The sequence below is a fragment of the Heterodontus francisci genome, chromosome 16 (assembly GCF_036365525.1).
Source record: "Heterodontus francisci isolate sHetFra1 chromosome 16, sHetFra1.hap1, whole genome shotgun sequence".
NCBI lineage: Eukaryota > Metazoa > Chordata > Chondrichthyes > Heterodontiformes > Heterodontidae > Heterodontus > Heterodontus francisci.
This window is the reverse complement of record NC_090386.1, coordinates 14,025,062-14,097,150: the sequence shown is the minus strand read 5'-3', so window position 1 is coordinate 14,097,150 and position 72,089 is coordinate 14,025,062.

Here is a 72,089-nt window from a genome sequence, read left to right as displayed (position 1 = left end):
AACCTCTCAAACTAAGGCAACCCCTCAAACTAAGGCAGCCGCTCAAACTAAGGCAACCGCTCAAACTAAGGCAGCCCCTCAAACTAAGGCAACCCCTCAAACTATGGCAACCGCTCAAACTCAGGCAACAGCTCAAATTAAGGCAGACTCTCAAACTAAGGCAACCCCTCAAACTAAGGCAGCCCCTGAAACTAAGGCTAACACTCAAACTAAGGCAACCGCTCAAACTAAGGCAGCCCCTCAAACTAAGGCAACCACTGAAACTAAGGCAACCCCTCTAACTAAGGCAGCCCCTCAAACTAAGGCATCCGCTCAAACGAAGGCAACCGCTCAAGCTAAGGCAACCCCTCCAACTAAGGATCCCCCTCAGACTAAGGCATCCCCTCAAACTAAGGCAACCGCTCAAAATAAGGCAACCCCTCAAACTGAGGCAACCGCTCATACTATGGCAACCCCTCAAACTAAGGTAACCCCTCAAACTAAGGCGACCCCTCAAACTAAGGCAACCGCTCAAGCTAAGGCAACCCCTCAAACTAAGGCAACCGCTCAAACTAAGGCAGACTCTCAAACTAAGGCAACCCCTCAAACTAAGGCAACCGCTCAAACTAAGGCAGACTCTCAAACTAAGGCAGCCCCTCAAACTAAGGCAACCACTCAAACTAAGGCAGCAACTCAACAAAGGCAACCGCTAAACTAAGGTAATCGCTCAAACTAAGGCAACCACTCAAACGACGGCAGCCCCCAAATTAAGGCAACCGCTCAAACTAAGGCAACCCCTCAAACAAAGGCAACCCCTCAAACGAAGTCAACAGCTCAAACGAAGGCAGCCCCTCAAACTAAGGCAACCGCTCAAACTATGGCAACCCCTCAAACTAAGGCAACCCCTCAAACTAAGGCAATCGCTCAAACTATGGCAATCGCACAAGCTAAGGCAACCCCTCAAACTAAGGCAACCGCTCAAACTAAGGCAGACTCTCAAACTAAGGCAAACCCTCAAACTAATGCAACCCCTCAAATTAAGGCAGCCCCTCAAACTAAGGCAACCTCTCAAACTAAGGCAGCCCCTCAAACTAACGCAACCCCTCAAATTCAGGCAGCCTCTCAAACTAAGGCAACCGCTCAAACTAAGGCAGCCCCTCAAACTAAAGCAGACTGACAAAATAAGGCAACCCCTCAATCTAAGGCTACCCCTCAAACTGAGGCATTCCGTCAAACGAAGGCAGCCCCTGAAACTAAGGCTAACACTCAAACTAAGGCAACCGCTCAAACTAAGGCAGCCCCTCAACCTAAGGCAACCACTGAACCTACGGCAACCCCTCTAACTAAGGCAACCCCTCAAACTAAGGCAACCCCTCAAATTAAGGCAGCCACTCAGACTAAGGCAACCACTCAAACTAAGGCAGCAACTCAAACAAAGGCAACCGCTAAACTAAGGCAATCGCTCAAACTAAGGCAACCACTCAAACGAAGGCAGCCCCTCAAACTAAGGCAACCGCTTAAACTAAGGCAACCCCTCAAACTAAGGCAACCCCTCAAACGAAGGCAACAGCTCAAATTAAGGCAGCCCTTCAAACTAAGGCAACTGCTCAAACTATGGCAACCCCTCAAACTAAGGCATCCGCTCAAACTAAGGCAATCGCTCAAACTAAGGCAACCGCACAAGCTAAGGCAACCCCTCAAACTAAAGCAACCGCTCAAACTAAGGCAGACTCTCAAACTAAGGCAAACCCTCAAACTAAGGCAACCCCTCAAATTAAGGCAGCCCCTCAAACTAAGGCAACCGCTCAAACTAAGGCAGCCCCTCAAACTAACGCAACCCCTCAAATTAAGGCAGCCCCTCAAACTAAGGCAACCGCTCAAACTAAGGCAACCCCTCAAACTGAGGCAAGCGCTCTAACTCAGGCAACAGCTCAAACTAAGGCAACCCCTCAAACTAAGGCAATCGCTCAAACTAAGGCAACCCATCAAATTAAGGCAGCCCCTCAAACTAAGGCAACCGCTCAAACTAAGGCAACCCCTCAAACTCTGGCAACCGCTCAAACTAAGGGAACCCCTCAAACTAAGGCAACCGCTCAAACTAAGGCAACCACTCAAATTAAGGCAGCCCCTCAAACAAAGGCAACCGCTCAAACTAAGGCAACCCCTCAAACTCAGGCAACCGCTCAAACTAAGGCAACCCGTCAAACTAAGGCAACCCCTCAAAGTAAGGCAACCCCTCAAATTAAGGCAGCCCCTCAAACGAAGGCAACCGCTCAAACGAAGGCAGCCCCTCAAACTAAGGCAACCGCTCAAACTAAGGCAACCCCTCAAACTCAGGCAACCGCTCAAACTAAGGCAACCTCTCAAACTAAGGCAGACTCTCAAACTAAGGCAACCCCTCAAACTAAGGCAACCGCTCAAACTATGGCAACCCCTCAAACTAAGGCAACCCCTCAAACTATGGCAACCCTTCAAATTAAGGTAGCCCCTCAAACTAAGGCAACCGCTCAAACTAAGGCAGCCCCTAAAACTAAGGCAACCGCTCAAACTAAGGCAACCCCTCAAACTCAGGCAACCGCTCAAACTAAGACAACCCGTCAAACTAAGGCAACCGCTCAAAGTAAGGCAACCCCTCAAATTAAGGCAGCCCCTCAAACGAAGGCAACCGCTCAAACTAAGGCAGCCCCTCAAACTAAGGCAACCGCTCGAACTTAGGCAACCACTCAAACTCAGGCAACCGCTCAAACTAAGGCAACCTCTCAAACTAAGGCAGACTCTCAAACTAAGGCAACCCCTCAAACTCAGGCAACCGCTCAAACTATGGCAACCCCTCAAAACACGGCAACCCCTCAAACTATGGCAAACCCTCAAACTAAGGCAACCCCTCAAACTAAGACAACCACTCAAACTAAGGCAACCCCTCAAACTCAGGCAACCGCTCAAACTAAGGCAACCACTCAAACTAAGGCAACCGCTCAAACTAAGGCAACCCCTCAAATTAAGGCAGCTGCTCACTCTAAGGCAACCGCTCAAACTAAGGCAGCCCCTCAAACTATGGCAGACTCCCCAACTAAGGCAACCCTTCAATCTAAGGTAACCCCTCAATCTAAGGCAGCCGCTCAAACTAAGGCAACCGCTCAAACTAAGGCAGCCCCTCAAACTAAGGCAACCCCTCAAACTATGGCAACTGCTCAAATTAAGGCAACCGCTCAAACTAAGGCAGACTCTCAAACTAAGGCAACCCCTCAAACTAAGGCAACCGCTCGAACTATGGCAACCCCTCAAACTAAGGCAACCCCTCAAACGATGGCAAAACCTCAAACTAAGGCAACCCCTCAAACAAAGGCAACCACTCAAACTAAGGCAACCCCTCAAACTCTGGCAACCGCTCAAACTAAGGGAACCCCTCAAACTAAGGCAACCGCTCAAACTAAGGCAACCACTCAAATTAAGGCAGCCCCTCAAACAAAGGCAACCGCTCAAACTAAGGCAGCCCCTAAAACTAAGGCAACCCTCAAACTAAGGCAACCCCTCAAACTCAGGCAACCGCTCAAACTAAGGCAACCCGTCAAACTAAGGCAACCGCTCAAAGTAAGGCAACCCCTCAAATTAAGGCAGCCCCTCAAACGAAGGCAACCGCTCAAACGAAGGCAGCCCCTCAAACTAAGGCAACCGCTCAAACTAAGGCAACCCCTCAAACTCAGGCAACCGCTCAAACTTAGGCAACCTCTCAAACTAAGGCAACCCCTCAAACGAAGGCAACAGCTCAAACTAAGGCAGCCCTTCAAACTAAGGCAACTGCTCAAACTATGGCAACCCCTCAAACTAAGGCATCCGCTCAAACTAAGGCAATCGCTCAAACTAAGGCAACCGCACAAGCTAAGGCAACCCCTCAAACTAAAGCAACCGCTCAAACTAAGGCAGACTCTCAAACTAAGGCAAACCCTCAAACTAAGGCAAACCCTCAAATTAAGGCAGCCCCTCAAACTAAGGCATCCGCTCTAACTAAGGCAGCCCCTCAAACTAACGCAACCCCTCAAATTAAGGCAGCCCCTCAAACTAAGGCAACCGCTCAAACTAAGGCAACCCCTCAAACTGAGGCAAGCGCTCTAACTCAGGCAACAGCTCAAACTAAGGCAACCCCTCAAACTAAGGCAACCGCTCAAACTAAGGCAACCCATCAAATTAAGGCAGCCCCTCAAACTAAGGCAACCGCTCAAACTAAGGCAACCCCTCAAACTCTGGCAACCGCTCAAACTAAGGGAACCCCTCAAACTAAGGCAACCGCTCAAACTAAGGCAACCACTAAAATTAAGGCAGCCCCTCAAACAAAGGCAACCGCTCAAACTAAGGCAACCCCTCAAACTCAGGCAACCGCTCAAACTAAGGCAACCCGTCAAACTAAGGCAACCCCTCAAAGTAAGGCAACCCGTCAAATTAAGGCAGCCCCTCAAACGAAGGCAACCGCTCAAACGAAGGCAGCCCCTCAAACTAAGGCAACCGCTCAAACTAAGGCAACCTCTCAAACGAAGGCAGACTCTCAAACTAAGGCAACCCCTCAAACTAAGGCAACCGCTCAAACTATGGCAACCCCTCAAACTAAGGCAACCCCTCAAACTATGGCAACCCTTCAAATTAAGGTAGCCCCTCAAACTAAGGCAACCGCTCAAACTAAGGCAGCCCCTAAAACTAAGGCAACCGCTCAAACTAAGGCAACCCCTCAAACTCAGGCAACCGCTCAAACTAAGACAACCCGTCAAACTAAGGCAACCGCTCAAAGTAAGGCAACCCCTCAAATTAAGGCAGCCCCTCAAACGAAGGCAACCGCTCAAACTAAGGCAGCCCCTGAAACTAAGGCAACCGCTCGAACTAAGGCAACCACTCAAACTCAGGCAACCGCTCAAACTAAGGCAACCTCTCAAACTAAGGCAGACTCTCAAACTAAGGCAACCCCTCAAACTCAGGCAACCGCTCAAACTATGGCAACCCCTCAAAACACGGCAACCCCTCAAACTATGGCAAACCCTCAAACTAAGGCAACCCCTCAAACTAAGACAACCACTCAAACTAAGGCAACCCCTCAAACTCAGGCAACCGCTCAAACTAAGGCAACCACTCAAACTAAGGCAACCGCTCAAACTAAGGCAACCCCTCAAATTAAGGCAGCTGCTCACTCTAAGGCAACCGCTCAAACTAAGGCAGCCCCTCAAACTATGGCAGACTCCCCAACTAAGGCAACCCTTCAATCTAAGGTAACCCCTCAATCTAAGGCAGCCGCTCAAACTAAGGCAACCGCTCAAACTAAGGCAGCCCCTCAAACTAAGGCAACCCCTCAAACTATGGCAACTGCTCAAATTAAGGCAACCGCTCAAACTAAGGCAGACTCTCAAACTAAGGCAACCCCTCAAACTAAGGCAACCGCTCGAACTATGGCAACCCCTCAAACTAAGGCAACCCCTCAAACGATGGCAAAACCTCAAACTAAGGCAACCCCTCAAACAAAGGCAACCACTCAAACTAAGGCAACCCCTCAAACTCTGGCAACCGCTCAAACTAAGGGAACCCCTCAAACTAAGGCAACCGCTCAAACTAAGGCAACCACTCAAATTAAGGCAGCCCCTCAAACAAAGGCAACCGCTCAAACTAAGGCAGCCCCTAAAACTAAGGCAACCCTCAAACTAAGGCAACCCCTCAAACTCAGGCAACCGCTCAAACTAAGGCAACCCGTCAAACTAAGGCAACCGCTCAAAGTAAGGCAACCCCTCAAATTAAGGCAGCCCCTCAAACGAAGGCAACCGCTCAAACGAAGGCAGCCCCTCAAACTAAGGCAACCGCTCAAACTAAGGCAACCCCTCAAACTAAGGCAACCCCTCAAACGATGGCAAAACCTCAAACTAAGGCAACCCCTCAAACAAAGGCAACCACTCAAACTAAGGCAACCCCTCAAACTCTGGCAACCGCTCAAACTAAGGGAACCCCTCAAACTAAGGCAACCGCTCAAACTAAGGCAACCACTCAAATTAAGGCAGCCCCTCAAACAAAGGCAACCGCTCAAACTAAGGCAGCCCCTAAAACTAAGGCAACCCTCAAACTAAGGCAACCCCTCAAACTCAGGCAACCGCTCAAACTAAGGCAACCCGTCAAACTAAGGCAACCGCTCAAAGTAAGGCAACCCCTCAAATTAAGGCAGCCCCTCAAACGAAGGCAACCGCTCAAACGAAGGCAGCCCCTCAAACTAAGGCAACCGCTCAAACTAAGGCAACCCCTCAAACTCAGGCAACCGCTCAAACTAAGGCAACCTCTCAAACTAAGGCAGACTCTCAAACTAAGGCAACCCCTCAAACTAAGGCAACCGCTCAAACTATGGCAACCCCTCAAACTAAGGTAACCCCTCAAACTATGGCAACCCCTCAAATTAAGGTAGCCCCTCAAACTAAGGCAACCGCTCAAACTAAGGCAGCCCCTAAAACTAAGGCAACCCCTCAAACTCAGGCAACCGCTCAAACTAAGACAACCCGTCAAACTAAGGCAACCGCTCAAAGTAAGGCAACCCCTCAAATTAAGGCAGCCCCTCAAACGAAGGCAACCGCTCAAACTAAGGCAGCCCCTCAAACTCAGGCAACCGCTCAAACTAAGGCAACCTCTCAAACTAAGGCAGACTCTCAAACCTAGGCAACCCCTCAAACTAAGGCAACCGCTCAAACTATGGCAACCCCTCAAACCACGGCAACCCCTCAAACTATGGCAAACCCTCAAACTAAGGCAACCCCTCAAACTAAGACAACCACTCAAACTAAGGGAACCCCTCAAACTCAGTCAACCGCTCAAACTAAGGCAACCACTCAAACTAAGGCAACCGCTCAAACTAAGGCAACCCCTCAAATTAAGGCAGCTGCTCACTCGAAGGCAACCGCTCAAACTAAGGCAGCCCCTCAAACTAAGGCAGACTCTCCAACTAAGGCAACCCTTCAATCTAAGGTAACCCCTCAATCTAAGGCAGCCGCTCAAACTAAGGCAACCGCTCAAACTAAGGCAGCCCCTCAAACTAAGGCAACCCCTCAAACTATGGCAACTGCTCAAATTAAGGCAACCGCTCAAACTAAGGCAGACTCTCAAACTAAGGCAACCCCTCAAACTAAGGCAACCGCTCGAACTATGGCAACCCCTCAAACTAAGGCAACCCCTCAAACGATGGCAAACCCTCAAACTAAGGCAACCCCTCAAACAAAGGCAACCACTCAAACTAAGGCAACCCCTCAAACTCAGGCAACCGCTCAAACTAAGGCAACCCCTCAAATTAAGGCAACCGCTCAATCTAAGGCAAACCCTCAAATTAAGGCAGCCCCTCAAACTAAGGCAACCGCTCAAATTAAGGCAGCCCCTCAAACTGAGGCAATCTCTCAAACTAAGGCAACCCCTCAAACTAAGGCAACCGCTCAAACTAAGGCATCCCCTCAAACTCAGGCAACCCCTCAAACGAAGGCAACAGCTCAAACTAAGGCAGCGCCTCAAACTAAGGCAACTGCTCAAACTATGGCAACGCCTCAAACTAAGGCAACCCCTCAAACTAAGGCAATCGCTCAAACTAAGGCAACCGCACAAGCTAAGGCAACCCCTCAAACTAAAGCAACCGCTCAAACTAAGGCAGACTCTCAAACTAAGGCAAACCCTCAAACTAAGGCAACCCCTCAAATTAAGGCAGCCCCTCAAACTAAGGCAACCGCTCAAACTAAGGCAGCCCCTCAAACTAACGCAACCCCTCAAATTAAGGCAGCCCCTCAAACTAAGGCAACCGCTCAAACTAAGGCAACCCCTCAAACTGAGGCAACCGCTCTAACTCAGGCAACCGCTCAAACTAAGGCAACCCCTCAAACTAAGGCAACCGCTCAAACTAAGGCAACCCCTCAAACTCTGGCAACCGCTCAAACTAAGGGAACCCCTCAAACTAAGGCAACTGCTCAAACTAAGGCAACCACTCAAATTAAGGCTGCCCCTCAAACTCAGGCAACCGCTCAATCTAAGGCAAACCCTCAAATTAAGGCAGCCCCTCAAACTAAGGCAACCGCTCAAATTAAGGCAGCCACTCAAACTGAGGCAACCTCTCAAACTAAGGCAACCCCTCAAACTAAGGCAGCCGCTCAAACTAAGGCAACCGCTCAAACTAAGGCAGCCCCTCAAACTAAGGCAACCCCTCAAACTATGGCAACCGCTCAAACTCAGGCAACAGCTCAAATTAAGGCAGACTCTCAAACTAAGGCAACCCCTCAAACTAAGGCAGACTGACAAACTAAGGCAACCCCTCAATCTAATGCTACCCCTCAAACTGAGGCATTCCCTCAAACTAAGGCAGCCCCTGAAACTAAGGCTAACACTCAAACTAAGGCAATCGCTCAAACTAAGGCAACCACTCAAACGAAGGCAGCCCCTCAAACTAAGGCAACCGCTCAAGCTAAGGCAACCCCTCCAACTAAGGATCCCCCTCAGACTAAGGCATCCCCTCAAACTAAGGCAACCGCTCAAAATAAGGCAACCCCTCAAACTGAGGCAACCGCTCATACTATGGCAACCCCTCAAACTAAGGTAACCCCTCAAACTAAGGCGACCCCTCAAACTAAGGCAACCGCTCAAGCTAAGGCAACCCCTCAAACTAAGGCAACCGCTCAAACTAAGGCAACCGCTCAAACTAAGGCAGACTCTCAAACTAAGGCAGCCCCTCAAACTAAGGCAACCACTCAAACTAAGGCAGCAACTCAACAAAGGCAACCGCTAAACTAAGGCAATCGCTCAAACTAAGGCAACCACTCAAACGACGGCAGCCCCTAAATTAAGGCAACCGCTCAAACTAAGGCAACCCCTCAAACTAAGGCAACCCCTCAAACGAAGTCAACAGCTCAAACGAAGGCAGCCCCTCAAACTAAGGCAACCGCTCAAACTATGGCAACCCCTCAAACTAAGGCAACCCCTCAAACTAAGGCAATCGCTCAAACTATGGCAATCGCACAAGCTAAGGCAACCCCTCAAACTAAGGCAACCGCTCAAACTAAGGCAGACTCTCAAACTAAGGCAAACCCTCAAACTAATGCAACCCCTCAAATTAAGGCAGCCCCTCAAACTAAGGCAACCTCTCAAACTAAGGCAGCCCCTCAAACTAACGCAACCCCTCAAATTCAGGCAGCCTCTCAAACTAAGGCAACCGCTCAAACTAAGGCAGCCCCTCAAACTAAAGCAGACTGACAAAATAAGGCAACCCCTCAATCTAAGGCTACCCCTCAAACTGAGGCATTCCGTCAAACGAAGGCAGCCCCTGAAACTAAGGCTAACACTCAAACTAAGGCAACCGCTCAAACTAAGGCAGCCCCTCAACCTAAGGCAACCACTGAACCTACGGCAACCCCTCTAACTAAGGCAACCCCTCAAACTAAGGCAAACCCTCAAATTAAGGCAGCCACTCAGACTAAGGCAACCACTCAAACTAAGGCAGCAACTCAAACAAAGGCAACCGCTAAACTAAGGCAATCGCTCAAACTAAGGCAACCACTCAAACGAAGGCAGCCCCTCAAACTAAGGCAACCGCTTAAACTAAGGCAACCCCTCAAACTAAGGCAACCCCTCAAACGAAGGCAACAGCTCAAACTAAGGCAGCCCTTCAAACTAAGGCAACTGCTCAAACTATGGCAACCCCTCAAACTAAGGCATCCGCTCAAACTAAGGCAATCGCTCAAACTAAGGCAACCGCACAAGCTAAGGCAACCCCTCAAACTAAAGCAACCGCTCAAACTAAGGCAGACTCTCAAACTAAGGCAAACCCTCAAACTAAGGCAACCCCTCAAATTAAGGCAGCCCCTCAAACTAAGGCAACCGCTCAAACTAAGGCAGCCCCTCAAACTAACGCAACCCCTCAAATTAAGGCAGCCCCTCAAACTAAGGCAACCGCTCAAACTAAGGCAACCCCTCAAACTGAGGCAAGCGCTCTAACTCAGGCAACAGCTCAAACTAAGGCAACCCCTCAAACTAAGGCAACCGCTCAAACTAAGGCAACCCATCAAATTAAGGCAGCCCCTCAAACTAAGGCAACCGCTCAAACTAAGGCAACCCCTCAAACTCTGGCAACCGCTCAAACTAAGGGAACCCCTCAAACTAAGGCAACCGCTCAAACTAAGGCAACCACTCAAATTAAGGCAGCCCCTCAAACAAAGGCAACCGCTCAAACTAAGGCAACCCCTCAAACTCAGGCAACCGCTCAAACTAAGGCAACCCGTCAAACTAAGGCAACCCCTCAAAGTAAGGCAACCCCTCAAATTAAGGCAGCCCCTCAAACGAAGGCAACCGCTCAAACGAAGGCAGCCCCTCAAACTAAGGCAACCGCTCAAACTAAGGCAACCCCTCAAACTCAGGCAACCGCTCAAACTAAGGCAACCTCTCAAACTAAGGCAGACTCTCAAACTAAGGCAACCCCTCAAACTAAGGCAACCGCTCAAACTATGGCAACCCCTCAAACTAAGGCAACCCCTCAAACTATGGCAACCCTTCAAATTAAGGTAGCCCCTCAAACTAAGGCAACCGCTCAAACTAAGGCAGCCCCTAAAACTAAGACAACCGCTCAAACTAAGGCAACCCCTCAAACTCAGGCAACCGCTCAAACTAAGACAACCCGTCAAACTAAGGCAACCGCTCAAAGTAAGGCAACCCCTCAAATTAAGGCAGCCCCTCAAACGAAGGCAACCGCTCAAACTAAGGCAGCCCCTCAAACTAAGGCAACCGCTCAAAGTAAGGCAACCCCTCAAACTCAGGCAACCGCTCAAACTAAGGCAACCTCTCAAACTAAGGCAGACTCTCAAACTAAGGCAACGCCTCAAACTAAGGCAACCGCTCAAACTATGGCAACCCCTCAAACCACGGCAACCCCTCAAACTATGGCAAACCCTCAAACTAAGGCAACCCCTCAAACTAAGACAACCACTCAAACTAAGGCAACCCCTCAAACTCAGGCAACCGCTCAAACTAAGGCAACCACTCAAACTAAGGCAACCGCTCAAACTAAGGCAACCCCTCAAATTAAGGCAGCTGCTCACTCTAAGGCAAACGCTCAAACTAAGGAAGCCCCTCAAACTAAGGCAGCCCCTCAAACTAAGGCAACCGCTCAAACTAAGGCAACCCCTCAAACTCAGGCAACCGCGCAAACTAAGGGAACCCCTCAAATTAAGGCAGCCCCTCAAACTAAGGCAACCGCTCAAACTAAGGCAGCCCCTAAAACTAAGGCAACCGCTCAAACTAAGGCAACCCCTCAAACTCAGGCAACCGCTCAAACTAAGGCAACCCGTCAAACTAAGGCAACCGCTCAAAGTAAGGCAACCCCTCAAATTAAGGCAGCCCCTCAAACTAAGGCAACCGCTCAAACGAAGGCAGCCCCTCAAACTAAGGCAACCGCTCAAACTAAGGCAACCCCTCAAACTCAGGCAACCGCTCAAACTAAGGCAACCTCTCAAACTAAGGCAGACTCTCAAACTAAGGCAACCCCTCAAACTAAGGCAACCGCTCAAATTATGGCAACCCCTGAAACTAAGGCAACCGCTCAAACTAAGGCAGCCCCTAAAACTAAGGCAACCGCTCAAACTAAGGCAACCCCTCAAACTCAGGCAACCGCTCAAACTAAGGCAACCCGTCAAACTAAGGCAACCGCTCAAAGTAAGGCAACCCCTCAAACTCAGGCAACCGCTCAAACTAAGGCAACCTCTCAAACTAAGGCAGACTCTCAAACTAAGGCAACGCCTCAAACTAAGGCAACCGCTCAAACTATGGCAACCCCTCAAACCACGGCAACCCCTCAAACTATGGCAAACCCTCAAACTAAGGCAACCCCTCAAACTAAGACAACCACTCAAACTAAGGCAACCCCTCAAACTCAGGCAACCGCTCAAACTAAGGCAACCACTCAAACTAAGGCAACCGCTCAAACTAAGGCAACCCCTCAAATTAAGGCAGCTGCTCACTCTAAGGCAAACGCTCAAACTAAGGAAGCCCCTCAAACTAAGGCAGCCCATCAAACTAAGGCAACCCCTCAAACTATGGCAACTGCTCAAAGTAAGGCAACCGCTCAAACTAAGGCAGACTCTCCAACTAAGGCAACCCTTCAATCTAAGGTAACCCCTCAATCTAAGGCAGCCGCTCAAACTAAGGCAACCGCTCAAACTAAGGCAGCCCCTCAAACTATGGCAACTGCTCAAATTAAGGCAACCGCTCAAACTAAGGCAGACTCTCAAACTAAGGCAACCCCTCAAACTAAGGCAGACTGCCCAACTAAGGCAACCCCTCAATCTAAGGCTACCCCTCAACCTGAGACATACCCTCAAACTAAGGCAGCCCCCGAAACTAAGGCAACCACTCAAACTAAGGCAACCGCTCAAACTAAGGCAACCACTGAAACTAAGGCAACCCCTCTAACTAAGGCAGCCCCTCAAACTAAGTCATCCGCTCAAACGAAGGCAACCGCTCAAGCTAAGGCAACCCCTCAAACTAAGGCTACCCCTCAAACTAAGGCATCCCCTCAAACTAAAGCAATAGCTCAAATTAAGGCAACCCCTCAAACTAAGGCAACCTCTCAAACTATGGCAACCACTCAAACTAAGGCAAAACCTCAAACTAAGGCAACACCTCAAACTAAGGCAACCGTTCAAGATAAGGCAACCCCTCAAACTAAGGCAACCGCTCAAACTAAGGCAGACTCTCAAACTAAGGCAACCCCTCAAACTAAGGCAACCCCTCAAATTAAGGCAGCCCCTCAAACTAAGGCAACCACTCAAACTAAGGCAGAAACTCAATCAAAGGCAACCGCTCAAACTAAGGCAATCGCTCAAACTAAGGCAACCACTCAAACGAAGGCAGCCCCTCGAACAAAGGCAACCGCTCAAACTAAGGCAACCCCTCAAACTAAGGCAACCCCTCAAACGAAGGCAACAGCTCAAACTAAGGCAGCCCCTCAAACTAAGGCAACCACTCAAACTAAGGCAACCCCTCAAACTCAGGCAACCGCTCAAACTAAGGCAACCCTTCAAACTAAGGCAACCGCTCAAACTAAGGCAACCCCTCAAATTAAGGCAGCCCCTCAAACCATGGCAACCGCTCAAATTAAGGCAGCCCCTCAAACTGAGGCAACCTCTCAAACTAAAGCAACCCCTCAAACTCAGGCAACCGCTCAAACTAAGGCAACCCCTCAAACTAAGGCAGACTCTCAAACTAAGGCAACCCTTCAATCTAAGGCAACCCCTCAATATAAGGCAGCCGCTCAAACTAAGGCAACCGCTCAAACTAAGGCAGCCCCTCAAACTAAGGCAACCCCTCAAACTATGGCAACCGCTCAAACTAAGGCAACCGCTCAAACTAAGGCAGACTCTCAAACTAAGGCAACCACTCAAACTAAGGCAGACTGACAAACTAAGGCAACCTCTCAATCTAAGGCTACCTCGAACTGAGGCATTCCCTCAAACTAAGGCAGCCCCTGAAACTAAGGCAAACAATCAAACTAAGGCAACCGCTCAAACTAAGGCAGCCCCTCAAACTAAGGCAACCAATGAAACTAAGGCAACCGCTCTAACTGAGGCAGCCCCTCAAACTAAGGCATCCGCTCAAACGAAGGCAACCGCTCAAGCTAAGGCAACCCCTCCAACTAAGGCATCCCCTCAAACTAAGGCATCCCCTCAAACTAAGGCAACCGCTCAAAATAAGGCAACCCCTCAAACTGAGGCAACCTCTCATACTATGGCAACCCCTCAAACTAAGGCAACCCCTCAAACTAAGGCAACCGCTCAAGCTAAGACAACCCCTCAAACTAAGGCAACCGCTCAAACTAAGGCAGACTCTCAAACTAAGGCAAACCCTCAAACTAAGGCAACCCCTCAAACGAAGGCAGCCCCTCGAACTAAGGCAACCGCTCAAACTAAGGCAACCCCTCAAACTAAGGCAACCCCTCAAACGAAGGCAACAGCTCAAACTAAGGCAGCCCCTCAAACTAAGGCAACCACTCAAACTAAGGCAACCCCTCAAACTCAGGCAACCGCTCAAACTAAGGCAACCCTTCAAACTAAGGCAACCGCTCAAACTAAGGCAACCCCTCAAATTAAGGCAGCCCCTCAAACCATGGCAACCGCTCAAATTAAGGCAGCCCCTCAAACTGAGGCAACCTCTCAAACTAAAGCAACCCCTCAAACTCAGGCAACCGCTCAAACTAAGGCAACCCCTCAAACTAAGGCAGACTCTCAAACTAAGGCAACCCTTCAATCTAAGGCAACCCCTCAATCGAAGGCAGCCGCTCAAACTAAGGCAACCGCTCAAACTAAGGCAGCCCCTCAAACTAAGGCAACCCCTCAAACTATGGCAACCGCTCAAACTGAGGCAACCGCTCAAACTAAGGCAGACTCTCAAACTAAGGCAACCCCTCAAACTAAGGCAGACTGACAAACTAAGACAACCCTTCAATCTAAGGCAACCCTCTCAATCGAAGGCAGCCGCTCAAACTAAGGCAACCTCTCAATCTAAGGCTACGCCTCAAACTGAGGCATTCCCTCAAACTAAGGCAGCCCCTGAAACTAAGGCAAACAATCAAACACAGGCAACCGCTCAAACTAAGGCAGCCCCTCAAACTAAGGCAACCAATGAAACTAAGGCAACCCCTCTAACTAAGGCAGCCCCTCAAACTAAGGCATCCGCTCAAACGAAGGCAACCGCTCAAGCTAAGGCTACCCCTCCAACTAAGGCTACCCCTCAAACTAAGGCATCCCCTCAAACTAAGGCAACCGCTCAAAATAAGGCAACCCCTCAAACTGAGGCAACCTCTCATACTATGGCAACCCCTCAAACTAAGGCAACCCCTCAAACTAAGGCAACCGCTCAAGCTAAGACAACCCCTCAAACTAAGGCAACCGCTCAAACTAAGGCAGACTCTCAAACGAAGGCAAACCCTCAAACTAAGGCAACCCCTCAAATTAAGGCAGCCCCTCAAACTAAGGCAACCTCTCCAACTAAGCAGCCCCTCAAACTAACGCAACCCCTCAAATTAAGGCAGCCCCTCAAACTCAGGCAACCGCTCAAACTAAGGCAACCCCTCAAACGAAGGCAACCCCTCAAACTGAGGCAACCGCTCTAACTCAGGCAACCGCTCAAACTTAGGCAACCCCTCAAACTAAGGCAACCGCTCAAACTAAGGCAACCCATCAAATTAGGCAGCCCCTCAAACTAAGGCAACCGCTCAAACTAAGGCAACCCCTCAAACTCAGGCAACCGCTCAAACGAAGGGAACCCCTCAAACTAAGGCAACCGCTCAAACTAAGGCAACCGCTCAAAATTAAGGCAGCCCCTCAAACTAAGGCGACCGCTCAAACTAAGGCATCCCCTAAAACTAAGGCAACCGCTCAAACTGAGGCAACCCCTCAAACTCAGGCAACCGCTCAAACTAAGGCAACCCCTCAAACTAAGGCAAACGCTCAAAGTAAGGCAACCCCTCAAATTAAGGCTGCCCCTCAAACGAAGGCAACCGCTCAAACTAAGGCAGCCCCTCAAACTAAGGCAACCGCTCAAACTAAGGCAACCCCTCAAACTCAGGCAACCGCTCAAATTAAGGCAACCTCTCAAACTAAGGCAGACTCTCCAACTAAGGCAACCCCTCAAACTAAGGCAACCGCTCAAACTATGGCAACCCCTCAAACTAAGGCAACCCCTCAAACTATGGCAGACCCTCAAACTGAGGCAACCCCTCAAACTAAGGCAACCACTCAAACTAAGGAAACCCCTCAAACTCAGGCAACCGCTCAAACTAAGGCAACCCCTCAAACTAAGGCAACCGCTCAAACTAAGGCAACCCCTCAAATTAAGGCAGCTGCTCAAACTAAGGCAACCGCTCAAACTAAAGCAGCCCCTCAAACTAAGGCAGACTCTCGAACTAAGGCAACCCTTCAAGCTAAGGTAACCCCTCAATCTAAGGCAGCCGCTCAAACTAAGGCAGCTCCTAAAACTAAGGCAACCGCTCAAACGAAAGCAACCCCTCAAACTCAGGCAACCGCTCAAACTAAGGCAACCCGTCAAACTAAGGCAACCGCTCAAAGTAAGGCAACCCCTCAAATTAAGGCAGCCCCTCAAACGAAGGCAACCGCTCAAACTAAGGCAGCCCCTCAAACTAAGGCAACCGCTCAAACTAAGGCAACCCCTAAAACTCAGGCAACCGCTCAAACTAAGGCAACCTCTCAAACTAAGGCAGACTCTCAAACTAAGGCAACCCCTCAAACTAAGGCAACCGCTCAAACTATGGCAACCCCTCAAACCACGGCAACCCCTCAAACTATGGCAAACCCTCAAACTAAGGCAACCCCTCAAACTAAGACAACCACTCAAACTAAGGCAACCCCTCAAACTCAGGCAACCGCTCAAACAAAGGCAACCACTCAAACTAAGGCAACCGCTCAAACTAAGGCAACCCCTCAAATTAAGGCAATCGCTCAAACTAAGGCAACCGCTCAAACTAAGGCAGCCCCTCAAACTAAGGCAGACTCTCCAACTAAGGCAACCCTTCAATCTAAGGTAACCCCTCAATCTAAGGCAGCCGCTCAAACTAAGGCAACCGCTCAAACTACGGCAGCCCCTCAAACAAAGGCAACCCCTCAAACTATGGCAACTGCTCAAATTAAGGCAACCGCTCAAACTAAGGCAGACTCTCAAACTAAGGCAACCCCTCAAACTAAGGCAGACTGCCCAACTAAGGCAACCCCTCAATCTAAGGCAGCCCCTCAAACTAAGGCAACCACTGAAACTAAGGCAACCCCTCAAACTAAGGCTACCCCTCAAACTCAGGCAGCCTCTCAAACTAAAGCAATAGCACAAAATAAGGCAACCCCTCAAACTTAGGCAACCGCTCAAACTTTGGCAACCACTCAAACTAAGGCAACCCCTCAAACTAAGGCAACCGCTCAAGATAAGGCAACCCCTCAAACTAAGGCAACCGCTCAAACTAAGGCAGACTCTCAAACTAAGGCAACCCCTCAAACTAAGGCAACCCCTCAAATTAAGGCAGCCCCTCAAACTAAGGCAACCACTCAAACTAAGGCAGAAACTCAATCAAAGTCAACCGCTCAAACTAAGGCAATCGCTCAAACTAAGGCAACCACTCAAACGAAGGCAGCCCCTCGAACTAAGGCAACCGCTCAAACTAAGGCAACCCCTCAAACTAAGGCAACCCCTCAAACGAAGGCAACAGCTCAAACTAAGGCAGCCCCTCAAACTAAGGCAACCACTCAAACTAAGGCAACCCCTCAAACTCAGGCAACCGCTCAAACTAAGGCAACCCCTCAAACTAAGGCAACCGCTCAAACTAAGGCAACCCCTCAAATTAAAGCAGCCCCTCAAACCATGGCAACCGCTCAAATTAAGGCAGCCCCTCAAACTGAGGCAACCTCTCAAACTAAAGCAACCCCTCAAACTCAGGCAACCGCTCAAACTAAGGCAACCCCTCAAACTAAGGCAGACTCTCAAACTAAGGCAACCCTTCAATCTAAGGCAACCGCTCAATCTAAGGCAGCCGCTCAAACTAAGGCAACCGCTCATACTAAGGCAGCCCCTCAAACTAAGGCAACCCCTCAAACTACGGCTACGCCTCAAACTGAGGCATTCCCTCAAACTAAGGCAGCCGCTAAAACCATGGCAAACACTCAAACTAAGGCAACCGCTCAAACTAAGGCAGCCCCTCAAACTAAGGCAACCAATGAAACTAAGGCAACCGCTCTAACTAAGGCAGCCCCTCAAACTAAGGCAGCCGCTCAAACGAAGGCAACCGCTCAAGCTAAGGCAACCCCTCCAACTAAGGCTACCCCTCAAACTAAGGCATCCCCTCAAACTAAGGCAACCGCACAAAATAAGGCAACCCCTCAAACTGAGGCAACCTCTCATACTATGGCAACCCCTCAAACTAAGGCAACCCCTCAAACTAAGGCAACCGCTCAAACTAAGGCAGCCCCTCAAACTAAGGCAACCAATGAAACTAAGGCAACCCCTCTAACTAAGGCAGCCCCTCAAACTAAGGCATCCGCTCAAACGAAGGCAACCGCTCAAGCTAAGGCAACCCCTCCAACTAAGGCTACCCCTCAAACTAAGGCATCCCCTCAAACTAAGGCAACCGCTCAAAATAAGGCAACCCCTCAAACTGAGGCAACCTCTCATACTATGGCAACCCCTCAAACTAAGGCAAACCCTCAAACTAAGGCAACCCCTCAAATTAAGGCAGCCCCTCAAACTCAGGCAACCTCTCAAACTAAGGCAGCCCCTAAAACTAACGCAACCCCTCAAATTAAGGCAGCCCCTCAAACTCAGGCAACCGCTCAAACTAAGGCAGCCCGTCAAACGAAGGCAACCCCTCAAACTGAGGCAACCGCTCTAACTCAGGCAACCGCTCAAACTAAGGCAACCCCTCAAACTAAGGCAACCGCTCAAACTAAGGCAACCCATCAAATTAGGCAGCCCCTCAAACTAAGGCAACCGCTCAAACTAAGGCAACCCCTCAAACTCAGGCAACCGCTCAAACTAAGGGAACCCCTCAAACTAAGGCAACCGCTCAAACTAAGGCAACCGCTCAAATTAAGGCAGCCCCTCAAACTAAGGCATCCGCTCAAACTAAGGCAGCCCCTAAAACTAAGGCAACCGCTCAAACTGAGGCAACCCCTCAAACTCAGGCAACCGCTCAAACTAAGGCAACCCTTCAAACTAAGGCAACCGCTCAAAGTAAGGCAACCCCTCAAATTAAGGCTGCCCCTCAAACGAAGGCAACCGCTCAAACTAAGGCAGCCCCTCAAACAAAGGCAACCGCTCAAACTAAGGCAACCCCTCAAACTCAGGCAACCGCTCAAACTAAGGCAACCTCTCAAACTAAGGCAGATTCTCAAACTAAGGCAACCCCTCAAACTAAGGCAACCGCTTAAACTATGGCAACCCCTCAAACTAAGGCAACCCCTCAAACTAAGGCAAACCCTCAAACTAAGGCAACCACTCAAACTAAGGCAACCGCTCAAACTAAGGCAGCCCCTCAAACTAAGGCAACCACTGAAACGATGGCAACCCCTCTAAATAAGGCAGCCCCTCAAATTAAGTCATCCGCTCAAACGAAGGCAACCGCTCAAGCTGAGGCTACCCCTCAAACTAAGGCTACCCCTCAAACTAAGGCATCCCCTCAAACTAAGGCAATAGCTCAAAATAAGGCAGCCCCTCAAACTAAGGCAACCGCTCAATCTATGGCAACCACTCAAACTAAGGCAACCCCTCAAACTAAGGCAACCCCTCAAACTAAGGCAACCGCTCAAGATAAGGCAACCCCTCAAACTAACGCAACCGCTCAAACTAAGGCAGACTCTCAAACTAAGGCAACCCCTCAAACTAAGGCAACCCCTCAAATTAAGGCAGCCCCTCAAACTAAGGCAACCACTCAAACTGAGGCAGCAACTCAATCAAAGGCAACCGCTCAAACTAAGGCAATCGCTCAAACTAAGGCAACCACTCAAACGAAGGCAGCCCCTCAAACTAAGGCAACCGCTCAACCTAAGGCAACCCCTCAAATTAAGGCAGCCCCTCAAACTAAGGCAACCGCTCAAACAAAGGCAGCCCCTAAAACTAAGACAACCACTCAAACTAAGGCAACCCCTCAAACTCAGGCAACACCTCAAATTAAGGCAGCTGCTCAAACTAAGGCAACCGCTCAAACTAAGGCAGCCCCTCAAACTAAGGCAGACTCTCAAACTAAGGCAACCCTTCAATCTAAGGTAACCCCTCAATCTAAGGCAGCCGCTCAAACTAAGGCAACCGCTAAAACTAAGGCAGCCCCTCGAACTATGGCAACTGCTCAAATTAAGGCAACCGCTCAAAATAAGGCGGACTCTCAAACTAAGGAAACCCCTCAAACTAAGGCAGACTGGCCAACTAAGGCAACCCCTCAATCTAAGGCTACCCCTCAACCTGAGACATCCCCTCAAACTAAGGCAGCCCCTGAAACTAAGGCAACCACTCAAACTAAGGCAACCGCTCAAACTAAGGCAGCCCCTCAAACTAAGGCAATCACTGAAACTAAGGCAACCGCTCAAACGAAGGCAACCGCTCAAGCCAAGGCAACCCCTCAAACTAAGGCGACCCCTCAAACTAAGGCATCCCCTCAAACTAAAGCAATAGCTCAAAATAAGGCAACCCCTCAAACTAAGGCAACCGCTCAAACTATGGCAACCACTCAAACTAAGGCAACCCCTCAAACTAAGGGAACCCCTCAAACTAAGGCAACCGCTCAAGATTAGGCAACCCCTCAAACTAAGGCAACCGTTCAAACTAAGGCAGACTCTCAAACTAAGGCAACCCCTCAAACTAAGGCAATCCCTCAAATTAAGGCAGCCCCTCAAAATAAGGCAACCACTCAAACTAAGGCAGAAACTCAATCAAAGGCAACCGCTCAAACTAAGGCAATCGCTCAAACTAAGGCAACCGCTCAAACTAAGGCAGACTCTCAAACTAAGGCAACCCCTCAAACTAAGGCAACCCCTCAAATTAAGGCCGCCCCTCAAACTAAGGCAACCACTCAAACTGAGGCAGCAACTCAAACAAAGGCAACCGCTAAACTAAGGCAATCGCTCAAACTAAGGCAGCCCCTCAAAGTAAAGCACACTGACAAAATAAGGCAACCCCTCAATCTAAGGCTACCCCTCAAACTGAGGCATTCCCTCAAACTGAGGCAGCCCCTGAAACTAAGGCTAACACTCAAACTAAGGCAACCGCTCAAACTAAGGCAGCCCCTCAAACTAAGGCAACCACTGAAACTACGGCAACCCCTCTAACTAAGGTAGCCCCTCAAACTAAGGCAACCCCTCAAACGAAGGCAACAGCTCAAACTAAGGCGACCCCTCAAACTCAGGCAACGGCTCAAACTAAGACAACCCCTCAAACTAAGGCAACCCCTCAAACTAAGGCAACCCCTCAAACGAAGGCAACAGCTCAAACTAAGGCAGCCCCTCAAACTAAGGCAACCACTCAAACTAAGGCAACCCCTCAAACTCAGGCAACCTCTCAAACTAAGGCAACCCCTCAAACTAAGGCAACCGCTCAAACTAAGGCAACCCCTCAAATTAAGGCAGCCCCTCAAACTAAGGCAACCGCTCAAATTAAGGCAGCCCCTCAAACTGAGGCAATCTCTCAAACTAAAGCAACCCCTCAAACTCAGGCAACCGCTCAAACTAAGGCAACCCCTCAAACTAAGGCAACCGCTCAAACTAAGGCAACCGCTCAAACTAAGGCAGCCCCTCAAACTAAGGCAACCACTGAAACTAAGGCAACCCCTCTAACTAAGGCAGCCCCTCAAACTAAGGCATCCGCTCAAACGAAGGCAACCGCTCAAGCTAAGGCAACCCCTCCAACTAAGGATCCCCCTCAGACTAAGGCATCCCCTCAAACTAAGGCAACCGCTCAAAATAAGGCAACCCCTCAAACTGAGGCAACCGCTCATACTATGGCAACCCCTCAAACTAAGGTAACCCCTCAAACTAAGCCAACCCCTCAAACTAAGGCAACCGCTCAAGCTAAGGCAACCCCTCAAACTAAGGCAACCGCTCAAACTAAGGCAGACTCTCAAACTAAGGCAACCCTTCAAACTAAGGCAACCCCTCAAATTAAGGCAGCCCCTCAAACTAAGGCAACCACTCAAACTAAGGCAGCAACTCAAACAAAGGCAACCGCTAAACTAAGGCAATCGCTCAAACTAAGGCAACCACTCAAACGAAGGCAGCCCCTCAAACTAAGGCAGACTCTCCAACTAAGGCAACCCTTCAATCTAAGGTAACCCCTCAATTTAAGGCAGCCGCTCAAACTAAGGCAACCGCTCAAACTAAGGCAGCCCCTCAAACTAAGGCAACCCCTCAAACTATGGCAACTGCTCAAATTAAGGCAACCGCTCAAACTAAGGCAGACTCCAAACTAAGGCAACCCCTCAAACTAAGGCAGACTGCCCAACTAAGGCAACCCCTCAATCTAAGGCTACCCCTCAGCCTGAGACATCCCCTCAAACTAAGGCAGCCCCTGAAACTAAGGCAACCGCTCAAACTAAGGCAACCGCTCAAACTAAGGCAGCCCCTCAAACTAAGGCAACCATTGAAACTAAGGCAACCCCTCAAACTAAGGCTACCCCTCAAACTAAGGCATCCCCTCAAACTAAAGCAATAGCTCAAAATAAGGCAACCCCTCAAACTTAGGCAACCGCTCAAACTTTGGAAACCACTCAAACTAAGGCAACCCCTCAAACTAAGGCAACCCCTCAAACTAAGGCAACCGCTCAAGATAAGGCAACCCCTCAAACTAAGGCAACCGCTCAAACTAAGGCAGACTCTCAAACTAAGGCAACCCCTCAAACTAAGGCAACCCCTCAAATTAAGGCAGCCCCTCAAACTAAGGCAACCACTCAAACGAAGGCAGAAACTCAATCAAAGTCAACCGCTCAAACTAAGGCAATCGCTCAAACTAAGGCAACCACTCAAACGAAGGCAGCCCCTCGAACTAAGGCAACCGCTCAAACTAAGGCAACCCCTCAAACTAAGGCAACCCCTCAAACGAAGGCAACAGCTCAAACTAAGGCAGCCCCTCAAACTAAGGCAACCACTCAAACTCAGGCAACCGCTCAAACTAAGGCAACCCCTCAAACTAAGGCAACCGCTCAAACTAAGGCAACCCCTCAAATTAAGGCAGCCCCTCAAACCATGGCAACTGCTCAAATTAAGGCAGCCCCTCAAACTGAGGCAACCTCTCAAACTAAAGCAACCCCTCAAACTCAGGCAACCGCTCAAACTAAGGCAACCCCTCAAACTAAGGCAGACTCTCAAACTAAGGCAACCCCTCAAATTAAGGCAGCCCCTCAAACTAAGGCAACCACTCAAACTAAGGCAGAAACTCAATCAAAGGCAACCGCTCAAACTAAGGCAATCGCTCAAACTAAGGCAACCGCTCAAACTAAGGCAGACTCTCAAACTAAGGCAACCCCTCAAATTAAGGCAACCCCTCAAATTAAGGCCGCCCCTCAAACTAAGGCAACCGCTCAAACTAAGGCAGACTCTCAAACTAAGGCAACCCCTCAAACTAAGGCAGACTGACAAACTAAGGCAACCTCTCAATCTAAGGCTACGCCTCAAACTGAGGCATTCCCTCAAACTAAGGCAGCCCCTGAAACTAAGGCAAACACTCAAACTAAGGCAACCGCTCAAACTAAGGCAGCCCCTCAAACTAAGGCAACCAATGAAACTACGGCAACCCCTCTAACTAAGGCAGCCCCTCAAACTAAGGCATCCGCTCAAACGAAGGAAACCGCTCAAGCTAAGGCAACCCCTCCAACTAAGGCTACCCCTCAAACTAAGGCAGCCCCTCAAACTAAGGCAATCGCTCAAAATAAGGCAACCCCTCAAACTGAGGCAACCTCTCATGCTATGGCAACCCCTCAAACTAAGGCAACCACTCAAACTAAGGCAACCGCTCAAGCTAAGACAACCCCTCAAACTAAGGCAACCGCTCAAACTAAGGCAGACTCTCAAACTAAGGCAAACCCTCAAACTAAGGCAACCCCTCAAATTAAGGCAGCCCCTCAAACTAAGGCAACCTCTCAAACTAAGGCAGCCCCTAAAACTAACGCAACCCCTCAAATTAAGGCAGCCCCTCAAACTCAGGCAACCGCTTAAACTAAGGCAGCCCCTCAAACGAAGGCAACCGCTCAAACTGAGGCAACCGCTCTAACTCAGGCAACCCATCAAATTAGGCAGCCCCTCAAACTAAGGCACCCGCTCAAACTAAGGCAACCCCTCAAACTCTGGCAACCGCTCAAACTAAGGGAACCCCTCAAACTAAGGCAACTGCTCAAACTAAGGCAACCGCTCAAATTAAGGCAGCCCCTCAAACTAAGGCAACCGCTCAAACTAAGGCAGCCCCTAAAACTAAGGCAACCGCTCTAACTGAGGCAACCCCTCAAACTCAGGCAACCGCTCAAACTAAGGCAACCCTTCAAACTAAGGCAACCGCTCAAAGTAAGGCAACCCCTCAAATTAAGGCTGCCCCTCAAACGAAGGCAACCGCTCAAACTAAGGCAGCCCCTCAAACTAAGGCAACCGCTCAAACTAAGGCAACCCCTCAAACTCAGGCAACCGCTCAAACTAAGGCAACCTCTCAAACTAAGGCAGATTCTCAAACTAAGGCAACCCCTCAAACTAAGGCCACCCCTCAAACTCAGGCAACCGCTCAAACTAAGGCAACCCCTCAAACTAAGGCAACCGCTCAAACTAAGGCAACCCTTCAAATTAAGGCAGCTGCTCAAACTAAGGCAACCGCTCAAACTAAGGCAGCCCGTCAAACTAAGGCAGACTCTCGAACTAAGGCAACCCTTCAATCTAAGGTAACCCCTCAATCTAAGGCAGCCGCTCAAACTAAGGCAACCGCTCAAACTAAGGCAGCCCCTCAAACTAAGGCACCCCCTCAAACTATGGCAACTGCTCAAACTAAGGCAACCGCTCAAACTAAGGCAGACTCTCAAACTAAGGCAAACCCTCAAACTAAGGCAGACTGCCCAACTAAGGCAACCCCTCAATCTAAGGCTACCCCTCAAACTGAGGCAACCCCTCAAAATAAGGCAGCCCCTGAAACTAAGGCAACCACTCAAACTAAGGCAACCGCTCAAACTAAGGCAGCCCCTCAAACTAAGGCAAACACTGAAACTAAGGCAACCCCTCTAAATAATGCAGCCCCTCAAATTAAGTCATCCGCTCAAACGAAGGCAACCGCTCAAGCTGAGGCAACCCCTCAAACTAGGGCTACCCCTCAAACTAAGGCATCCCCTCAAACTAAGGCAATAGCTCAAAATAAGGCAGCCCCTCAAACTAAGGCAACCGCTCAATCTATGGCAACCACTCAAACTAAGGCAACCCCTCAAACTAAGGCAACCCCTCAAACTAAGGCAACCGCTCAAGATAAGGCAACCCCTCAAACTAACGCAACCGCTCAAACTAAGGCAGACTCTCAAACTAAGGCAACCCCTCAAACTAAGGCAACCCCTCAAATTAAGGCAGCCCCTCAAACTAAGGCAACCACTCAAACTAAGGCAGCAACTCAATCAAAGGCAACCGCTCAAACTAAGGCAATCGCTCAAACTAAGGCAACCACTCAAACGAAGGCAGCCCCTCAAACTAAGGCAACCCCTCAAATTAAGGCAGCTGCTCAAACTAAGGCAACCGCTCAAACTAAGGCAGCCCCTCAAACTAAGGCAGACTCTCGAACTAAGGGAACCCTTCAATCTAAGGTAACCCCTCAATCTAAGGCTACCCCTCAGCCTGAGACATCCCCTCAAACTAAGGCAGCCCTTGAAACTAAGGCAACCGCTCAAACTAAGGCAACCGCTGAAACTAAGGCAGCCCCTCAAACTAAGGCAACCATTGAAACTAAGGCAACCCCTCAAACTAAGGCTACCCCTCAAACTAAGGCATTCCCTCAAACTAAAGCAATAGCTCAAAATAAGGCAACCCCTCAAACTTAGGCAACCGCTCAAACTTTGGAAACCACTCAAACTAAGGCAACCCCTCAAACTAAGGCAACCCCTCAAACTAAGGCAACCGCTCAAGATAAGGCAACCCCTCAAACTAAGGCAACCGCTCAAACTAAGGCAGACTCTCAAACTAAGGCAACCCCTCAAACTAAGGCAACCCCTCAAATTAAGGCAGCCCCTCAAACTAAGGCAACCACTCAAACGAAGGCAGAAACTCAATCAAAGTCAACCGCTCAAACTAAGGCAATCGCTCAAACTAAGGCAACCACTCAAACGAAGGCAGCCCCTCGAACAAAGGCAACCGCTCAAACTAAGGCAACCCCTCAAACTAAGGCAACCCCTCAAACGAAGGCAACAGCTCAAACTAAGGCAGCCCCTCAAACTAAGGCAACCACTCAAACTCAGGCAACCGCTCAAACTAAGGCAACCCCTCAAACTAAGGCAACCGCTCAAACTAAGGCAACCCCTCAAATTAAGGCAGCCCCTCAAACCATGGCAACCGCTCAAATTAAGGCAGCCCCTCAAACTGAGGCAACCTCTCAAACTAAAGCAACCCCTCAAACTCAGGCAACCGCTCAAACTAAGGCAACCCCTCAAACTAAGGCAGACTCTCAAACTAAGGCAACCCCTCAAATTAAGGCAGCCCCTCAAACTAAGGCAACCACTCAAACTAAGGCAGAAACTCAATGAAAGGCAACCGCTCAAACTAAGGCAGACTCTCAAACTAAGGCAACCCCTCAAATTAAGGCAACCCCTCAAATTAAGGCCGCCCCTCAAACTAAGGCAACCGCTCAAACTAAGGCAGACTCTCAAACTAAGGCAACCCCTCAAACTAAGGCAGACTGACAAACTAAGGCAACCTCTCAATCTAAGGCTACGCCTCAAACTGAGGCATTCCCTCAAACTAAGGCAGCCCCTGAAACTAAGGCAAACACTCAAACTAAGGCAACCGCTCAAACTAAGGCAGCCCCTCAAACTAAGGCAACCAATGAAACTAAGGCAACCCCTCTAACTAAGGCAGCCCCTCAAACTAAGGCATCCGCTCAAACGAAGGAAACCGCTCAAGCTAAGGCAACCCCTCCAACTAAGGCTACCCCTCAAACTAAGGCAGCCCCTCAAACTAAGGCAATCGCTCAAAATAAGGCAACCCCTCAAACTGAGGCAACCTCTCATGCTATGGCAACCCCTCAAACTAAGGCAACCACTCAAACTAAGGCAACCGCTCAAGCTAAGACAACCCCTCAAACTAAGGCACCCGCTCAAACTAAGGCAGACTCTCAAACTAAGGCAAACCCTCAAACTAAGGCAACCCCTCAAATTAAGGCAGCCCCTCAAACTAAGGCAACCTCTCAAACTAAGGCAGCCCCTAAAACTAACGCAACCCCTCAAATTAAGGCAGCCCCTCAAACTCAGGCAACCGCTTAAACTAAGGCAGCCCCTCAAACGAAGGCAACCGCTAAAACTGAGGCAACCGCTCTAACTCAGGCAACCCATCAAATTAGGCAGCCCCTCAAACTAAGGCACCCGCTCAAACTAAGGCAACCCCTCAAACTCTGGCAACCGCTCAAACTAAGGGAACCCCTCAAACTAAGGCAACTGCTCAAACTAAGGCAACCGCTCAAATTAAGGCAGCCCCTCAAACTAAGGCAACCGCTCAAACTAAGGCAGCCCCTAAAACTAAGGCAACCGCTCTAACTGAGGCAACCCCTCAAACTCAGGCAACCGCTCAAACTAAGGCAACCCTTCAAACTAAGGCAACCGCTCAAAGTAAGGCAACCCCTCAAATTAAGGCTGCCCCTCAAACGAAGGCAACCGCTCAAACTAAGGCAGCCCCTCAAACTAAGGCAACCGCTCAAACTAAGGCAACCCCTCAAACTCAGGCAACCGCTCAAACTAAGGCAACCTCTCAAACTAAGGCAGATTCTCAAACTAAGGCAACCCCTCAAACTAAGGCCACCCCTCAAACTCAGGCAACCGCTCAAACTAAGGCAACCCCTCAAACTAAGGCAACCGCTCAAACTAAGGCAACCCCTCAAATTAAGGCAGCTGCTCAAAGTAAGGCAACCGCTCAAACTAAGGCAGCCCGTCAAACTAAGGCAGACTCTCGAACTAAGGCAACCGCTCAAACTAAGGCAGCCCCTCAAACTAAGGCACCCCCTCAAACTATGGCAACTGCTCAAACTAAGGCAACCGCTCAAACTAAGGCAGACTCTCAAACTAAGGCAAACCCTCAAACTAAGGCAGACTGCCCAACTAAGGCAACCCCTCAATCTAAGGCTACCCCTCAAACTGAGGCAACCCCTCAAAATAAGGCAGCCCCTGAAACTAAGGCAACCACTCAAACTAAGGCAACCGCTCAAACTAAGGCAGCCCCTCAAACTAAGGCAAACACTGAAACTAAGGCAACCCCTCTAAATAATGCAGCCCCTCAAAGTAAGTCATCCGCTCAAACGAAGGCAACCGCTCAAGCTGAGGCAACCCCTCAAACTAAGGCTACCCCTCAAACTAAGGCATCCCCTCAAACTAAGGCAATAGCTCAAAATAAGGCAGCCCCTCAAACTAAGGCAACCGCTCAATCTATGGCAACCACTCAAACTAAGGCAACCCCTCAAACTAAGGCAACCCCTCAAACTAAGGCAACCGCTCAAGATAAGGCAACCCCTCAAACTAACGCAACCGCTCAAACTAAGGCAGACTCTCAAACTAAGGCAACCCCTCAAACTAAGGCAACCCCTCAAATTAAGGCAGCCCCTCAAACTAAGGCAACCACTCAAACTAAGGCAGCAACTCAATCAAAGGCAACCGCTCAAACTAAGGCAATCGCTCAAACTAAGGCAACCACTCAAACGAAGGCAGCCCCTCAAACTAAGGCCACCCCTCAAATTAAGGCAGCTGCTCAAACTAAGGCAACCGCTCAAACTAAGGCAGCCCCTCAAACTAAGGCAGACTCTCGAACTAAGGGAACCCTTCAATCTAAGGTAACCCCTCAATCTAAGGCAGCCGCTCAAACTAAGGCAACCGCTCAAGCTGAGGCAACCCCTCAAACTAGGGCTACCCCTCAAACTAAGGCATCCCCTCAAACTAAGGCAATAGCTCAAAATAAGGCAGCCCCTCAAACTAAGGCAACCGCTCAATCTATGGCAACCGCTCAAACTAAGGCAGCCCCTCAAACTAAGGCAACCACTGAAACTATGGCAACCCCTCTAAATAAGGGAGCCCCTCAAATTAAGTCATCCGCTCAAACGAAGGCAACCGCTCAAGCTGAGGCAACCCCTCAAACTAAGGCTACCCCTCAAACTAAGGCATCCCCTCAAACTAAGGCAATAGCTCAAGATAAGGCAGCCCCTCAAACTAAGGCAACAACTCAAACTAAGGCAGCAACTCAATCAAAGGCAACCGCTCAAACTAAGGCAATCGCTCAAACTAAGGCTACCACTCAAACGAAGGCAGCCCCTCAAACTAAGGCAACCCCTCAAACTAAGGCAACCCCTCAAACTAAGGCAACCGCTCAAACTATGGCAACCCCTCAAACTAAGGCAACCCCTCACACTAAGGCAACCCCTCAAACTAAGACAACCACTCAAACTAAGGCAACCCCTCAAAGTCAGGCAACCGCTCAAACTAAGGCAACCCCTCAAACTAAGGCAACCGCTCAAACTAAGGCAACACCTCAAATTAAGGCAGCTGCTCAAAATAAGGCAACCGCTCAAACTAAGGCAGCCCCTCAAACTAAGGCAGACTCTCAAACTAAGGCAACCCTTCAATCTAAGGTAACCCCTCAATCTAAGGCAGCCGCTCAAACTAAGGCAACCGCTAAAACTAAGGCAGCCCCTCAAACTAAGGCAACCCCTCAAACTATGGCAACTGCTCAAATTAAGGCAACCGCTCAAAATAAGGCAGACTCTCAAACTAAGGAAACACCTCAAACTAAGGCAGACTGCCCAACTAAGGAAACCCCTCAATCTATGGCTACCCCTCAACCTGAGACATCCCCTCAAACTAAGGCAGCCCCTGAAACTAAGGCAACCACTCAAACTAAGGCAACCGCTCAAACTAAGGCAGCCCCTCAAACTAAGGCAATCACTGAAACTAAGGCAACCCCTCTAACTAAGGCAGCCCCTCAAACTAAGTCATCCGCTCAAACGAAGGCAACCGCTCAAGCCAAGGCAACCCCTCAAACTAAGGCGACCCCTCAAACTAAGGCATCCCCTCAAACTAAAGCAATAGCTCAAAATAAGGCAACCCCTCAAACTAAGGCAACCGCTCAAACTATGGCAACCACTCAAACTAAGGCAACCCCTCAAACTAAGGGAACCCCTCAAACTAAGGCAACCGCTCAAGATAAGGCAACCCCTCAAACTAAGGCAACCGCTCAAACTAAGGCAGACTCTCAAACTAAGGCAACCCCTCAAACTAAGGCAACCCCTCAAATTAAGGCAGCCCCTCAAACTAAGGCAACCACTCAAACTAAGGCAGAAACTCAATCAAAGGCAACCGCTCAAACTAAGGCAATCGCTCAAACTAAGGCAACCGCTCAAACTAAGGCAGACTCTCAAACTAAGGCAACCCCTCAAATTAAGGCAACCCCTCAAATTAAGGCCGCCCCTCAAACTAAGGCAACCACTCAAACTAAGGCAGCAACTCAAACAAAGGCAACCGCTAAACTAAGGCAATCGCTCAAACTAAGGCAGCCCCTCAAAGTAAAGCAGACTGACAAAATAAGGCAACCCCTCAATCTAAGGCTACCCCTCAAACTGAGGCATTCCCTCAAACTAAGGCAGCCCCTGAAACTAAGGCTAACACTCAAACTAAGGCAACCGCTCAAACTAAGGCAGCCCCTCAAACTAAGGCAACCACTGAAACTACGGCAACCCCTCTAACTAAGGCAGCCCCTCAAACTAAGGCAACCCCTCAAACTAAGGCAGACTGCCCAACTAAGGCAACCCCTCAATCTAAGGCTACCCCTCAAACTGAGGCAACCACTCAAAATAAGGCAGCCCCTGAAATTAAGGCAACCACTCAAACTAAGGCAACCGCTCAAACTAAGGCAGCCCCTCAAACTAAGGCAACCCCTCAAACTAAGGCAACCCCTCAAACTAAGGCAACCGCTTAAACTATGGCAACCCCTCAAACTAAGGCAACCCCTCACACTAAGGCAACCCCTCAAACTAAGACAACCACTCAAACTAAGGCAACCCCTCAAAGTCAGGCAACCGCTCAAACTAAGGCAACCCCTCAAACTAAGGCAACCGCTCAAACTAAGGCAACACCTCAAATTAAGGCAGCTGCTCAAAATAAGGCAACCGCTCAAACTAAGGCAGCCCCTCAAACTAAGGCAGACTCTCAAACTAAGGCAACCCTTCAATCTAAGGTAACCCCTCAATCTAAGGCAGCCGCTCAAACTAAGGCAACCGCTAAAACTAAGGCAGCCCCTCAAACTAAGGCAACCCCTCAAACTATGGCAACTGCTCAAATTAAGGCAACCGCTCAAAATAAGGCAGACTCTCAAACTAAGGAAACCCCTCAAACTAAGGCAGACTGCCCAACTAAGGCAACCCCTCAATCTATGGCTACCCCTCAACCTGAGACATCCCCTCAAACTAAGGCAGCCCCTGAAACTAAGGCAACCACTCAAACTAAGGCAACCGCTCAAACTAAGGCAGCCCCTCAAACTAAGGCAATCACTGAAACTAAGGCAACCCCTCTAACTAAGGCAGCCCCTCAAACTAAGTCATCCGCTCAAACGAAGGCAACCGCTCAAGCCAAGGCAACCCCTCAAACAAAGGCGACCCCTCAAACTAAGGCATCCCCTCAAACTAAAGCAATAGCTCAAAATAAGGCAACCCCTCAAACTAAGGCAACCGCTCAAACTATGGCAACCACTCAAACTAAGGCAACCCCTCAAACTAAGGGAACCCCTCAAACTAAGGCAACCGCTCAAGATAAGGCAACCCCTCAAACTAAGGCAACCGCTCAAACTAAGGCAGACTCTCAAACTAAGGCAACCCCTCAAACTAAGGCAACCCCTCAAATTAAGGCAGCCCCTCAAACTAAGGCAACCACTCAAACTAAGGCAGAAACTCAATCAAAGGCAACCGCTCAAACTAAGGCAATCGCTCAAACTAAGGCAACCGCTCAAACTAAGGCAGACTCTCAAACTAAGGCAACCCCTCAAATTAAGGCAACCCCTCAAATTAAGGCCGCCCCTCAAACTAAGGCAACCACTCAAACTAAGGCAGCAACTCAAACAAAGGCAACCGCTAAACTAAGGCAATCGCTCAAACTAAGGCAGCCCCTCAAAGTAAAGCAGACTGACAAAATAAGGCAACCCCTCAATCTAAGGCTACCCCTCAAACTGAGGCATTCCCTCAAACTAAGGCAGCCCCTGAAACTAAGGCTAACACTCAAACTAAGGCAACCGCTCAAACTAAGGCAGCCCCTCAAACTAAGGCAACCACTGAAACTACGGCAACCCCTCTAACTAAGGCAGCCCCTCAAACTAAGGCAACCCCTCAAACTAAGGCAGACTGCCCAACTAAGGCAACCCCTCAATCTAAGGCTACCCCTCAAACTGAGGCAACCCCTCAAAATAAGGCAGCCCCTGAAATTAAGGCAACCACTCAAACTAAGGCAACCGCTCAAACTAAGGCAGCCCCTCAAACTAAGGCAAACACTGAAACTAAGGCAACCCCTCTAAATAAGGCAGCCCCTCAAATTAAGTCATCCGCTCAAAGGAAGGCAACCGCTCAAGCTGAGGCAACCCCTCAAACTAAGGCTACCCCTCAAACTATGGCATCCCCTCAAACTAAGGCAATAGCTCAAAATAAGGCAGCCCCTCAAACTAAGGCAACCGCTCAATCTATGGCAACCACTCAAACTAAGGCAACCCCTCAAACTAAGGCAACCCCTCAAACTAAGGCAACCGCTCAAGATAAGGCAACCCCTCAAAATAACGCAACCGCTCAAACTAAGGCAGACTCTCAAACTAAGGCAACCCCTCAAACTAAGGCAACCCCTCAAATTAAGGCAGCCGCTCAAACTAAGGCAACCACTCAAACTAAGGCAGCAACTCAATCAAAGGCAACCGCTCAAACTAAGGCAATCGCTCAAACTAAGGCAACCACTCAAACGAAGGCAGCCCCTCAAACTAAGGCAACCGCTCAAACTAAGGCAACCCCTCAAATTAAGGCAGCCCCTCAAACTAAGGCAACCGCTCAAACAAAGGCAGCCCCTAAAACTAAGGCAACCGCTCAAACTAAGGCAACCCCTCAAACTAAGGCAACCCCTCAAACTTAGGCAACCGCTCAAACTATGGCAACCCCTCAAACTAAGGCAACCCCTCACACTAAGGCAACCCGTCAAACTAAGACAACCACTCAAACTAAGGCAACCCCTCAAACTCAGGCAACCGCTCAAACTAAGGCAACCCCTCAAACTAAGGCAACCGCTCAAACTAAGGCAACCCCTCAAATTAAGGCAGCTGCTCAAACTAAGGCAACCGCTCAAACTAAGGCAGCCCCTCAAACTAAGGCAGACTCACAAACTAAGGCAACCCTTCAATCTAAGGTAACCCCTCAATCTAAGGCAGCCGCTCAAACTAAGGCAACCGCTAAAACTAAGGCAGCCCCTCAAACTAAGGCAACCCCTCAAACTATGGCAACTGCTCAAATTAAGGCAACCGCTCAAAATAAGGCAGACCCTCAAACTAAGGAAACCCCTCAAACTAAGGCAGACTGCCCAACTAAGGCAACCCCTCAATCTATGGCTACCCCTCAACCCGAGACATCCCCTCAAACTAAGGCAGCCCCTGAAACTAAGCAACCACTCAAACTAAGGCAACCGCTCAAACTAAGGCAGCCCCTCAAACTAAGGCAATCACTGAAACTAAGGCAACCCCTCTAACTAAGGCAGCCCCTCAAACTAAGTCATCCGCTCAAACGAAGGCAACCGCTCAAGCCAAGGCAACCCCTCAAACTAAGGCGACCCCTCAAACTAAGGCATCCCCTCAAACTAAAGCAATAGCTCAAAATAAGGCAACCCCTCAAACTAAGGCAACCGCTCAAACTATGGCAACCACTCAAACTAAGGCAACCCCTCAAACTAAGGGAACCCCTCAAACTAAGGCAACCGCTCAAGATAAGGCAACCCCTCAAACTAAGGCAACCGCTCAAACGAAGGCAGACTCTCAAACTAAGGCAACCCCTCAAACTAAGGCAACCCCTCAAATTAAGGCAGCCCCTCAAACTAAGGCAACCACTCAAACTAAGGCAGAAACTCAATCAAAGGCAACCGCTCAAACTAAGGCAATCGCTCAAACTAAGGCAACCGCTCAAACTAAGGCAGACTCTCAAACTAAGGCAACCCCTCAAACTAAGGCAACCCCTCAAATTAAGGCCGCCCCTCAAACTAAGGCAACCACTCAAACTAAGGCAGCAACTCAAACAAAGGCAACCGCTAAACTAAGGCAATCGCTCAAACTAAGGCAGCCCCTCAAAGTAAAGCAGACTGACAAAATAAGGCAACCCCTCAATCTAAGGCTACCCCTCAAACTGAGGCATTCCCTCAAACTAAGGCAGCCCCTGATACTAAGGCTAACACTCAAACTAAGGCAACCGCTCAAACTAAGGCAGCCCCTCAAACTAAGGCAACCACTGAAACTAGGGCAACCCCTCTAACTAAGGCAGCACCTCAAACTAAGGCAACCCCTCAAACTAAGGCAGACTGCCCAACTAAGGCAACCCCTCAATCTAAGGCTACCCCTCAAACTGAGGCAACCCCTCAAAATAAGGCAGCCCCTGAAACTAAGGCAACCACTCAAACTAAGGCAACCGCTCAAACTAAGGCAACCCCTCAAACTAAGGCAACCCCTCAAACTTAGGCAACCGCTCAAACTATGGCAACCCCTCAAACTAAGGCAACCCCTCACACTAAGGCAACCCGTCAAACTAAGACAACCACTCAAACTAAGGCAACCCCTCAAACTCAGGCAACCGCTCAAACTAAGGCAACCCCTCAAACTAAGGCAACCGCTCAAACTAAGGCAACCCCTCAAATTAAGGCAGCTGCTCAAACTAAGGCAACCGCTCAAACTAAGGCAGCCCCTCAAACTAAGGCAGACTCTCAAACTAAGGCAACCCTTCAATCTAAGGTAACCCCTCAATCTAAGGCAGCCGCTCAAACTAAGGCAACCGCTAAAACTAAGGCAGCCCCTCAAACTAAGGCAACCCCTCAAACTATGGCAACTGCTCAAATTAAGGCAACCGCTCAAAATAAGGCAGACCCTCAAACTAAGGAAACCCCTCAAACTAAGGCAGACTGCCCAACTAAGGCAACCCCTCAATCTATGGCTACCCCTCAACCCGAGACATCCCCTCAAACTAAGGCAGCCCCTGAAACTAAGCAACCACTCAAACTAAGGCAACCGCTCAAACTAAGGCAGCCCCTCAAACTAAGGCAATCACTGAAACTAAGGCAACCCCTCTAACTAAGGCAGCCCCTCAAACTAAGTCATCCGCTCAAACGAAGGCAACCGCTCAAGCCAAGGCAACCCCTCAAACTAAGGCGACCCCTCAAACTAAGGCATCCCCTCAAACTAAAGCAATAGCTCAAAATAAGGCAACCCCTCAAACTAAGGCAACCGCTCAAACTATGGCAACCACTCAAACTAAGGCAACCCCTCAAACTAAGGGAACCCCTCAAACTAAGGCAACCGCTCAAGATAAGGCAACCCCTCAAACTAAGGCAACCGCTCAAACGAAGGCAGACTCTCAAACTAAGGCAACCCCTCAAACTAAGGCAACCCCTCAAATTAAGGCAGCCCCTCAAACTAAGGCAACCACTCAAACTAAGGCAGAAACTCAATCAAAGGCAACCGCTCAAACTAAGGCAATCGCTCAAACTAAGGCAACCGCTCAAACTAAGGCAGACTCTCAAACTAAGGCAACCCCTCAAACTAAGGCAACCCCTCAAATTAAGGCCGCCCCTCAAACTAAGGCAACCACTCAAACTAAGGCAGCAACTCAAACAAAGGCAACCGCTAAACTAAGGCAATCGCTCAAACTAAGGCAGCCCCTCAAAGTAAAGCAGACTGACAAAATAAGGCAACCCCTCAATCTAAGGCTACCCCTCAAACTGAGGCATTCCCTCAAACTAAGGCAGCCCCTGATACTAAGGCTAACACTCAAACTAAGGCAACCGCTCAAACTAAGGCAGCCCCTCAAACTAAGGCAACCACTGAAACTAGGGCAACCCCTCTAACTAAGGCAGCACCTCAAACTAAGGCAACCCCTCAAACTAAGGCAGACTGCCCAACTAAGGCAACCCCTCAATCTAAGGCTACCCCTCAAACTGAGGCAACCCCTCAAAATAAGGCAGCCCCTGAAACTAAGGCAACCACTCAAACTAAGGCAACCGCTCAAACTAAGGCAGCCCCTCAAACTAAGGCAAACACTGAAACTAAGGCAACCCCTCTAAATAAGGCAGCCCCTCAAATTAAGTCATCCGCTCAAACGAAGGCAACCGCTCAAGCTGAGGCAACCCCTCAAACTAAGGCTACCCCTCAAACTAAGGCAGACTCTCAAACTAAGGCAATAGCTCAAAATAAGGCAGCCCCTCAAACTAAGGCGACCGCTCAATCTATGGCAACCACTCAAACTAAGGCAACCCCTCAAACTAAGGCAACCCCTCAAACTAAGGCAACCGCTCAAGATAAGGCAACCCCTCAAACTAAAGCAACCGCTCAAACTAAGGCAGACTCTCAAACTAAGGCAACCCCTCAAACTAAGGCAACCCCTCAAATTAAGGCAGCCCCTCAAACTAAGGCAACCACTCAAACTAAGGCAGCAACTCAATCAAAGGCAACCGCTCAAACTAAGGCAATCGCTCAAACTAAGGTAACCACTCAAACGAAGGCAGCCCCTCAAACTAAGGCAACCGCTCAAACTAAGGCAACCCCTCAAATTAAGGAAGCTGCTCAAACTAAGGCAACCGCTCAAACTAAGGCAGCCCCTCAAACTAAGGCAGACTCACGAACTAAGGCAACCCTTCAATCTAAGGTAACCCCTCAATCTAAGGCAGCCGCTCAAACTAAGGCAACCGCTCAAACTAAGGCAACACCTCAAATTAAGGCAGCTGCTCAAACTAAAGCAACCGCTCAAACTAAGGCAGCCCCTCAAACTAAGGCAGACTCTCAAACTAAGGCAACCCTTCAATCTAAGGTAACCCCTCAATCTAAGGCAGCCGCTCAAACTAAGGCAACCGCTAAAACTAAGGCAGCCCCTCAAACTAAGGCAACCCCTCAAACTATGGCAACTGCTCAAATTAAGGCAACCGCTCAAAATAAGGCAGACTCTCAAACTAAGGAAACCCCTCAAACTAAGGCAGACTGCCCAACTAAGGCAACCCCTCAATCTATGGCTACCCCTCAACCCGAGACATCCCCTCAAACTAAGGCAGCCCCTGAAACTAAGGCAACCACTCAAATTAAGGCCGCCCCTCAAACTAAGGCAACCACTCAAACTAAGGCAGCAACTCAAACAAAGGCAACCGCTAAACTAAGGCAATCGCTCAAACTAAGGCAGCCCCTCAAAGTAAAGCAGACTGACAAAATAAGGCAACCCCTCAATCTAAGGCTACCCCTCAAACTGAGGCATTCCCTCAAACTAAGGCAGCCCCTGATACTAAGGCTAACACTCAAACTAAGGCAACCGCTCTAACTAAGGCAGCCCCTCAAACTAAGGCAACCACTGAAACTAGGGCAACCCCTCTAACTAAGGCAGCACCTCAAACTAAGGCAACCCCTCAAACTAAGGCAGACTGCCCAACTAAGGCAACCCCTCAATCTAAGGCTACCCCTCAAACTGAGGCAACCCCTCAAAATAAGGCAGCCCCTGAAACTAAGGCAACCACTCAAACTAAGGCAACCGCTCAAACTAAGGCAGCCCCTCAAACTAAGGCAAACACTGAAACTAAGGCAACCCCTCTAAATAAGGCAGCCCCTCAAATTAAGTCATCCGCTCAAACGAAGGCAACCGCTCAAGCTGAGGCAACCCCTCAAACTAAGGCTACCCCTCAAACTAAGGCATCCCCTCAAACTAAGGCAATAGCTCAAAATAAGGCAGCCCCTCAAACTAAGGCGACCGCTCAATCTATGGCAACCACTCAAACTAAGGCAACCCCTCAAACTAAGGCAACCCCTCAAACTAAGGCAACCGCTCAAGATAAGGCAACCCCTCAAACTAACGCAACCGCTCAAACTAAGGCAGACTCTCAAACTAAGGCAACCCCTCAAACTAAGGCAACCCCTCAAATTAAGGCAGCCCCTCAAACTAAGGCAACCACTCAAACTAAGGCAGCAACTCAATCAAAGGCAACCGCTCAAACTAAGGCAATCGCTCAAACTAAGGTAACCACTCAAACGAAGGCAGCCCCTCAAACTAAGGCAACCGCTCAAACTAAGGCAGCCCCTCAAACTAAGGCAGACTCACGAACTAAGGCAACCCTTCAATCTAAGGTAACCCCTCAATCTAAGGCAGCCGCTCAAACTAAGGCAACCGCTCAAACTAAGGCAACACCTCAAATTAAGGCAGCTGCTCAAACTAAAGCAACCGCTCAAACTAAGGCAGCCCCTCAAACTAAGGCAGACTCTCAAACTAAGGCAACCCTTCAATCTAAGGTAACCCCTCAATCTAAGGCAGCCGCTCAAACTAAGGCAACCGCTAAAACTAAGGCAGCCCCTCAAACTAAGGCAACCCCTCAAACTATGGCAACTGCTCAAATTAAGGCAACCGCTCAAAATAAGGCAGACTCTCAAACTAAGGAAACCCCTCAAACTAAGGCAGACTGCCCAACTAAGGCAACCCCTCAATCTATGGCTACCCCTCAACCCGAGACATCCCCTCAAACTAAGGCAGCCCCTGAAACTAAGGCAACCACTCAAACTAAGGCAACCGCTCAAACTAAGGCAGCCCCTCAAACTAAGGCAATCACTGAAACTAAGGCAACCCCTCTAACTAAGGCAGCCCCTCAAACTAAGTCATCCGCTCAAACGAAGGCAACCGCTCAAGCCAAGGCAACCCCTCAAACTAAGGCGACCCCTAAAACTAAGGCATCCCCTCAAACTAAAGCAATAGCTCAAAATAAGGCAACCCCTCAAACTAAGGCAACCGCTCAAACTATGGCAACCACTCAAACTAAGGCAACCCCTCAAACTAAGGGAACCCCTCAAACTAAGGCAACCGCTCAAGATAAGGCAACCCCTCAAACTAAGGCAACCGCTCAAACTAAGGCAGACTCTCAAACTAAGGCAACCCCTCAAACTAAGGCAACCCCTCAAATTAAGGCAGCCCCTCAAACTAAGGCAACCACTCAAACTAAGGCAGAAACTCAATCAAAGGCAACCGCTCAAACTAAGGCAATCGCTCAAACTAAGGCAACCGCTCAAACTAAGGCAGACTCTCAAACTAAGGCAACCCCTCAAACTAAGGCAACCCCTCAAATTAAGGCCGCCCCTCAAACTAAGGCAACCACTCAAACTAAGGCAGCAACTCAAACAAAGGCAACCGCTAAACTAAGGCAATCGCTCAAACTAAGGCAGCCCCTCAAAGTAAAGCAGACTGACAAAATAAGGCAACCCCTCAATCTAAGGCTACCCCTCAAACTGAGGCATTCCCTCAAACTAAGGCAGCCCCTGAAACTAAGGCTAACACTCAAACTAAGGCAACCGCTCAAACTAAGGCAGCCCCTCAAACTAAGGCAACCACTGAAACTACGGCAACCCCTCTAACTAAGGCAGCCCCTCAAACTAAGGCAACCCCTCAAACTAAGGCAGACTGCCCAACTAAGGCAACCCCTCAATCTAAGGCTACCCCTCAAACTGAGGCAACCCCTCAAAATAAGGCAGCCCCTGAAACTAAGGCAACCACTCAAACTAAGGCAACCGCTCAAACTAAGGCAGCCCCTCAAACTAAGGCAAACACTGAAACTAAGGCAAGCCCTCTAAATAAGGCAGCCCCTCAAATTAAGTCATCCGCTCAAACGAAGGCAACCGCTCAAGCTGAGGCAACCCCTCAAACTAAGGCTACCCCTCAAACTAAGGCATCCCCTCAAACTAAGGCAATAGCTCAAAATAAGGCAGCCCCTCAAACTAAGGCAACCGCTCAATCTATGGCAACCACTCAAACTAAGGCAACCCCTCAAACTAAGGCAACCCCTCAAACTAAGGCAACCGCTCAAGATAAGGCAACCCCTCAAACTAACGCAACCGCTCAAACTAAGGCAGACTCTCAAACTAAGGCAACCCCTCAAACTAAGGCAACCCCTCAAATTAAGGCAGCCCCTCAAACTAAGGCAACCACTCAAACTAAGGCAGCAACTCAATCAAAGGCAACCGCTCAAACTAAGGCAATCGCTCAAACTAAGGCAACCACTCAAACGAAGGCAGCCCCTCAAACTAAGGCAACCGCTCAAACTAAGGCAACCCCTCAAATTAAGGCAGCTGCTCAAACTAAGGCAACCGCTCAAACTAAGGCAGCCCCTCAAACTAAGGCAGACTCTCGAACTAAGGCAACCCTTTAATCTAAGGTAACCCCTCAATCTAAGGCAGCCGCTCAAACTAAGTCAACCGCTAAAACTAAGGCAGCCCCTCATACTAAGGCAACCCCTCAAACTATGGCAACTGCTCAAACTAAGGCAACCGCTCAAACTAAGGCAGACTCTCAAACTAAGGCAACCCCTCAATCTAAGGCTACCCCTCAAACTGAGGCAACCCCTCAAAATAAGGCAGCCCCTGAAACTAAGGCAACCACTCAAACTAAGGCAACCGCTCAAACTAAGGCAGCCCCTCAAACTAAGGCAACCACTGAAACTATGGCAACCCCTCTAAATAAGGCAACCCCTCAAATTAAGTCATCCGCTCAAATGAAGGCAACCGCTCAAGCTGAGGCAACCCCTCAAACTAAGGCTACCCCTCAAACTAAGGCATCCCCTCAAACTAAGTCAATAGCTCAAAATAAGGCAGCCCCTCAAACTAAGGCAACCGCTCAATCTATGGCAACCACTCAAACTAAGGCAGCCCCTCAAACTAAGGCAACCCCTCAAACTAAGGCAACCGCTCAAACTAAGGCAACCGCTCAAGATAAGGCAACCCCTCATACTAACGCAACCGCTCAAACTAAGGCAGACTCTCAAACTAAGGCAACCCCTCAAACTAAGGCAACCCCTCAAATTAAGGCAGCCCCTCAAACTAAGGCAACCACTCAAACTAAGGCAGCAACTCAATCAAAGGCAACCGCTCAAACTAACGCAATCTCTCAAACTAAGGCAACCGCTCAAACTAAGGCAGACTCTCAAACTAAGGCAACCCCTCAAACTAAGGCAACCCCTCAAATTAAGGCCGCCCCTCAAACTAAGGCAACCACTCAAACTAAGGCAGCAACTCAAACAAAGGCAACCGCTAAACTAAGGCAATCGCTCAAACTAAGGCAGCCCCTCAAAGTAAAGCAGACTGACAAAATAAGGCAACCCCTCAATCTAAGGCTACCCCTCAAACTGAGGCATTCCCTCAAACTAAGGCAGCCCCTGAAACTAAGGCTAACACTCAAACTAAGGCAACCGCTCAAACTAAGGCAGCCCCTCAAACTAAGGCAACCACTGAAACTACGGCAACCCCTCTAACTAAGGCAGCCCCTCAAACTAAGGCAACCCCTCAAACGAAGGCAACAGCTCAAACTAAGGCTACCCCTCAAACTCAGGCAACGGCTCAAACTAAGACAACCCCTCAAACTAAGGCAACCGCTCAAACTAAGGCAACCCCTCAAACGAAGGCAACAGCTCAAACTAAGGCAGCCCCTCAAACTAAGGCAACCACTCAAACTAAGGCAACCCCTCAAACTCAGTCAACCGCTCAAATTAAGGCAACCCCTCAAACTAAGGCAACCGCTCAAAGTAAGGCAACCCCTCAAATTAAGGCAGTCCCTCAATCTAAGGCAACCGCTCAAATTAAGGCAGCCCCTCAAACTGAGGCAATCTCTCAAACTAAAGCAACCCCTCAAACTCAGGCAACCGCTCAAACTAAGGCAACCCCTCAAACTAAGGCAACCGCTCAAACTAAGGCAACCGCTCAAACTAAGGCAGCCCCTCAAACTAAGGCAACCACTGAAACTAAGGCAACCCCTCAAATTAAGGCAGCCCCTCAAACTAAGGCAACCACTCAAACTAAGGCAGAAACTCAATCAAAGTCAACCGCTCAAACTAAGGCAATCGCTCAATCTAAGGCAACCACTCAAACGAAGGCAGCCCCTCGAACTAAGGCAACCGCTCAAACAAAGGCAACAGCTCAAACTAAGGCAGCCCCTCAAACTAAGGCAACCACTCAAACTAAGGCAACCCCTCAAACTCAGGCAACCGCTCAAACTAAGGCAACCCCTCAAACTAAGGCAACCGCTCAAACTAAGGCAACCCCTCAAATTAAGGCAGCCCCTCAAACCATGGCAACCGCTCAAATTAAGGCAGCCCCTCAAACTGAGGCAACCTCTCAAACTAAAGCAACCCCTCAAACTCAGGCAACCGCTCAAACTAAGGCAACCCCTCAAACTAAGGCAGACTCTCAAACTAAGGCAACCCTTCAATCTAAGGCAACCCCTCAATCTAAGGCAGCCGCTCAAACTAAGGCAACCGCTCAAACTAAGGCAGCCCCTCAAACTAAGGCAACCCCTCAAACTATGGCAACCGCTGAAACTAAGGCAACCGCTCAAACTAAGGCAGACTCTCAAACTGAGGCAACCTCTCATACTATGACAACCCCTCAAACTAAGGCAACCCCTCAAACTAAGGCAACCGCTCAAGCGAAGACAACCCCTCAAACTAAGGCAACCGCTCAAACTAAGGCAGACTCTCAAACTAAGGCAAACCCTCAAACTAAGGCAACCCCTCAAATTAAGGCAGCCCCTCAAACTAAGGCAACCTCTCAAACTAAGGCAGCCCCTCAAACTAACGCAACCCCTCAAATTAAGGCAGCCCCTCAAACTCAGGCAAACGCTCAAACTAAGGCAGCCCCTCAAACGAAGGCAACCCCTCAAACTGAGGCAACCGCTCTAACTCAGGCAACCGCTCAAACTAAGGCAACCCCTCAAACTAAGGCAACCGCTCAAACTAAGGCAACCCATCAAATTAGGCAGCCCCTCAAACTAAGGCAACCGCTCAAACTAAGGCAACCCCTCAAACTCAGGCAACCGCTCAAACTAAGGGAACCCCTCAAACTAAGGCAACCGCTCAAACTAAGGCAACCGCTCAAATTAAGGCAGCCCCTCAAACTAAGGCAACCGCTCAAACTAAGGCAGCCCCTAAAACTAAGGCAACCGCACAAACTGAGGCAACCCCTCAAACTCAGGCAACCGCTCAAACTAAGGCAACCCTTCAAACTAAGGCAACCGCTCAAAGTAAGGCAACCCCTCAAATTAAGGCTGCCCCTCAAACGAAGGCAACCGCTCAAACTAAAGCAGCCCCTCAAACTAAGGCAACCGCTCAAACTAAGGCAACCCCACAAACTCAGGCAACCGCTCAAACTAAGGCAACCTCTCAAACTAAGGCAGACTCTCAAACTAAAGCAACCCCTCAAACTAAGGCAACCGCTCAAACAATGGCAACCCCTCAAACTAAGGCAACCCCTCAAACTATGGCAGACCCTCAAACTGAGGCAACCCCTCAAACTAAGGCAACCACTCAAACTAAGGCAACCGCTCAAACTCAGGCAACCGCTCAAACTAAGGCAACCCCTCAAACTAAGGAAACCGCTCAAACTAAGGCAACCCCTCAAATTAAGGCAGCTGCTCAAACTAAGGCAACCGCTCAAACTAAGGCAGCCCCTCAAACTAAGGCAGACTCTCGAACTAAGGCAACCCTTCAATCTAAGGTAACCCCTCAATCTAAGGCAGCCGCTCAAACTAAGGCAACCGCTCAAACTAAGGCAGCCCCTCAAACTAAGGCAACCCCTCAAACTATGGCAACTGCTCAAACTAAGGCAACCGCTCAAACTAAGGCAGACTCTCAAACTAAGGCAACCCCTCAAACTAAGGCAGACTGCCCAACTAAGGCAACCCCTCAATCGAAGGCTACCCCTCAAACTGAGGCAACCCCTCAAAATAAGGCAGCCCCTGAAACTAAGGCAACCACTCAAACTAAGGCAACCGCTCAAACTAAGGCAGCCCCTCAAACTAAGACAACCACTGAAACTATGGCAACCCCTCTAAATAAGGCAGCCCCTCAAATTAAGTCATCCGCTCAAACGAAGGCAAGCGCTCAAGCTGAGGCAACCCCTCAAACTAAGGCTACCCCTCAAACTAAGGCATCCCCTCAAACTAAGGCAATAGCTCAAAATAAGGCAGCCCCTCAAACTAAGGCAACCGCTCAAACTAAGGCAGACTCTCAAACTAAGGCAACCCCTCAAACTAAGGCAACCCCTCAAATTAAGGCAGCCCCTCAAACTAAGGCAACCACTCAAACTAAGGCAGCAGCTCAATCAAAGGCAACCGCTCAAACTAAGGCAATCGCTCAAACTAAGGCAACCACTCAAACGAAGGCAGCCCCTCAAACTAAGGCAACCGCTCAAACTAAGGCAACCCCTCAAATTAAGGCAGCTGCTCAAACTAAGGCAACCGCTCAAACTAAGGCAGCCCCTCAAACTAAGGCAGACTCTCGAACTAAGGCAACCCTTCAATCTAAGGTAACCCCTCAATCTAAGGCAGCCGCTCAAACTAAGGCAACCGCTCAAACTAAGGCAGCCCCTCAAACTAAGGCAACCCCTCAAACTATGGCAACTGCTCAAACTAAGGCAACCGCTCAAACTAAGGCAGACTCTCAAACTAAGGCAACCCCTCAATCTAAGGCTACCCCTCAAACTGAGGCAACCCCTCAAAATAAGGCAGCCCCTGAAACTAAGGCAACCACTCAAACTAAGGCAACCGCTCAAACTAAGGCAGCCCCTCAAACTAAGGCAACCACTGAAACTATGGCAACCCCTCTAAATAAGGCAGCCCCTCAAATTAAGTCATCCGCTCAAACGAAGGCAACCGCTCAAGCTGAGGCAACCCCTCAAACTAAGGCTACCCCTCAAACTAAGGCATCCCCTCAAACTAAGGCAATAGCTCAAAATAAGGCAGCCCCTCAAACTAAGGCAACCGCTCAATCTATGGCAACCACTCAAACTAAGGCAGCCCCTCAAACTAAGGCAACCCCTCAAACTAAGGCAACCGCTCAAACTAAGGCAACCGCTCAAGATAAGGCAACCCCTCAAACTAACGCAACCGCTCAAACTAAGGCAGACTCTCAAACTAAGGCAACCCCTCAAACTAAGGCAACCCCTCAAACTAAGGCAACCCCTCAAATTAAGGCAGCCCCTCAAACTAAGGCAACCACTCAAACTAAGGCAGCAACTCAATCAAAGGCAACCGCTCAAACTAACGCAATCGCTCAAACTAAGGCAACCGCTCAAACTAAGGCAGACTCTCAAACTAAGGCAACCCCTCAAACTAAGGCAACCCCTCAAATTAAGGCCGCCCCTCAAACTAAGGCAACCACTCAAACTAAGGCAGCAACTCAAAGTAAAGCAGACTGACAAAATAAGGCAACCCCTCAATCTAAGGCTACCCCTCAAACTGAGGCATTCCCTCAAACTAAGGCAGCCCCTGAAACTAAGGCTAACACTCAAACTAAGGCAACCGCTCAAACTAAGGCAGCCCCTCAAACTAAGGCAACCACTGAAACTACGGCAACCCCTCTAACTAAGGCAGCCCCTCAAACTAAGGCAACCCCTCAAACGAAGGCAACAGCTCAAACTAAGGCTACCCCTCAAACTCAGGCAACGGCTCAAACTAAGACAACCCCTCAAACTAAGGCAACCACTCAAACTAAGGCAACACCTCAAACTCAGGCAACCGCTCAAATTAAGGCAACCCCTCAAACTAAGGCAACAGCTCAAAGTAAGGCAACCCCTCAAATTAAGGCAGCCCCTCAAACTAAGGCAACCGCTCAAATTAAGGCAGCCCCTCAAACTGAGGCAACCTCTCAAACTAAAGCAACCCCTCAAACTCAGGCAACCGCTCAAACTAAGGCAACCCCTCAAACCAAGGCAACCGCTCAAACTAAGGCAACCGCTCAAACTAAGGCAGCCCCTCAAACTAAGGCAACCACTGAAACTAAGGCAACCCCTCTAACTAAGGCAGCCCATCAAACTAAGGCATCCGCTCAAACGAAGGCAACCGCTCAAGCTAAGGCAACCCCTCCAACTAAGGATCCCCCTCAGACTAAGGCATCCCCTCAAACTAAGGCAACCGCTCAAAATAAGGCAACCCCTCAAACTGAGGCAACCGCTCATACTATGGCAACCCCTCAAACTAAGGAAACCCCTCAAACTAAGGCAACCCCTCAAACTAAGGCAGACTCTCAAACTGAGGCAACCCCTCAAACTAAGGCAACCCCTCAAATTAAGGCAGCCCCTCAAACTAAGGCAACCACTCAAACTAAGGCAGCAACTCAAACAAAGGCAACCGCTAAACTAAGGCAATCGCTCAAACTAAGGCCACCACTCAAACGAAGGCAGCCCCTCAAACTAAGGCAGACTCTCCAACTAAGGCAACCCTTCAATCTAAGGTAACCCCTCAATTTAAGGCAGCCGCTCAAACTAAGGCAACCGCTCAAACTAAGGCAGCCCCTCAAACTAAGGCAACCCCTCAAACTATGGCAACTGCTCAAATTAAGGCAACCGCTCAAACTAAGGCAGACTCTCAAACTAAGGCAACCCCTCAAACTAAGGCAGACTGCCCAACTAAGGCAACCCCTCAATCTAAGGCTACCCCTCAACCTGAGACATCCCCTCAAACTAAGGCAGCCCCTGAAACTAAGGCAACCACTCAAACTAAGGCAACCGCTCAAACTAAGGCAGCCCCTCAAACTAAGGCAACCACTGAAACTAAGGCAACCCCTCAAACTAAGGCTACCCCTCAAACTAAGGCATCCCCTCAAACTAAAGCAATAGCTCAAAATAAGGCAACCCCTCAAACTTAGGCAACCGCTCAAACTTTGGCAACCACTCAAACTAAGGCAACCCCTCAAACTAAGGCAACCCCTCAAACTAAGGCAACCGCTCAAGATAATGCAACCCCTCAAACTAAGGCAACCGCTCAAACTAAGGCAGACTCTCAAACTAAGGCAACCCCTCAAACTAAGGCAACCCCTCAAATTAAGGCAGCCCCTCAAACTAAGGCAACCACTCAAACTAAGGCAGAAACTCAATCAAAGTCAACCGCTCAAACTAAGGCAATCGCTGAATCTAAGGCAACCACTCAAACGAAGGCAGCCCCTCGAACTAAGGCAACCGCTCAAACAAAGGCAACAGCTCAAACTAAGGCAGCCCCTCAAACTAAGGCAACCACTCAAACGAAGGCAACCCATCAAACTCAGGCAACCGCTCAAACTAAGGCAACCCCTCAAACTAAGGCAACCGCTCAAACTAAGGCAACCCCTCAAATTAAGGCAGCCCCTCAAACCATGGCAACCGCTCAAATTAAGGCAGCCCCTCAAACTGAGGCAACCTCTCAAACTAAAGCAACCCCTCAAACTCAGGCAACCGCTCAAACTAAGGCAACCCCTCAAACTAAATCAGACTCTCAAACTAAGGCAACCCTTCAATCTAAGGCAACCCCTCAATTTCAGGCAGCCGCTCAAACTAAGGCAACCGCTCAAACTAAGGCAGCCCCTCAAACTAAGGCAACCCCTCAAACTATGGCAACCGCTCAAACTAAGGCAACCGCTCAAACTAAGGCAGACTCTCAAACTGAGGCAACCTCTCATACTATGACAACCCCTCAAACTAAGGCAACCCCTCAAACTAAGGCAACCGCTCAAGCGAAGACAACGCCTCAAACTAAGGCAACCGCTCAAACTAAGGCAGACTCTCAAACTAAGGCAAACCCTCAAACTAAGGCAACCCCTCAAATTAAGGCAGCCCCTCAAACTAAGGCAACCTCTCAAACTAAGGCAGCCCCTCAAACTAACGCAACCCCTCAAATTAAGGCAGCCCCTCAAACTCAGGCAACCGCTCAAACTAAGGCAGCCCCTCAAACGAAGGCAACCCCTCAAACTGAGGCAACCGCTCTAACTCAGGCAACCGCTCAAACTAAGGCAACCCCTCAAACTAAGGCAACCGCTCAAACTAAGGCAACCCATCAAATTAGGCAGCCCCTCAAACTAAGGCAACCGTTCAAACTAAGGCAACCCCTCAAACTCAGGCAACCGCTCAAACTAAGGGAACCCCTCAAACTAAGGCAACCGCTCAAACTAAGGCAACCGCTCAAATTAAGGCAGCCCCTCAAACTAAGGCAACATCTCAAACTAAGGCAACCCTTCAAACTAAGGCAACCGCTCAAAGTAAGGCAACCCCTCAAATTAAGGCAACCGCTCAAACTAAGGCAACCCCTCAAACTCAGGCAACCGCTCAAACTAAGGCAACCTCTCAAACTAAGTCAGACACTCAAACTAAAGCAACCCCTCAAACTAAGGCAACCGCTCAAACAATGGCAACCCCTCAAACTAAGGCAACCCCTCAAACTATGGCAGACCCTCAAACTGAGGCAACCCCTCAAACTAAGGCAACCACTCAAACGAAGGCAGCCCCTCAAACTAAGGCAACCACTGAAACTAAGGCAACCCCTCAAACTAAGGCTACCCCTCAAACTAAGGCATCCCCTCAAACTAAAGCAATAGCTCAAAATAAGGCAACCCCTCAAACTTAGGCAACCGCTCAAACTTTGGCAACCACTCAAACTAAGGCAACCCCTCAAACTAAGGCAACCCCTCAAACTAAGGCAACCGCTCAAGATAATGCAACCCCTCAAACTAAGGCAACCGCTCAAACTAAGGCAGACTCTCAAACTAAGGCAACCCCTCAAACTAAGGCAACCCCTCAAATTAAGGCAGCCCCTCAAACTAAGGCAACCACTCAAACTAAGGCAGAAACTCAATCAAAGTCAACCGCTCAAACTAAGGCAATCGCTGAATCTAAGGCAACCACTCAAACGAAGGCAGCCCCTCGAACTAAGGCAACCGCTCAAACAAAGGCAACAGCTCAAACTAAGGCAGCCCCTCAAACTAAGGCAACCACTCAAACGAAGGCAACCCATCAAACTCAGGCAACCGCTCAAACTAAGGCAACCCCTCAAACTAAGGCAACCGCTCAAACTAAGGCAACCCCTCAAATTAAGGCAGCCCCTCAAACCATGGCAACCGCTCAAATTAAGGCAGCCCCTCAAACTGAGGCAACCTCTCAAACTAAAGCAACCCCTCAAACTCAGGCAACCGCTCAAACTAAGGCAACCCCTCAAACTAAATCAGACTCTCAAACTAAGGCAACCCTTCAATCTAAGGCAACCCCTCAATTTCAGGCAGCCGCTCAAACTAAGGCAACCGCTCAAACTAAGGCAGCCCCTCAAACTAAGGCAACCCCTCAAACTATGGCAACCGCTCAAACTAAGGCAACCGCTCAAACTAAGGCAGACTCTCAAACTGAGGCAACCTCTCATACTATGACAACCCCTCAAACTAAGGCAACCCCTCAAACTAAGGCAACCGCTCAAGCGAAGACAACGCCTCAAACTAAGGCAACCGCTCAAACTAAGGCAGACTCTCAAACTAAGGCAAACCCTCAAACTAAGGCAACCCCTCAAATTAAGGCAGCCCCTCAAACTAAGGCAACCTCTCAAACTAAGGCAGCCCCTCAAACTAACGCAACCCCTCAAATTAAGGCAGCCCCTCAAACTCAGGCAACCGCTCAAACTAAGGCAGCCCCTCAAACGAAGGCAACCCCTCAAACTGAGGCAACCGCTCTAACTCAGGCAACCGCTCAAACTAAGGCAACCCCTCAAACTAAGGCAACCGCTCAAACTAAGGCAACCCATCAAATTAGGCAGCCCCTCAAACTAAGGCAACCGTTCAAACTAAGGCAACCCCTCAAACTCAGGCAACCGCTCAAACTAAGGGAACCCCTCAAACTAAGGCAACCGCTCAAACTAAGGCAACCGCTCAAATTAAGGCAGCCCCTCAAACTAAGGCAACATCTCAAACTAAGGCAACCCTTCAAACTAAGGCAACCGCTCAAAGTAAGGCAACCCCTCAAATTAAGGCAACCGCTCAAACTAAGGCAACCCCTCAAACTCAGGCAACCGCTCAAACTAAGGCAACCTCTCAAACTAAGTCAGACACTCAAACTAAAGCAACCCCTCAAACTAAGGCAACCGCTCAAACAATGGCAACCCCTCAAACTAAGGCAACCCCTCAAACTATGGCAGACCCTCAAACTGAGGCAACCCCTCAAACTAAGGCAACCACTCAAACTAAGGCAACCCCTCAAACTCAGGCAACCGCTCAAACTAAGGCAGCCCCTAAAACTAAGGCAACAGCACAAACTGAGGCAACCCCTCAAACTCAGGCAACCGCTCAAACTAAGGCAACTCTTCAAACTAAGGCAACCGCTCAAAGTAAGGCAACCCCTCAAATTAAGGCTGGCCCTCAAACGAAGGCAACCGCTCAAACTAAAGCAGCCCCTCAAACTAAGGCAACCGCTCAAACTAAGGCAACCCTTCAAACTCAGGCAACCGCTCAAACTAAGGCAACCTCTCAAACTAAGGCAGACTCTCAAACTAAAGCAACCCCTCAAACTAAGGCAACCGCTCAAACAATGGCAACCCCTCAAACCACGGCAACCCCTCAAACTATGGCAGACCCTCAAACTGAGGCAACCCCTCAAACTAAGGCAACCACTCAAACTAAGGCAACCCCTCAAACTCAGGCAACCGCTCAAACTAAGGCAACCCCTCAAACTAAGGAAACCGCTCAAACTAAGGCAACCCCTCAAATTAAGGCAGCTGCTCAAACTAAGGCAACCGCTCAAACTAAGGCAGCCCCTCAAACTAAGGCAGACTCTCGAACTAAGGCAACCCTTCAATCTAAGGTAACCCCTCAATCTAAGGCAGCCGCTCAAACTAAGGCAACCGCTCAAACTAAGGCAGCCCCTCAAACTAAGGCAACCCCTCAAACTATGGCAACTGCTCAAACTAAGGCAACCGCTCAAACTAAGGCAGACTCTCAAACTAAGGCAACCCCTCAAACTAAGGCAGACTGCCCAACTAAGGCAACCCCTCAATCTAAGGCTACCCCTCAAACTGAGGCAACCCCTCAAAATAAGGCAGCCCCTGAAACTAAGGCAACCACTCAAACTAAGGCAACCGCTCAAACTAAGGCAGCCCCTCAAACTAAGGCAACCACTGAAACTATGGCAACCCCTCTAAATAAGGCAGCCCCTCAAATTAAGTCATCCGCTCAAACGAAGGCAACCGCTCAAGCTGAGGCAACCCCTCAAACTAAGGCTACCCCTCAAACTAAGGCATCCCCTCAAACTAAGGCAATAGCTCAAAATAAGGCAGCCCCTCAAACTAAGTCAACCGCTCAATCTATGGCAACCACTCAAACTAAGGCAACCCCTCAAACTAAGGCAACCCCTCAAACTAAGGGAACCGCTCAAGATAAGGCAACCCCTCAAACTAACGCAACCGCTCAAACTAAGGCAGACTCTCAAACTAAGGCAACCCCTCAAACTAAGGCAACCCCTCAAATTAAGGCAGCCCCTCAAACTAAGGCAACCACTCAAACTAAGGCAGCAACTCAATCAAAGGCAACCGCTCAAATTAAGGCAGTCGCTCAAACTAAGGCAACCACTCAAACGAAGGCAGCCCCTCAAACTAAGGCAACCGCTCAAACTAAGGCAACCCCTCAAATTAAGGCAGCCCCTCAAACTAAGGCATCCGCTCAAACAAAGGCAGCCCCTAAAACTAAGGCAACCGCTCAAACTAAGGCAACCCCTCAAACTAAGGCAACCCCTCAAACTAAGGCAACCGCTCAAACTATGGCAACCCCTCAAACTAAGGCAACCCCTCAAACTAAGGCAACCCCTCAAACTAAGACAACCACTCAAACTAAGGCAACCCCTCAAACTCAGGCAACCGCTCAAACTAAGGCAACCCCTCAAACTAAGGCAACCGCTCAAACTAAGGCAACACCTCAAATTAAGGCAGCCCCTCAAACTAAGGCAGACTCTCAAACTAAGGCAACCCTTCAATCTAAGGTAACCCCTCAATCTAAGGCAGCCGCTCAAACTAAGGAAACCGCTAAAACTAAGGCAGCCCCTCAAATTAAGGCAACCCCTCAAACTATGGCAACTGCACAAATTAAGGCAACCGCTCAAAATAAGGCAGACTCTCAAACTAAGGAAACCCCTCAAACTAAGGCAGACTGCCCGACTAAGGCAACCCCTCAATCTAAGGCTACCCCTCAACCTGAGACATCCCCTCAAACTAAGGCAGCCCCTGAAACTAAGGCAACCACTCAAACTAAGGCAACCGCTCAAACTAAGGCAGCCCCTCAAACTAAGGCAATCATTGAAACTAAGGCAACCCCTCTAACTAAGGCAGCCCCTCAAACTAAGTCATCCACTCAAACGAAGGCAACCGCTCAAGCTCAGGAAACCCCTCAAACTAAGGCGACCCCTCAAACTAAGGCAACCGCTCAAACTATGGCAACCACTCAAACTAAGGCAACCCCTCAAACTAAGGGAACACCTCAAACTAAGGCAACCGCTCAAGATAAGGCAACCCCTCAAACTAAGGCAACCGCTCAAACTAAGGAAGACTCTCAAACTAAGGCAACCCCTCAAACTAAGGCAACCCCTCAAATTAAGGCAGCCCCTCAAACTAAGGCAACCACTCAAACTAAGGCAGAAACTCAATCAAAGGCAACCCCTCAAACTAAGGCAACCGCACAAACTATGGCAGACTCTCAAACTAAGGCAACCCCTCAAACTAAGGCAACCCCTCAAATTAAGGCAGCCCCTCAAACTAAGGCAACCACTCAAACTAAGGCAGAAACTCAATCAAAGGCAACCGCTCAAACTAAGGCAATCGCTCAAACTAAGGCAACCGCTCAAACTAAGGCAGACTCTCAAACTAAGGCAACCCCTCAAACTAAGGCAACCCCTCAAATTAAGGCAGCCCCTCAAACTAAGGCAACCACTCAAACTAAGGCAGCAACTCAAACAAAGGCAACCGCTAAACTAAGGCAATCGCTCAAACTAAGGCAGCCCCTCAAACTAAAGCAGACTGACAAAATAAGGCAACCCCTCAATCTAAGGCTACCCCTCAAACTGAGAGCATTCCCTCAAACTAAGGCAGCCCCTGAAACTAAGGCTAACACTCAAACTAAGGCAACCGCTCAAACTAAGGCAGCCCCTCAAACTAAGGCAACCACTGAAACTACGGCAACACCTCTAACTAAGGCAGCCCCTCAAACTAAGGCAACCCCTCAAACGAAGGCAACAGCTCAAAATAAGGCAGCCCCTCAAACTAAGGCAACCACTCAAACTAAGGCAACCCCTCAAACTCAGGCAACCGCTTAAACTAAGGCAACCCCTCAAACTAAGGCAACCGCTCTAACTAAGGCAACCCCTCAAATTAAGGCAGCCCCTCAAACTAAGGCAACCGCTCAAATTAAGGCAGCCCCTCAAACTGAAGCAGACTGACAAAATAAGGCAACCGCACAAACTGAGGCAACCCCTCAAACTCAGGCAACCGCTCAAACTAAGGCAACCATTCAAACTAAGGCAACCGCTCAAAGTAAGGCAACCCCTCAAATTAAGGCTGCCCCTCAAACGAAGGCAACCGCTCAAACTAAAGCAGCCCCTCAAACTAAGGCAACCGCTCAAACTAAGGCAACCCCTAAAACTCAGGCAACCGCTCAAACTAAGGCAACCTCTCAAACTAAGGCAGACTCTCAAACTAAAGCAACCCCTCAAACAAAGGCAACCGCTCAAACAATGGCAACCCCTCAAACTAAGGCAACCCCTCAAACTATGGCAGACCCTCAAACTGAGGCAACCCCTCAAACTAAGGCAACCACTCAAACTAAGGCAACCCCTCAAACTCTGGCAACCGCTCAAACTAAGGCAACCCCTCAAACTAAGGAAACCGCTCAAACTAAGGCAGACTCTCGAACTAAGGCAACCCTTCAATCTAAGGTAACCCCTCAATCTAAGGCAGCCGCTCAAACTAAGGCAACCGCTCAAACTAAGGCAGCCCCTCAAACTAAGGCAACCCCTCAAACTATGGCAACTGCTCAAACTAAGGCAACCGCTCAAACTAAGGCAGACTCTCAAACTAAGGCAACCCCTCAAACTAAGGCAGACTGCCCAACTAAGGCAACCCCTCAATCTAAGGCTACCCCTCAAACTGAGGCAACCCCTCAAAATAAGGCAGCCCCTGAAACTAAGGCAACCACTCAAACTAAGGCAACCGCTCAAACTAAGGCAGCCCCTCAAACTAAGGCAACCACTGAAACTATCCTTTCTTTCTTTGGCCTCCTTGTCTCGAGAGACAATGGGTAAGCGCCTAGAGGTGGTCAGTGGTGTCAGTCGCTGTGAGGCAACTATGGAGTGACCTCTCCATGGCGCATGCCTGGGCGAATGTATGGAGGTTGAGAGTTGCCCAAGCGTCAAAACCCCCCTCTCGGCCTTTCTGGTGGGGTCCAAAGGAGTGCAGAGCACGACGTTTGGCACCGGTATGGCTGCAGGAACTGCCGGAAACATGCCAAAGGTGACACATGACCGCCTACGGGGTTCCACTCCGGATTTTCTGTTAGGGTTTACTCCCTTAGCCGTGGTCTCTCCCGAGACGCCCACAAGGCAGCTGTTCATTTGACAAATAAAACAAGTTAGGGTTATACCCTCATAACCAAAAAATACTTGCTGCAGTCAGGTGGGAGTTGAACAGTGCAAACCACCCTCACCAGGTGGCCGTAACCAATTGGGGGCTTGTCTGGGATCTGAACTGCCAGACAAACGGGAAATTTGGAAAACGGGAGGGAAAATTGACCTCTAAATTGTGGAAGGGTAAACAAACAGGTTTTCTTGTACTCTTCTGTTTTCCTCTACAGTTCTAGGAACAAAAGAAATGGCCACATTTAATGCTAAGCTATGGCAACCCCTCTAAATAAGGCAGCCCCTCAAATTAAGTCATCCGCTCAAGCGAAGGCAACCGCTCAAGCTGAGGCAACCCCTCAAACTAAGGCTACCCCTCAAACTAAGGCATCCCCTCAAACTAAGGCAATAGCTCAAAATAAGGCAGCCCCTCAAACTAAGGCAACCGCTCAATCTATGGCAACCACTCAAACTAAGGCAACCCCTCAAACTAAGGCAACCGCTCAAGATAAGGCAACCCCTCAAACTAACGCAACCGCTCAAACTAAGGCAGACTCTCAAACTAAGGCAACCCCTCAAACTAAGGCAACCCCTCAAATTAAGGCAGCCCCTCAATCTAAGGCAACCACTCAAACTAAGGCAGCAACTCAATCAAAGGCAACCGCTCAAACTAAGGCAATCGCTCAAACTAAGGCAACCACTCAAACGAAGGCAGCCCCTCAAACTAAGGCAACCGCTCAAACTAAGGCAACCCCTCAAATTAAGGCAGCCCCTCAAACTAAGGCAACCGCACAAACAAAGGCAGCCCCTAAAACTAAGGCAACCGCTCAAACTTAGGCAACCCCTCAAACTAAGGAAACCCCTCAAACTAAGGCAACCGCTCAAACTATGGCAACCCCTCAAACTAAGGCAACCCCTCAAACTAAGACAACCACTCAAACTAAGGCAACCCCTCAAACTCAGGCAACCGCTCAAACTAAGGCAACCCCTCAAACTAAGGCAACCGCTCAAACTAAGGCAACACCTCAAATTAAGGCAACTGCTCAAACTAAGGCAGCCCCTCAAACTAAGGCAGACTCTCAAACTAAGGCAACCCTTCAATCTAAGGTAACCCCTCAATCTAAGGCAGCCGCTCAAACTAAGGCAACCGCTAAAACTAAGGCAGCCCCTCAAATTAAGGCAACCCCTCAAACTATGGCAACTGCTCAAATTAAGGCAACCGCTCAAAATAAGGCAGACTCTCAAACTAAGGAAACCCCTCAAACTAAGGCAGACTGCCCGACTAAGGCAACCCCTCAATCTAAGGCTACCCCTCAACCTGAGACATCCCCTCAAACTAAGGCAGCCCCTGAAACTAAGGCAACCACTCAAACTAAGGCAACCGCTCAAACTAAGGCAGCCCCTCAAACTAAGGCAATCATTGAAACTAAGGCAACCCCTCTAACTAAGGCAGCCCCTCAAACTAAGTCATCCGCTCAAACGAAGGCAACCGCTCAAGCTCAGGAAACCCCTCAAACTAAGGCGACCCCTCAAACTAAGGCAACCGCTCAAACTATGGCAACCACTCAAACTAAGGCAACCCCTCAAACTAAGGGAACACCTCAAACTAAGGCAACCGATCAAGATAAGGCAACCCCTCAAACTAAGGCAACCGCACAAACTAAGGCAGACTCTCAAACTAAGGCAACCCCTCAAACTAAGGCAACCCCTCAAATTAAGGCAGCCCCTCAAACTAAGGCAACCCCTCAAACTAAGGCAACCGCTCAAGATAAGGCAACCCCTCAAACTAACGCAACCGCTCAAACTAAGGCAGACTCTCAAACTAAGGCAACCCCTCAAACTAAGGCAACCCCTCAAATTAAGGCAGCCCCTCAAACTAAGGCAACCACTCAAACTAAGGCAGCAACTCAATCAAAGGCAACCGCTCAAACTAAGGCAATCGCTCAAACTAAGGCAACCACTCAAACGAAGGCAGCCCCTCAAACTAAGGCAACCGCTCAAACTAAGGCAACCCCTGAAATTAAGGCAGCCCCTCAAACTAAGGCAACCGCTCAAACAAAGGCAGCCCCTAAAACTAAGGCAACCGCTCAAACTAAGGCAACCCCTCAAACTAAGGCAACCGCTCAAACTATGGCAACCCCTCAAACTGAGGCAACCCCTCAAACTAAGGCAACCCCTCAAACTAAGACAACCACTCAAACTAAGGCAACCCCTCAAACTCAGGCAACCGCTCAAACTAAGGCAACCCCTCAAACTAAGGCAACCGCTCAAACTAAGGCAACACCTCAAATTAAGGCAGCTGCTCAAACTAAGGCAACTGCTCAAACTAAGGCAGCCCCTCAAACTAAGGCAGACTCTCAAACTAAGGCAACCCTTCAATCTAAGGTAACCCCTCAATCTAAGGCAGCCGCTCAAACTAAGGCAACCGCTAAAACTAAGGCAGCCCCTCAAATTAAGGCAACCCCTCAAACTATGGCAACTGCTCAAATTAAGGCAACCGCTCAAAATAAGGCAGACTCTCAAACTAAGGAAACCCCTCAAACTAAGGCAGACTGCCCGACTAAGGCAACCCCTCAATCTAAGGCTACCCCTCAACCTGAGACATCCCCTCAAACTAAGGCAGCCCCTGAAACTAAGGCAACCACTCAAACTAAGGCAACCGCTCAAACTAAGGCAGCCCCTCAAACTAAGGCAATCATTGAAACTAAGGCAACCCCTCTAACTAAGGCAGCCCCTCAAACTAAGTCATCCGCTCAAACGAAGGCAACCGCTCAAGCTCAGGAAACCCCTCAAACTAAGGCGACCCCTCAAACTAAGGCAACCGCTCAAACTATGGCAACCACTCAAACTAAGGCAACCCCTCAAACTAAGGGAACACCTCAAACTAAGGCAACCGATCAAGATAAGGCAACCCCTCAAACTAAGGCAACCGCACAAACTAAGGCAGACTCTCAAACTAAGGCAACCCCTCAAACTAAGGCAACCCCTCAAATTAAGGCAGCCCCTCAAACTAAGGCAACCACTCAAACTAAGGCAGAAACTCAATCAAAGGCAACCCCTCAAACTAAGGCAACCGCACAAACTAAGGCAGACTCTCAAACTAAGGCAACCCCTCAAACTAAGGCAACCCCTCAAATTAAGGCAGCCCCTCAAACTAAGGCAACCACTCAAACTAAGGCAGCAACTCAATCAAAGGCAACCGCTCAAACTAAGGCAATCGCTCAAACTAAGGCAACCACTCAAACGAAGGCAGCCCCTCAAACTAAGGCAACCGCTCAAACTAAGGCAACCCCTCAAATTAAGGCAGCCCCTCAAACTAAGGCAACCGCTCAAACAAAGGCAGCCCCTAAAACTAAGGCAACCGCTCAAACTAAGGCAACCCCTCAAACTAAGGCAACCCCTCAAACTAAGGCAACCGCTCAAACTATGGCAACCCCTCAAACTAAGGCAACCCCTCAAACTAAGGCAACCCCTCAAACTAAGACAACCACTCAAACTAAGGCAACCCCTCAAACTCAGGCAACCGCTCAAACTAAGGCAACCCCTCAAACTAAGGCAACCGCTCAAACTAAGGCAACACCTCAAATTAAGGCAGCTGCTCAAACTAAGGCAACTGCTCAAACTAAGGCAGCCCCTCAAACTAAGGCAGACTCTCAAACTAAGGCAACCCTTCAATCTAAGGTAACCCGTCAATCTAAGGCAGCCGCTCAAACTAAGGCAACCGCTAAAACTAAGGCAGCCCCTCAAATTAAGGCAACCCCTCAAATTATGGCAACTGCTCAAATTAAGGCAACCGCTCAAAATAAGGCAGACTCTCAAACTAAGGAAACCCCTCAAACTAAGGCAGACTGCCCGACTAAGGCAACCCCTCAATCTAAGGCTACCCCTCAACCTGAGACATCCCCTCAAACTAAGGCAGCCCCTGAAACTAAGGCAACCACTCAAACTAAGGCAACCGCTCAAACTAAGGCAGCCCCTCAAACTAAGGCAATCATTGAAACTAAGGCAACCCCTCTAACTAAGGCAGCCCCTCAAACTAAGTCATCCGCTCAAACGAAGGCAACCGCTCAAGCTCAGGAAACCCCTCAAACTAAGGCGACCCCTCAAACTAAGGCAACCGCTCAAACTATGGCAACCACTCAAACTAAGGCAACCCCTCAAACTAAGGGAACACCTCAAACTAAGGCAACTGCTCAAGATAAGGCAACCCCTCAAACTAAGGCAACCGCACAAACTAAGGCAGACTCTCAAACTAAGGCAACCCCTCAAACTAAGGCAACCACTCAAATTAAGGCAGCCCCTCAAACTAAGGCAACCACTCAAACTAAGGCAGAAACTCAATCAAAGGCAACCCCTCAAACTAAGGCAACCGCACAAACTAAGGCAGACTCTCAAACTAAGGCAACCCCTCAAACTAAGGCAACCCCTCAAATTAAGGCAGCCCCTCAAACTAAGGCAACCACTCAAACTCAGGCAGAAACTCAATCAAAGGCAACCGCTCAAACTAAGGCAATCGCTCAAACTAAGGCAACCGCTCAAACTAAGGCAGACTCTCAAACTAAGGCAACCCCTCAAACTAAGGCAATCCCTCAAATTAAGGCAGCCCCTCAAACTAAGGCAACCACTCAAACTAAGGCAGCAACTCAAACAAAGGCAACCGCTAAACTAAGGCAATCGCTCAAACTAAGGCAGCCCCTCAAACTAAAGCAGACTGACAAAATAAGGCAACCCCTCAATCTAAGGCTACCCCTCAAACTGAGAGCATTCCCTCAAACTAAGGCAGCCCCTGAAACTAAGGCTAACACTCAAACTAAGGCAACCGCTCAAACTAAGGCAGCCCCTCAAACTAAGGCAACCACTGAAATTACGGCAACCCCTCTAACTAAGGCAGCCGCTCAAACTAAGGCAACCCCTCAAACGAAGGCAACAGCTCAAACTAAGGCAGCCCCTCAAACTAAGGCAACCACTCAAACTAAGGCAACCCCTCAAACTCAGGCAACCGCTTAAACTAAGGCAACCCCTCAAACTAAGGCAACCGCTCTAACTAAGGCAACCCCTCAAATTAAGGCAGCCCCTCAAACTAAGGCAACCGCTCAAATTAAGGCAGCCCCTCAAACTGAGGCAACCTCTCAAACTAAAGCAACCCCTCAAACTCAGGCAACCGCTCAAACTAAGGCAACCCCTCAAACTAAGGCAACCGCTCAAACTAAGGCAACCGCTCAAACTAAGGCAGCCCCTCAAACTAAGGCAACCACTGAAACTAAGGCAACCCCTCTAACTAAGGCAGCCCCTCAAACTAAGGCATCCGCTCAAACGAAGGCAGCCGCTCAAGCTAAGGCAACCCCTCCAACTAAGGATCCCCCTCAGACTAAGGCATCCCCTCAAACTAAGGCAACCGCTCAAAATAAGGCAACCCCTCAAACTGAGGCAACCGCTCATACTATGGCAACCCCTCAAACTAAGGTAACCCCTCATACTAAGGCACCCCCTCAAACTAAGGCAACCGCTCAAGCTAAGGCAACCCCTCAAACTAAGGCAACCGCTCAAACTAAGGCAGACTCTCAAACTAAGGCAACCCCTCAAACTAAGGCAACCCCTCAAATTAAGGCAGCCCCTCAAACTAAGGCAACCACTCAAACTAAGGCAGCAACTCAAACAAAGGCAACCGCTAAACTAAGGCAATCGCTCAAACTAAGGCAACCACTCAAACGAAGGCAGCCCCTCAAATTAAGGCAACAGCTCAAACTAAGGCAACCCCTCAAACTAAGGCAACTCCTCAAACGAAGTCAACAGCTCAAACTAAGGCAGCCCCTCAAACTAAGGCAACCGCTCAAACTATGGCAACCCCTCAAACTAAGGCAACCCCTCAAACTAAGGCAATCGCTCAAACTATGGCAACCGCACAAGCTAAGGCAACCCCTCAAACTAAGGCAACCGCTCAAACTAAGGCAGACTCTCAAACTAAGGCAAACAATCAAACTAATGCAACCCCTCAAATTAAGGCAGCCCCTCAAACTAAGGCAACCTCTCAAACTAAGGCAGCCCCTCAAACTAACGCAACCCCTCAAATTCAGGCAAGCGCTCAAACAAAGGCAGCCCCTCAAACGAAAGCAGACTGACAAAATAAGGCAACCCCTCAATCTAAGGCTACCCCTCAAACTGAGGCATTCCCTCAAACTAAGGCAGCCCCTGAAACTAAGGCTAACACTCAAACTAAAACAACCGCTCAAACTAAGGCAGCCCCTCAAACTAAGGCAACCACTGAAACTACGGCAACCCCTCTAACTAAGGCAGCCCCTCAAACTAAGGCATCCGCTCAAACGAAGGCAACCGCTCAAGCTGAGGCAACCCCTCCAACTAAGGCTACCCCTCAAACTAAGGCATCCCCTCAAACTAAGGCAACCGCTCAAAATAAGGCAACCCCTCAAACTGAGGCAACCGCTCATACTATGGCAACCCCTCAAACTAAGGTAACCCCTCAAACTAAGGCAACCCCTCAAACTAAGGCAACCGCTCAAGCTAAGGCAACCCCTCAAACTAAGGTAACCGCTCAAACTAAGGCAGACTCTCAAACTAAGGCAACCCCTCAACCTAAGGCAACCCCTCAAATTAAGGCAGCCCCTCAAACTAAGGCAACCACTCAAACTAAGGCAGCAACTAAAACAAAGAAAACCGCTAAACTAAGGCAATCGCTCAAACTAAGGCAACCACTCAAACGAAGGCAGCCCCTCAAACTAAGGCAACCGCCCAAACTAAGGCAACCCCTCAAACTAAGGCAACCCCTCAAACGAAGGCAACAGCTCAAACTAAGGCAGCCCCTCAAACTAAGGAAACCCCTCAAACCAAGGCAGACTGCCCAACTAAGGCAACCCCTCAATCTAAGGCTACCCCTCAACCTGAGACATCCCCTCAAACTCAGGCAGCCCCTGAAACTAAGGCAACCACTCAAACTAAGGCAACCGCTCAAACTAAGGCAGCCCCTCAAACTAAGGCAATCACTGAAACTAAGGCAACCCCTCTAACTAAGGCAGCCCCTCAAACTAAGTCATCCGCTCAAACGAAGGCATCCCCTCAAACTAAAGCAATAGCTCAAAATAAGGCAACCCCTCAAACGAAGGCAACAGCTCAAACTTAGGCTACCCCTCAAACTCACGCAACGGCTCAAACTAAGACAACCCCTCAAACTAAGGCAACCCCTCAAACTAAGGCAACCCCTCAAACGAAGGCAACCGCTCAAACTAAGGCAGCCCCTCAAACTAAGGCAACCGCTCAAATTAAGGCAGCCCCTCAAACTGAGGCAACCTTTCAAACTAAAGCAACCCCTCAAACTCAGGCAACCGCTCAAACTAAGGCAACCCCTCAAACTAAGGCAACCGCTCAAACTAAGGCAACCGCTCAAATTAAGGCAGCCCCTCAAACTGAGGCAACCTTTCAAACTAAAGCAACCCCTCAAACTCAGGCAACCGCTCAAACTAAGGCAACCCCTCAAACTAAGGCAACCGCTCAAACTAAGGCAACCGCTCAAACTAAGGCAGCCCCTCAAACTAAGGCAGCCCCTCAAACTAAGGCATCCGCTCAAACTAAGGCAACCGCTCAAAGTAAGGCAACCACTGAAACTAAGGCAACCCCTCTAACTAAGGCAGCCCCTCAAACTAAGGCATCCGCTCAAACGAAGGCAACCGCTCAAGCTAAGGCAACCCCTCAAACTAAGGATCCCCCTCAGACTAAGGCATCCCCCCAAACTAAGGCAACCGCTCAAAATAAGGCAACCCCTCAAACTGAGGCAACCGCTCATACTATGGCAACCCCTCAAACTAAGGTAACCCCTCAAACTAAGGCAACCCCTCAAACTAAGGCAACCGCTCAAGCTAAGGCAACCCCTCAAACTAAGGCAAGCGCTCAAACAAAGGCAGCCCCTCAAACTAAAGGAGACTGACAAAATAATGCAACACCTCAATCTAAGGCTACCCCTCAAACTGAGGCATTCCCTCAAACTAAGGCAGCCCCTGAAACTAAGGCAACCCCTCAAACTAAGGCAACCGCTCAAACTAAGGCAACCGCTCAAACTAAGGCAGCCCCTCAAACTAAGGCAGCCCCTCAAACTAAGGCATCCGCTCAAACTAAGGCAACCGCTCAAAGTAAGGCAACCACTGAAACTAAGGCAACCCCTCTAACTAAGGCAGCCCCTCAAACTAAGGCATCCGCTCAAACGAAGGCTACTGCTCAAGCTAAGGCAACCCCTCAAACTAAGGATCCTCCTCAGACTAAGGCATCCCCTCAAACTAAGGCAACCGCTCAAAATAAGGCAACCCCTCAAACTGAGGCAACCGCTCATACTATGGCAACCCCTCAAACTAAGGTAACCCCTCAAACTAAGGCAACCCCTCAAACTAAGGCAACCGCTCAAGCTAAGGCAACCCCTCAAACTAAGGCAAGCGCTCAAACAAAGGCAGCCCCTCAAACAAAAGGAGACTGACAAAATAATGCAACACCTCAATCTAAGGCTACCCCTCAAACTGAGGCATTCCCTCAAACTAAGGCAGCCCCTGAAACTAAGGCTAACACTCAAACTAAGGCAACCGCTCAAACTAAGGCAGCCCCTCAAACTAAGGCAACCACTGAAACTACGGCAACCCCTCTAACTAAGGCAGCACCTCAAACTAAGGCATCCGCTCAAACGAAGGCAACCGCTCAAGCTGAGGCAACCCCTCCAACTAAGGCTACCCCTCAAACTAAGGCATCCCCTCAAACTAAGGCAACCGCTCAAAATAAGGCAACCCCTCAAACTGAGGCAACCGCTCATACTATGGCAACCCCTCAAACTAAGGTAACCCCTCAAACTAAGGCAACCCCTCAAACTAAGGCAACCGCTCCAGCTAAGGCAACCCCTCAAACTAAGGTAACCGCTCAAACTAAGGCAGACTCTCAAACTAAGGCAACCCCTCAAATTAAGGCAGCCCCTCAAACTAAGGCAACCACTCAAACTAAGGCAGCATCTAAAACAAAGGCAACCGCTAAACTAAGGCAATCGCTCAAACTAAGGCAACCACTCAAACGAAGGCAGCCCCTCAAACTAAGGCAACCGCTCAAACTAAGGCAACCCCTCAAACTAAGGCAACCCCTCAAACGAAGGCAACAGCTCAAACTAAGGCAGCCCCTCAAACTAAGGCAACCGCTCAAACTTTGACAACCCCTCAAACTAAGGCAACCCCTCAAACTAAGGCAATCGCTCAAACTAAGGCAGACTCTCAAACTAAGGCAACTCCTCAAACTAAGGCAAACCCTCAAATTAAGGCAGCCCCTCAAACTAAGGCAACCTCTCAAACTAAGGGAGCCCCTCAAACTAACGCAACCCCTCAAATTAAGGCAGCCCCTCAAACTAAGGCAACCGCTCAAACTAAGGCAACCCCTCAAACTGAGGCTACCGCTCTAACTCAGGCAACCGCTCAAACTAAGGCAACCCCTCAAACTAAGGCAACCGCTCAAACTAAGGCAACCCATCAAATTAAGGCAGCCCCTGAAACTAAGGCAACCGCTCAAACTAAGGCAACCCCTCAAACTCAGGCAACCGCTCAAAATAAGGGAACCCCTCAAACTAAGGCAACCGCTCAAACTAAGGCAACCCCTCAAATTAAGGCAGCCCCTCAAACTAAGGCAACCGCTCAAACGAAGGCAGCCCCTCAAACGAAGGCAACATCTCAAACTAAGGCAGCCCCTCAAACTAAGGCAACTGCTCAAACTATGGCAACCCCTCAAACTAAGGCAACCCCTCAAACTAAGGCAATCGCTCAAACTAAGGCAACCGCACAAGCTAAGGCAACCCCTCAAACTAAAGCAACCGCTCAAACTAAGGCAGACTCTCAAACTAAGGCAAACCCTCAAACTAAGGCAACCCCTCAAATTAAGGCAGCCCCTTCAAACTAAGGCAACCGCTCAAACTAAGGCAACCCCTCAAACTGAGGCAACCGCTCTAACTCAGGCAATCGCTCAAACTAAGGCAACCCCTCAAACTAAGGCAACCGCTCAAACTAAGGCAACCCATCAAATTAAGGCAGCCCCTCAAACTAAGGCAACCGCTCAAACTAAGGCGACCCCTCAAACTCAGGCAACCGCTCAAACTAAGGGAACCCCTCAAACTAAGGCAACCGCTCAAACTAAGGCAACCCCTCAAATTAAGGCAGCCCCTCAAACTAAGGCAACCGCTCAAACTAAGGCAGCCCCTAAAACTAAGGCAACCGCTCAAACTAAGGCAACCCCTCAAACTCAGGCAACCGCTCAAACTAAGGCAGCCCCTAAAACTAAGGCAACCGCTCAAACTAAGGCAGACTCTCAAACTAAGGCATCCCCACAAACTAAGGCAACCCCTCAAATTAAGGTAGCCCCTCAAACGAAGGCAACCACTCAAACTAAGGCAGCAACTCAAACAAAGGCAACCGCTAAACTAAGGCAATCGCTCAAACTAAGGCAACCACTCAAACGAAGGCAGCCCCTCAAACTAAGGCAACCGCTCAAACTAAGGCAACCCCTCAAACTAAGGCAACCCCTCAAACGAAGGCAACAGCTCAAACTAAGGCAGCCCCTCAAACTAAGGCAACTGCTCAAAATATGGCAACCCCTCAAACTAAGGCAACCCCTCAAACTAAGGCAATCGCTCAAACTAAGGCAACCGCACAAGCTAAGGCAACCCCTCAAACTAAAGCAACCGCTCAAACTAAGGCAGACTCTCAAACTAAGGCAAACCCTCAAACTAAGGCAACCCCTCAAATTAAGGCAGCCCCTCAAACTAAGGCAACCTCTCTAACTAAGGCAGCCCCTCAAACTAACGCAACCCCTCAAATTAAGGCAGCCACTCAAACTAAGGCAACCGCTCAAACTAAGGCAACCCCTCAAACTGAGGCAACCGCTCTAACTCAGGCAACCGCTCAAACTAAGGCAACCCCTCAAACTAAGGCAACCGCTCAAACTAAGGCAACCCATCAAATTAAGGCGGCCCCTCAAACTAAGGCAACCGCTCAAACTAAGGCAGCCCCTCAAACTCAGGCAACCGCTCAAACTAAGGCAACCCCTCAAATTAAGGCAGCCCCTCAAACTAAGGCAACCGCTCAAACTAAGGCAGCCCCTAAAACTAAGGCATCCGCTCAAACTAAGGCAACCCCTCAAACTATGGCAACCCCTCAAATTAAGGCAGCCCCTCAAACTAAGGCAACCGCTCAAACTAAGGCAGACTCTCAAACTAAGGCAACCCCTCAAACTAAGGCAACCGCTCAAACTATGGCAACCCCTCAAACTAAGGCAACCCCTCAAACTATGGCAACTCCTCAAATTAAGGCAGCCCCTCAAACTAAGGCAACCGCTCAAACTAAGGCAGCCCCTAAAACTAAGGCAACCGCTCAAACTAAGGCAACCCCTCAAACTCAGGCAACCGCTCAAACTAAGGCAACCCGTCAAACTAAGGCAACCGCTCAAAGTAAGGCAACCCCTCAAATTAAGGCAGCCCCTCAAACGAAGGCAACCGCTCAAACTAAGGCAGCCCCTCAAACTAAGGCAACCGCTCAAACTAAGGCAACCCCTCAAACTCAGGCAACCGCTAAAACTAAGGCAGCCCCTCAAACTAAGGCAACCACTGAAACTACGGCAACCCCTCTAACTAAGGCAGCCCCTCAAACTAAGGCATCCGCTCAAACGAAGGCAACCGCTCAAGCTGAGGCAACCCCTCCAACTAAGGCTACCCCTCAAACTAAGGCATCCCCTCAAACTAAGGCAACCGCTCAAAATAAGGCAACCCCTCAAACTGAGGCAACCGCTCATACTATGGCAACCCCTCAAACTAAGGTAACCCCTCAAACTAAGGCAACCCCTCAAACTAAGGCAACCGCTCCAGCTAAGGCAACCCCTCAAACTAAGGTAACCGCTCAAACTAAGGCAGACTCTCAAACTAAGGCAACCCCTCAACCTAAGGCAACCCCTCAAATTAAGGCAGCCCCTCAAACTAAGGCAACCACTCAAACTAAGGCAGCATCTAAAACAAAGGCAACCGCTAAACTAAGGCAATCGCTCAAACTAAGGCAACCACTCAAACGAAGGCAGCCCCTCAAACTAAGGCAACCGCTCAAACTAAGGCAACCCCTCAAACTAAGGCAACCCCTCAAACGAAGGCAACAGCTCAAACTAAGGCAGCCCCTCAAACTAAGGCAAACGCTCAAACTTTGACAACCCCTCAAACTAAGGCAACCCCTCAAACTAAGGCAATCGCTCAAACTAAGGCAACCGCTCAAGCTAAGGCAACCCCTCAAACTAAGGCAACCGCTCAAACTAAGGCAGACTCTCAAACTAAGGCAACTCCTCAAACTAAGGCAACCCCTCAAATTAAGGCAGCCCCTCAAACTAAGGCAACCTCTCAAACTAAGGGAGCCCCTCAAACTAACGCAACCCCTCAAATTAAGGCAGCCCCTCAAACTAAGGCAACCGCTCAAACTAAGGCAACCCCTCAAACTGAGGCTACCGCTCTAACTCAGGCAACCGCTCAAACTAAGGCAACCCCTCAAACTAAGGCAACCGCTCAAACTAAGGCAACCCATCAAATTAAGGCAGCCCCTCAAACTAAGGCAACCGCTCAAACTAAGGCAACCCCTCAAACTCAGGCAACCGCTCAAAATAAGGGAACCCCTCAAACTAAGGCAACCGCTCAAACTAAGGCAACCCCTCAAATTAAGGCAGCCCCTCAAACTAAGGCAACCGCTCAAACGAAGGCAGCCCCTCAAACTAAGGTAACCGCTCAAACTAAGGCAACCCCTCAAACTAAGGCAACCCCTCAAACGAAGGCAACAGCTCAAACTAAGGCAGCCCCTCAAACTAAGGCAACTGCTCAAACTATGGCAACCCCTCAAACTAAGGCAACCCCTCAAACTAAGGCAATCGCTCAAACTAAGGCAACCGCACAAGCTAAGGTAACCCCTCAAACTAAAGCAACCGCTCAAACTAAGGCAGACTCTCAAACTAAGGCAAACCCTCAAACTAAGGCAACCCCTCAAATTAAGGCAGCCCCTCAAACTAAGGCAACCTCTCAAACTAAGGCAGCCCCTCAAACTAACGCAACCCCTCAAATTAAGGCAGCCCCTCAAACTAAGGCAACCGCTCAAACTAAGGCAACCCCTCAAACTGAGGCAACCGCTCTAACTCAGGCAACCGCTCAAACTAAGGCAACCCCTCAAACTAAGGCAACCGCTCAAACTAAGGCAACCCATCAAATTAAGGCAGCCCCTCAAACTAAGGCAACCGCTCAAACTAAGGCAACCCCTCAAACTCAGGCAACCGCTCAAACTAAGAGAACCCCTCAAACTAAGGCAACCGCTCAAACTAAGGCAACCCCTCAAATTAAGGCAGCCCCTCAAACTCAGGCAACCGCTCAAACTAAGGCAACCCCTCAAACTCAGGCAACCGCTCAAACTAAGGCAGCCCCTAAAACTAAGGCAACCGCTCAAACTAAGGCAGACTCTCAAACTAAGGCAACCCCTCAAACTAAGGCAACCCCTCAAATTAAGGTAGCCCCTCAAACGAAGGCAACCACTCAAACTAAGGCAGCAACTCAAACAAAGGCAACCGCTAAACTAAGGCAATGGCTCAAACTAAGGCAACCACTCAAACGAAGGCAGCCCCTCAAACTAAGGCAACCGCTCAAACTAAGGCAACCCCTCTAACTAAGGCAACCCCTCAAACGAAGGCAACAGCTCAAACTAAGGCAGCCCCTCAAACTAAGGCAACTGCTCAAACTATGGCAACCCCTCAAACTAAGGCAACCCCTCAAACTAAGGCAATCGCTCAAACTAAGGCAACCGCACAAGCTAAGGCAACCCCTCAAACTAAAGCAACCGCTCAAACTAAGGCAGACTCTCAAACTAAGGCAAACCCTCAAACTAAGGCAACCCCTCAAATTAAGGCAGCCCCTCAAACTAAGGCAACCTCTCTAACTAAGGCAGCCCCTCAAACTAACGCAACCCCTCAAATTAAGGCAGCCACTCAAACTAAGGCAACCGCTCAAACTAAGGCAACCCCTCAAACTGAGGCAACCGCTCTAACTCAGGCAACCGCTCAAACTAAGGCAACCCCTCAAACTAAGGCAACCGCTCAAACTAAGGCAACCCATCAAATTAAGGCGGCCCCTCAAACTAAGGCAACCGCTCAAACTAAGGCAACCCCTCAAACTCAGGCAACCGCTCAAACTAAGGGAACCCCTCAAACTAAGGCAACCGCTCAAACTAAGGCAACCCCTCAAATTAAGGCAGCCCCTCAAACTAAGGCAACCGCTCAAACTAAGGCAGCCCCTAAAACTAAGGCAACCGCTCAAACTAAGGCAACCCCTCAAACTATGGCAACCCCTCAAATTAAGGCAGCCCCTCAAACTAAGGCAACCGCTCAAACTAAGGCAGACTCTCAAACTACGGCAACCCCTCAAACTAAGGCAACCGCTCAAACTATGGCAACCCCTCAAACTAAGGCAACCCCTCAAACTATGGCAACCCCTCAAATTAAGGCAGCCCCACAAACTAAGGCAACCGCTCAAACTAAGGCAGCCCCTAAAACTAAGGCAACCGCTCAAACTAAGGCAACCCCTCAAACTCAGGCAACCGCTCAAACTAAGGCAACCCGTCAAACTAAGGCAACCGCTCAAAGTAAGGCAACCCCTCAAATTAAGGCAGCCCCTCAAACGAAGGCAACCGCTCAAACTAAGGCAGCCCCTCAAACTAAGGCAACCGCTCAAACTAAGGCAACCCCTCAAACTCAGGCAACCGCTCAAACTAAGGCAACCACTCAAACGAAGGCAGCCCCTCAAACTAAGGCAACCGCCCAAACTAAGGCAACCCCTCAAACTAAGGCAACCCCTCAAACGAAGGCAACAGCTCAAACTAAGGCAGCCCCTCAAACTAAGGAAACCCCTCAAACCAAGGCAGACTGCCCAACTAAGGCAACCCCTCAATCTAAGGCTACCCCTCAACCTGAGACATCCCCTCAAACTCAGGCAGCCCCTGAAACTAAGGCAACCACTCAAACTAAGGCAACCGCTCAAACTAAGGCAGCCCCTCAAACTAAGGCAATCACTGAAACTAAGGCAACCCCTCTAACTAAGGCAGCCCCTCAAACTAAGTCATCCGCTCAAACGAAGGCATCCCCTCAAACTAAAGCAATAGCTCAAAATAAGGCAACCCCTCAAACGAAGGCAACAGCTCAAACTTAGGCTACCCCTCAAACTCACGCAACGGCTCAAACTAAGACAACCCCTCAAACTAAGGCAACCCCTCAAACTAAGGCAACCCCTCAAACGAAGGCAACCGCTCAAACTAAGGCAGCCCCTCAAACTAAGGCAACCGCTCAAATTAAGGCAGCCCCTCAAACTGAGGCAACCTTTCAAACTAAAGCAACCCCTCAAACTCAGGCAACCGCTCAAACTAAGGCAACCCCTCAAACTAAGGCAACCGCTCAAACTAAGGCAACCGCTCAAATTAAGGCAGCCCCTCAAACTGAGGCAACCTTTCAAACTAAAGCAACCCCTCAAACTCAGGCAACCGCTCAAACTAAGGCAACCCCTCAAACTAAGGCAACCGCTCAAACTAAGGCAACCGCTCAAACTAAGGCAGCCCCTCAAACTAAGGCAGCCCCTCAAACTAAGGCATCCGCTCAAACTAAGGCAACCGCTCAAAGTAAGGCAACCACTGAAACTAAGGCAACCCCTCTAACTAAGGCAGCCCCTCAAACTAAGGCATCCGCTCAAACGAAGGCAACCGCTCAAGCTAAGGCAACCCCTCAAACTAAGGATCCCCCTCAGACTAAGGCATCCCCCCAAACTAAGGCAACCGCTCAAAATAAGGCAACCCCTCAAACTGAGGCAACCGCTCATACTATGGCAACCCCTCAAACTAAGGTAACCCCTCAAACTAAGGCAACCCCTCAAACTAAGGCAACCGCTCAAGCTAAGGCAACCCCTCAAACTAAGGCAAGCGCTCAAACAAAGGCAGCCCCTCAAACTAAAGGAGACTGACAAAATAATGCAACACCTCAATCTAAGGCTACCCCTCAAACTGAGGCATTCCCTCAAACTAAGGCAGCCCCTGAAACTAAGGCAACCCCTCAAACTAAGGCAACCGCTCAAACTAAGGCAACCGCTCAAACTAAGGCAGCCCCTCAAACTAAGGCAGCCCCTCAAACTAAGGCATCCGCTCAAACTAAGGCAACCGCTCAAAGTAAGGCAACCACTGAAACTAAGGCAACCCCTCTAACTAAGGCAGCCCCTCAAACTAAGGCATCCGCTCAAACGAAGGCTACTGCTCAAGCTAAGGCAACCCCTCAAACTAAGGATCCTCCTCAGACTAAGGCATCCCCTCAAACTAAGGCAACCGCTCAAAATAAGGCAACCCCTCAAACTGAGGCAACCGCTCATACTATGGCAACCCCTCAAACTAAGGTAACCCCTCAAACTAAGGCAACCCCTCAAACTAAGGCAACCGCTCAAGCTAAGGCAACCCCTCAAACTAAGGCAAGCGCTCAAACAAAGGCAGCCCCTCAAACAAAAGGAGACTGACAAAATAATGCAACACCTCAATCTAAGGCTACCCCTCAAACTGAGGCATTCCCTCAAACTAAGGCAGCCCCTGAAACTAAGGCTAACACTCAAACTAAGGCAACCGCTCAAACTAAGGCAGCCCCTCAAACTAAGGCAACCACTGAAACTACGGCAACCCCTCTAACTAAGGCAGCACCTCAAACTAAGGCATCCGCTCAAACGAAGGCAACCGCTCAAGCTGAGGCAACCCCTCCAACTAAGGCTACCCCTCAAACTAAGGCATCCCCTCAAACTAAGGCAACCGCTCAAAATAAGGCAACCCCTCAAACTGAGGCAACCGCTCATACTATGGCAACCCCTCAAACTAAGGTAACCCCTCAAACTAAGGCAACCCCTCAAACTAAGGCAACCGCTCCAGCTAAGGCAACCCCTCAAACTAAGGTAACCGCTCAAACTAAGGCAGACTCTCAAACTAAGGCAACCCCTCAAATTAAGGCAGCCCCTCAAACTAAGGCAACCACTCAAACTAAGGCAGCCCCTCAAACTAAGGCAACCGCTCAAACTAAGGCAACCCCTCAAACTAAGGCAACCCCTCAAACGAAGGCAACAGCTCAAACTAAGGCAGCCCCTCAAACTAAGGCAACCGCTCAAACTTTGACAACCCCTCAAACTAAGGCAACCCCTCAAACTAAGGCAATCGCTCAAACTAAGGCAGACTCTCAAACTAAGGCAACTCCTCAAACTAAGGCAAACCCTCAAATTAAGGCAGCCCCTCAAACTAAGGCAACCTCTCAAACTAAGGGAGCCCCTCAAACTAACGCAACCCCTCAAATTAAGGCAGCCCCTCAAACTAAGGCAACCGCTCAAACTAAGGCAACCCCTCAAACTGAGGCTACCGCTCTAACTCAGGCAACCGCTCAAACTAAGGCAACCCCTCAAACTAAGGCAACCGCTCAAACTAAGGCAACCCATCAAATTAAGGCAGCCCCTGAAACTAAGGCAACCGCTCAAACTAAGGCAACCCCTCAAACTCAGGCAACCGCTCAAAATAAGGGAACCCCTCAAACTAAGGCAACCGCTCAAACTAAGGCAACCCCTCAAATTAAGGCAGCCCCTCAAACTAAGGCAACCGCTCAAACGAAGGCAGCCCCTCAAACGAAGGCAACATCTCAAACTAAGGCAGCCCCTCAAACTAA